The sequence below is a fragment of the Sparus aurata genome, chromosome 7, assembly GCF_900880675.1.
Source record: "Sparus aurata chromosome 7, fSpaAur1.1, whole genome shotgun sequence".
NCBI classification, from domain to species: Eukaryota; Metazoa; Chordata; class Actinopteri; order Spariformes; family Sparidae; genus Sparus; species Sparus aurata.
In genome coordinates, this window is record NC_044193.1 from 30,309,407 (window position 1) to 30,371,200 (window position 61,794).

General features: G+C 41.8%; 2 protein-coding genes across 5 annotated transcripts in view; one reads left to right on the forward strand and one right to left on the reverse strand.

Annotated features, from left to right (window-relative positions):
* The window catches only part of sdcbp2 (syndecan binding protein (syntenin) 2), a 25,316-nt gene extending 16,684 nt beyond the window's left edge, over nucleotides 1-8,632 (forward strand). The window contains exons 5-9 of the mRNA XM_030423157.1: nucleotides 1,090-1,254; nucleotides 2,793-2,968; nucleotides 3,929-4,100; nucleotides 4,991-5,082; nucleotides 6,980-8,632. Of these exons, the coding sequence (XP_030279017.1) occupies nucleotides 1,090-1,254; nucleotides 2,793-2,968; nucleotides 3,929-4,100; nucleotides 4,991-5,082; nucleotides 6,980-7,034 (660 nt within the window). The 3' untranslated portion in view covers nucleotides 7,035-8,632. The remainder of the gene's footprint in view (nucleotides 1-1,089; nucleotides 1,255-2,792; nucleotides 2,969-3,928; nucleotides 4,101-4,990; nucleotides 5,083-6,979) is intronic.
* A 6,788-nt stretch (nucleotides 8,633-15,420) lies between these two features.
* Nucleotides 15,421-56,571, reverse strand: snphb (syntaphilin b). Of its 4 annotated transcripts, XM_030423158.1 has the most exons (7): nucleotides 56,343-56,571; nucleotides 40,310-40,439; nucleotides 32,090-32,254; nucleotides 24,753-24,932; nucleotides 24,044-24,151; nucleotides 21,198-21,347; nucleotides 15,421-21,009 (listed from the first exon to the last, which is right to left on the reverse strand). In XM_030423158.1, exons 2-7 carry the CDS (start codon nucleotides 40,357-40,359, stop codon nucleotides 18,978-18,980), a joined length of 2,685 nt encoding a protein of 894 aa, XP_030279018.1. In that variant the 5' UTR covers nucleotides 40,360-40,439; nucleotides 56,343-56,571; the 3' UTR covers nucleotides 15,421-18,977. The 4 variants fall into 4 exon arrangements, with proteins under 4 accessions (XP_030279018.1, XP_030279019.1, XP_030279020.1 ...); XM_030423159.1 differs by lacking the exon at nucleotides 32,090-32,254; XM_030423160.1 differs by lacking the exon at nucleotides 24,753-24,932.
* Nucleotides 56,572-61,794: the final 5,223 nt, after the last annotated feature.

The window sequence follows — 61,794 nt, forward strand, 5'->3', positions numbered from 1 at the left end:
TGTTCAGCTGGAGAAACTATTCAGCTTTCAAACTGTTCACCTTTTTAAGCTGTTTCAGTCCTCGTACTTTTTAGCTTCACTGCCTTAACATACATACAATACTTCATCCCAGCGGGAGCAAGCCACCAAATTCTAAATGGAACGACTCCCTCAATGGAAGGTGTTGCATGAACAAGCCCCGATGTCGGCATACGCCGAGAGGAGCACAACCCAACGGCAGCATGCCCCGACGCACGTGGACTGCGAGGGCCCATTCATTGCTGCTTGCAGCTTTAATTATTATTACTTTTTCAAGTAATCCATAACATTAACTGGGAAGAGTTCTGACTTCTGGTTGACTTGGGATGGAATGATCCTCATCAGGCTTCACACAGCACACAGACTTTAATGTCTAAAATCTGTCAAGTTCTCCTTTGATATCTTTATTCCATTTTTTTAAAATGTAGTTTTTATAAACTGGACCAAAACAACAAGACTCCTTAGAACTGATAACTTAAGTTTCAGGTCACATTAAAGACTCACATTAAACCAGCTTTAAAAGAGCTGTGATTTTTAGTACGCATATCGGAGCACTACAGTTTTCTGTTCGTGGAGATCCACATTACTGAGTGACTCACCACAGGTCTGGAGCTGTGTGTCTGTGTAGGAGGGTGTGAGCTCTTCACTCCCCTCCAAATGCGTGTGTGCGTATGTGTGGATCCTGCAGATGTCAAGGCTCTTACAGCACCTCGTTTGGCAGTTGGCATTTAACCATCTGTTTTCTCTGCCATTTTGCTGATATCTTCACCTCTACTGTTTTCTTCAAATGTTTTCTGATTTCTTCCTTGTTGGTGCAGAACATAGTAATGATTATTGAAGATTTCAAAAGCTGTGCCTAAAGCATTCCTGATCTCATTCACTGGTGGAGGAGATAAAATTAAATCCACCCACATACCTCTGTTTGATGTAGCTTTCCTTGTTATCTGCAGCTGAATTTTAATGTAACATGCCTCTTTAATCCTTTCCGTCTTGCTCTTACTTAACCTCCCTTTTCATTTTCTCACCTTCCTCTTGCTGTCTGTCCTGTCTGGCCTCCTTCCCCCTTCTCAGCAAGTGGCACTGCCTTCCAGCTCAGGGGTCGGGGCAATGGTGCGGCCTGTCACAGGGGCAGACGTCGGCATCAGGAGGGCAGAGATCCGCCCAGGGCTGCGAGAGATTATCCTCTGTAAGGACCAGGACGGAAAGGTGGGACTCCGGCTCAGGGCCATCGACAACGTGAGTCAGCATCGCAAACTCTTTACACTGTTCTCACGTTAATTATTCAGACCAGGTCTACTGTCATCAACACCCCAGTTACACTGATGACTTAGGGAATCCACACCTCAGCTCCTCTGCTCTTCCCTTCGAGATCAGGGTTGAGATTTGGGTCAAACTCACTGACTGTTAAAACAGTGGACGGAGCCACTGTGACCTCACCCATAGATTCCTGAAGAGCCAGAATGACACTCAAACTGGATGGTACAAGCTGTTAACATCTAAGCAGTACCCGTCTCTGCCTAACTCCTGGCTAATCGAAAATGGGCATAGAGGTGGAGCTGAAATGAGCAGAATGAAGCCTGATTACTGAAACACACCCACATAGCTGGAAGCTACAAGCTAGCTGTGCTCACACAGAAATAAAGCAAACCACCTTGTGTTACTCACATGAGTTTGATCGCAAGATTATTTGTGATTATTTGAATTATGTGGGTTTAAACGTGTGTTTTTCCCCACAAACAGCCAGAAACTAACCATTTTTCCCAGTGACTCAGGTGATTCAACATGCTGATCACAAGTGAAACATATATTAGCGCACATTGTCAACATACATTTTCATTTCACAGTAAAGGCATGCCACCTCATTCACATTAAAACATATTTATGATAAAACACTTGCAGGAAGTGCTGTGTTGGTATAAATTATAACACAAGGATGAATACACTAAACCAGTGCAAATTTGATGATTTTAACTAGAATAATATAATAAATAGATATACGACTGCTGGTCACAGTGCTGAGTAGTCTGTTTTTAACACACACACACATCCGCTTCTGATAATGTTACAACCTGAAATTAAAATGATCGAAGATGCACAACAGACCTATTTTCAAAGTCATGTCGATATTCTTGGGACACAGTCATAACAAGGGTAACTTGCATGGACTGGATGGTGTTTATTATCAGTACTAAGAGCATAGAGCCATGGATCCCCTGCAAGGAATACAGCCAAAAGTTTGTGTTTAATCTTTTTATATCATCGGGCAACTTGTGAGTGCTAATAGGCTTTTTGACATATTTAATTACTCAGTTTGTTCTCAGTTGCACAGATAGAGGGGGCAGCCTTTGGAATGACTATAGTAGTTTGGCAAAGATAGAAATTTCAGTGTAACAATGGAGAAATGAAACAGCACATTGACTTAACAGAGGACTAAATTCTCAGAATCAGGGACATCATTCCAATCAAATAATTTAATGCGTGGACATCAAGAAAACAGTGTAACTAATTATTTTTAAAGGGTTGTTAAGGTACAAGCCTTCTGCTTATTCTGTTTGGTTAAATACATTTCACTGTTTCAGATATATAGCAACAGCTATTTTAATGTCTTTTCTCTCTTCGATAAACATTAGAGGTCCTCTTTCCTCTCTCTGTCCTTGCCTTCTTCCTCTTGAGTTACTCCTTTGTTTTCTCCCCACTCTCAGTGTCTCTCTTCTCTTCTCCCAATCCTTGGACTCATTTTGAATGTTGTATCCGTTTTCTCTTTCCTCTCTCAGGGAGTGTTTGTCCAGCTGGTGCAGGCTAACTCCCCTGCGGCCCTGGCCGGCCTGCGTTTTGGGGACCAGGTCCTTCAGATCAACGGGCAGAACTGTGCTGGCTGGAGCGTAGACAAGTCCCACAAGGCCCTGAAGGCTGCGGCCGAGACCCGCATTGAGCTTGTGGTCAGGGACAGGTGAGGAATTTTAAATAAACAGGATTATAACAAAATGTCTTTCTTTCCTATGCTTCATTTCCTACCAAGAAGTTGTAATGTTAGGTAACCAAACTAAAGTGCAAACTGCAGCTTATTAGTGCGGGACAGGCAGCTCAGTAAACTTTTGTAGAAGATTCTGTATGTAGACTATCTGCCAGTGGCTTCTCTATCTGCATCTTGAGAGTCATAGGTCATATAACTGGTCATGATTTTAAAACCATTAAAAATTACTCAAAGAATACATGTTTATTAAGCACACAACTGCTTACAATGTATTTAGTTGGACAGTGAAATAAAAGTTGAAGCTGTTTTTGTCAGTATCATTGTTAGAATAATTACTGTGGTTTTATCTACAACATGTGGAGCATTTTTGATTTAACATTGCTCTGAATACTACTCATCATCCATTTGTCTAACGTACAAATAGCTTTACATATTTTCTTATCTTGGCTTTTATATGAAAATCCAACTGTCAAAATTATGTACATCTCTTTCAAACTTACATCAGTAACAGCATATTACAGTCAAAGGAAATGGTTGGTTAATTACTGGACTTTCCAAGCTCTCAGTTACCTGAGAAAAATATAAGTGGCTGCTCACGACTCCTATATAAATGTGGGCTTCACCAATCTGCAATCAAACCTTGAGCCTCTAAGTTCGTGTATAATCACATATCTTGTCATTTAAGAGGTTTTCTGCCTTTCATGTTTTCTGAATAGTTTCATAGCATTTAATTACAAGCTGACATATTTGGTGCCCTCTGTTGGCTTTTCCATCATGTGCACTCTGCACAGCTCTCCTTGTAGTTTTGTTTTTATCTACAGTTAAACTAGTTTGTTTTCCATCTGTTCTAGATCATAATAAAACATTAATACATACTGGTGCATTGTAGTTTTCTATACCAGTGGTGGATTCTCAATCCTTTCTGTTTGTCTCCAGGCCATTTCAGCGCACTGTCACCATGCATAAAGACAGCTCAGGCCATGTGGGCTTCATCTACAAGTCTGGTAAAATCACCTCACTGGTCAAGGACGGCTCTGCTGCTCGCAACGGCTTGTTGACTGAACATTACATCTGTGAAATAAACGGACAAAACGTTATCGGACTCAAGGTCAGATACTTGATTCTCCTTACAAGTCTTACATTAAGTTGTTAAGTCATTTATGGACATGAACTGTGTACATTAGTGGTAATTCAAACAGGAAGTAATTCAAATGTTTAACTTCGTGGAAAAACATGGAAGCAAACATTTGAATAAATACAAAACCATCTGTGATGCTTATGAAATGTGTGGCAGCTAATTTGAATTTGCACTGGGATGTCTGCTTACACCCTGGTGGTGTGTAGTGTCACGTGGCAAGTACAGCAATTATGTATGTGCAGCACGCATCAGCTCCAACTCTGTACAGATGTGAAGTGAAAAGGTGTTTAGCTCCTGTCAGTAATGTGGCTGCAATTTTCTTTAGTCCAGTGTTTTCTTTGTTAGGTGTGTAGTTTCATCCTGCCCTGTGATGAGAACATTTGATAAGTTTTAGGCTAAAATGTTAAGGGACACCTCACAGTCAAACACACACGATTGCCGCATCGGAGGGGTGGCAATACGAAAACTCTTGTGAACTTGTGACTTACGCCAGCCGTCGGCACCATTTTTATTTCAATAGATAACATCTTTTTCATGGAGACACATGCGGTGTGCACGTAGGAGAACGGCTGTGTGTGCCGAACAGATGCACTGCGTTTTTAAGTAGTGCTAAAAAAAAAAAAATGAAACGCAGTATGTGGCGGTTGGTCTAGATTCTGTGGCGCACCGCAACAAATTAGTCAATTAGTGGGAAACACTTTAGATGGATAAATGGCACTACTGGTAAGAGGGAAAATGTATTTTTTATTTCCAAGTGAAATGTCCCTTTATGTATGTTTAGGTTTGCTAGCTCTTTACACATAATATTTGATGGTATTTCATTTATCAAACAAATCCTCATGTCACTGTGAAAATTTCAGGATTCTCAGATCAAGGACATTCTGACCACCTCTCCGACAGCCATGACCATCACCATCATGCCAAAGTTCATCTATGAACACATGATTAAGAGGTAGGACTTTAATATTTTTGTTAACCTTGTGTCATAATCACAGAAGATGAGTTGATGGCCCTGTAACTACACATACAGTCCATTGTAGTGCTGTATGTGCCTGCTGTCAGTCACCAGAATTTCATTTTCCATGTGGATCAATGTAGAGCTGAAGGTACAGGATGACATCACTAGAATTGTCCAATCAATGAGGTTCCTGTCAGTTCATATGACTCGATGTCTTTGATATGTGTGTTTGATATCTCTTAAATAGCAAACAATGTCGTCTTTCATAAATGCTAGGTCATCAAACATCGCAATATTTTTGACCAAATACCTCAATATCAATACTGCAACAATATTTTTTTCACGAAGAACTATATTTGAAAGCATACACAAACATTTTTGTAACTTTTCTTTTAATGGGAAAAGTCTATTGTATGTTTATTATAAAACATTAATTATGAAGGGGCACTATTTAGTTTTGGAGAAGAAATTCAAATTCAGAATTTTGATATTTATAATATTAATGAGGTAATAATACAGACTTAAAAATGTTTATTTTTTTTATAACCCAATACACAAGATGTTCTCAGAGGTAAATAAGGTCGCAGATCACTGTGTGAAGCTAGAAAGGTGGCAGGGTCTGCCACATATTAACAAAGTTAAACAATATAAATTGTGTTGTCCTTTAAGGTCAGTTTGTTTATTCAGTTTTCAGTCACAAACAGAGTTTTTATTTAGTTTGATTAGGTATATAAAAAAAAAACAGTCAAAAAAGATATTTCTCTTCTGATTAAAGTTTATTCTCCAAAACTACATACTACAACTACATTTCCCCCAAAACTGCAGCAGGTTACAGGACCTTTGCTCACTCCCTCTAGAAGAAGTATCAGCATAAAGTTCTGTGTAACTGGACAGAGCTTTTTATACAAATAACATCCAACTGAAAATTAATTGTAGTATATCCAACTTTATCTAATATGTTGTACGTTGTTTTTAATTGAGGGGCCTGTTTTGTGAAATTGTCTTCGTGAAGTTAAGTCTAAGTTATGCCTGATAATAATTTATGCAGTGTATACTGGTGTATACTGGGATTCTTGTTTAGAAAGGTATAAAAGGAAGGCTTTCTTTCATGGTAAAGATAATCGCCCTGGTTCAGACAACCTAGCCAATGTGTGGTTATTTAATGTATGTTATCTTCAAAGTAGAGGAGTAATACCTAAACCTTGGCTACAGTGTTTTACTTTCCCAAAAGAAAAGAGGTGCGAGGGATCTATCTAACAACACACCTTGTTGTCAACTGGATTAATGTTCCCTTTCTGCTTAGCTCTGTGTTTGAGTGGACTCCACCAGTGCTGGGAAAAACAAGGACAGGCAGCAGAGAACAAGAGAGAAAGCTTTTAGAAACCGCAAATGTAAATGACTCTCAAGCTAAGATGAATTGAAACGAGTGTACATAAATTAGGTGAACAACATAAAAAAAATGAGTTTACTGTAGTTTGTAGTTGGTGAGCTGCATGTGTGTAAATCTGACAGGCAAAGAATAGGACATATCTTACACTGACCGGTCAGTTACCATCACAGCCGATCATGTTGAAAAATGTCCAATTCCAGGCTCTGGCATGTCAATCGATGCAACTTCACGTACGGTGCAATAAAGTGCTGCTTCCAGCCACCAGAATTTCACTGCCACACTTAGATTCATTGGTCCATTAGTAATAAGTCAGTGTGAACAGGAGGAAAGGAAGTTAAAGGCAACAGTATATCATTTTATTTCATGGTCCAGACTGACTGGTGTGAAAGCGACCTTGGATGAACCCAGTGAGAAAATAGATTTTTCATGACTCTGACTCACTGACAGGCTCATGGATGTTTGTTTTCTTTTTTTTGATAAATAAATATATTTTTTTTCTAGGATGTCCACCGGCCTTCTGCGGTCAGCCATGGATCACTCTGTCCCAGAGGTGTGAAGACCAGGAGGAGTGAAAAATGTCAGGATGTCCTCATTACACAGATTTCTCTCTGTCTCTCTTTCTCTCCCTCTCTCTTTTTCTCTCTTTCTGTCTTCATACCAAACCTCCTCATGCGTCACAATCATCATTGGCGCCTTTTCTCACCCTAACATAATCGTAAAATGCCTTCTTTCTACTCTTCAGTTGTTCAGTACATTCTTTACCTTTTTTACATTTTCTTCTTCTCTGACAACATGTCTATGATTTTATTATATGTTAACCTTGTAGTCTAAGTATTACATGTTTATTTTCCTGTTTTGTATTTGGGATCAAGGACAGTACAAAATGTTTTATTTTTAAAGCCATGCACACTATCATGAGTCCAGAGCTTCCTCCTCATTGTGGAGATGAATCATTGGCACGTGAGTTTTCATCTTGTCAAAATGCTGTAAAAGCCACCTGTCGGTCATCAGAGCCCTTTCATGTCAATTACGGCTGTGCTCCCAGTCCCTGCACTTGACCCCTGATATGTGTATGTTAATAATCTGAGTTGAATTAACACCTGGGGCTATGTGTTAATTAAAACATTTGCTGAATTGATTCAAGATTCCATTGTACAGTCATTTTAACTTTGCCAGTAAAGCTAATAGGTTTTAGGAAAGGAGTTGATCTTAGTTTATACGATATTTTGGTGAAAATTAGATAATTTTTTATTTTTGTGGATCACCCACACTAATGGTTCCTGGGTTCTAACATAAAAGTAAGAGCTACCTTGTGGTAAATCCTGTCTCTGTGGGCAAACGGCACAATGAGACTGATGTGTCGAATTTGTAGGTACTAGGAACACTGTGCACATTCCAGGGGAAAGTGTAGGGAAAGGGGCAGCAGTAGGTGTTTTGTTGCCCTATACAGCTGGGACTTAGTCTGTCCACAAACACAGTTAGAGCTATGAGGCACAAGGAAGTAAGATCACAGTGCTGTATATGAATGCCGTTTAGTTGAGTGTGTGTTGGATAGGTCTCGTTTTTCAAAACAGATTTTCAAAGGTATTTGTTCGGACAGGGTCTGTGCTGGGTAAACCCACTAAGTGCACTTTCCATTATCTTTTAAAGAGGTTGTGTTTCCTGTATCCATTTCAGCAGTGAAGTTCAACGATTGTGCTTTTTTTTTATTATTGTGTTTGTGGTGCCTCATGTTAATGAGAGAACTCATGGAAACAGACTTGTATGTTAAATAAAAGAAACTGCTTAAATTTGATGCTGAAGATCATCCGCTCAAATTGAAGGCATTCCAATTCCACATCCTGGGTTCAGCCGATGAACTTGCTCTCCTCTGCTGTGTTGTTACAGGACGTCCCTCTGTAATATTCCTTCCTTGACTGAGGAGCACAGTGAGAATGAGAAGAGCTCTCATTTGTGAATTTCTACTTGTTATATAAAGTTGCTCCTTTTAATGCTGTTCATGTTTGGATGCATGTATTCCTTTAATTTTCTAGGTATGCAATCTGATAAACATCACTGTCATTCTGTAAGAAAATGCTAGAAAAAATCTAAAAGTTTATATACAAATGTAACCAAGATAATATTGTAAAACAAATAAACAGTCTTTCTGTTCAATCCGCTTGGTGGCGTTTTCTTCTTTTCACACTAATATACAGTATATTATACCATGGACTGGATAAATACTTGATCCTGATTGGCAACATGGTGTCACTTAATTCCTGATGGACAGCAGAGGTACCTTTAATTCATAGGTTGAAGTTCATAGGTGTCCATATATCAACAATTAACTGATGTCCTACAGCCCATTACATCTCCTTCAGTGCATTGTCCTCTGAACACCACAGGATGGCGCCTGCAGCACACAAGCTCCGAGATGTAGCCTTCACTGTCTTATGAACAAACTTGTACAATTTATATTGGATCCCACTGTGTTCCTTGTAAGCCCTGTCCCATTCTATTTATTATTGGTTAATACTCATTGCTTTTTGCCCTATTCTGACTGATTGGTTTCCCCTGATATACTTAACCTAAACCTAACCAATCTCACTTCTCATATCTACATATAACCAACCCAGCCAACTAAGGACACCAATTAGAGGCAGAGGAGGGTAGGCCTTAGCAGGAACAAATGTAGTGAAACCTTAAGCTCAGTAATTCACCCTGCTGCCATCAGTTCAGGTGGACTATCATTTGTGAAAGTCTTGATATTGATTTGAAGATGATGACTATCTAGGCTTGCACTTTATTGTTTGTCGACCATACGCAATGTTATTAACAGTGATTGTGCTAACAAAAACGTTAGCTCTCTGGCTAATCCCTGAGATGAGTGGACTAATTAATCTCCTGTTGGCAAGTGATATCCAGGGTTTTGTCTATTTGCTGGAGAAGTGAACAATGTCTCCATTACATAAGAACCTTATTGGATTGTAATGAGTGTACCAGCTATTGGTCAAATCCTCAGGTCCTGCCAGGAAAACCTGGACCATGTCCGGCTATTCTGGCTCGGGTTGCCCAAGTGGGGCAATAACTTATGCATTACAGTGACTTACAGTTTCTTACATTAATTTAGCTGATGCTGTTTTCGAAAGTGACTTACAATGTGAACATTTAGAAAATATAAAAGATAAAAAGTCCCACTACATAACAAACAATACATTATATTTCATACAAATATAATGTAAAGCCTCAATACTAAGTTTTAAAAAATTACCATTAAAAAGAAGGCTACATACAAAGGAAGACAATGCACATTCAAAGATAACAGTCAAACAGTTGGTTTGAACTAAAGTCCCACTGTTCACTTGGCAGATAGCCAATTGTACTTAAGAAATATTTTGGTGACACTTGGACTGGCCATTCAGACTTCAGAACCCCCTTTTGGACACACCCCTGAGGATTAAAGGACGTTTTGCTTGTGAAAACTTTAAGATTGTGATCACGAAAATGTATGAAATAAATTAATGCTCTTGGTTTGTTTTTCACTGCTAAGTGATCATGGTATAATGAGGAATAATGTCTAACGAGATGTCAATGATCAGGAATTAATGGGTGACATTTGCATTGGACGGTTGCCTCTGTGGTGGAGGAATATTCTTGCATTATTATTGGAACCATCATAATTGGGAACAAATGCAAAAAGTAAGTTCCACAATCAGTCACAATATTAAGCAAGGAAAACATGGAGATATAAGATTCAGACACACACACAGATGAAGACAACAGAAACGTTTCCTCCATGCTGTTTAATATAGGGGCTTTTGGTCTTTCTTTATACAGTGTGGTGGGAGTGTGAATGGAGAAGTAGCCTACTAATGTATTTTACTGTACACACTACTTTTGCCATTAAAATAGTTAATTTACATGACGTTATCTGTAGATTTCAATGTTGTCAGCTGAATTCCTATACAAGGCATTGAATGTCCTGTATGGTAGGATGTAAACAGACTTGGTATAACCTCTGTTTACATTAATTATCATTACATAGGTTATGAAACACACAGACAATCAGACAAGAATAAAGCATATAATGACAATACACATTCAAATATTGACAAAAAAAAGAAAAAAGACAAACACCCCCCACTTCCTCCTGTCTTCCCCAAGACATATTCAGCATTATGTGTCGAACGATATACGTTGTATATAATTACTCAATCACCCGCCTCCACCAACATACTGTACACTGGCACAACCTCACACTACGGCAGGAAGTTCAGGTGTATGATATGACAAAAAGAGAAAACCAGGTCACCAGACTCGACAACGTTCTTGCAGAGTGTGACACTCTCAGGACAACTGCCTCCTTGGCATTGCAATAATCTTGGACTGGGTTATGATAAAAGGCTGTATGGTGAAGATTGATTGGATGAAAGTCAGATTGAACTTTAAATGAATAAATCACACCCTGATGAATCTCAAGCCTCTGCTGGAACCAAAGCATTTAACATGTCAGCTGTCAGAATCCTAAACAAGACTGCTTCAGGCCTTTACATTTATTACCCACTGAACAGGAAAATGTAGGAGACACAATGGCTCCAAGAATGGGATTACAATCACCAAACCCTATGAGGACAAGTAAGTCAAGACATAAGTGTAACACAGGCGTGTTAGAAACACCAGAATATGTTAAACATATTAAAGCAAAAGACAAAAAGCCTTTGAATACAAAGGCCCCAAAGTCCTCAAAGAATTCAAAGAATTATGTCATCTTGTGTGCAGAAGAGAAGAACTACACTTTTCATCTTCATTCCTTTCTTGTTCCCACAGAGTATTATTTTAACAACATGTGTGAACAAGTTAAGAAATTGTGTGTACAAGCCTTTGTCTAACACAGGTACATTTACAGTGTTAGACAAAGGCTAGCGGTGGATTAGGCAATGTGGATCAATTTGTAATTTCCTTGAGAAAAATTAATTAATAAATTAAAGCTATAAGGAACTTTATCTTTTACACATCCATGGCTGTCAAGGTAGGTCACCAGCGTGCTGGTTGCCTAGCCGAGTCACTGGGCTTTTGTGTTTAAATCTCCCATCACCAATATTGCATGAAGACTAGGGTTGAGTCAGCTAGCCAGTTGTGGGTTAGGTAGACAGCCAGGGGAAAGGATGTTCCACATGGTGGCTGTGGTGCAGGGTTGGGTTGTTAAAAAAAATATAAATAAAAATAAATAAATAAATAACTAAATAATTGTAGCAGTTTCTCTAAGTGACAGGGGAGCTATTGTGATTTGTGAAGGTTGGGTCATAGTTGTGTGGAAATGTCTGCTGTGGAGGACTTTGTGAAGAGTCCCAGTGTAGTTCGACTTGAGGCCTTCACTAAGGATCATTTGATAAAAATAGCAGAGCATTATGGCATTGAAATCCTGAGTCTAGGGTGTAAGGACCACATTTTCAGGTTAATCAAGGAAGGGTTGGTTCAGTTGGGGGTTTTGGTTGCTGGGGTAACCGAAATGGACAAACAGGATGTTGTTGCTCCCCAGATTAGTTTTCCTGACCAACCTGTAAAAAAATGTGCAGCCTGTAGCTGGAGTAGGTTTGACCTTTTGAACAGCAAAAAGAGTTGTTAATTTTGCAACATAAACACGAGTTGGAGCGTGAGGAACGGGCACTGGAACGAGAGCGTGCAATCCGGGCACAGGAGCAAGCGGTGGAAACTGAGAAGCTGAAATTGGAGCACTACAAGCTGGAGTTGATCAAGGAGGGTAAGATCCTTGATCCATCAGCAGTTACAAAAGGGGACACTGGTGGGAGCAGTTCCTCCCGTTTTGATATCCCTAGTTGCTTAAAGTTGGTTCCAAAGTTTTCAGAGAAGGATCTTGATACATTTTTCTTGCTTTTTGAAAGGTTGGCTAAAAACAGGAAATGGACTGATTCTGAGCAGACTTTGCTGCTGCAATGTGTGTTAACTGGGAAGGCCCAAGAAGCTTATTCTGTTTTGTCTACAGCGGATAGTGAAAACTTTCAAAAAGTAAAAACTGCTGTGCTAAAAGCATATGAACTTGTACCTGAGGCTTATCGACAAAAGTTCAGAGGTGCAAGAAGATATGACAAACAGACCAATGTAGAGTTTGCATGTGAGCTGTCCACTCTTTTTGGTAGATGGAGGTTGGCATCTGAGGTGCACACATTTGAACAGTTGTGTGAGCTATTGTTGTTGGAGCAGTTCCATGACACTCTTCCTGAGCGAACAGCTACTTATCTGAGTGAAAGAAATGTTAAAACTTTGACTGAAGCAGCAGCCATTGCAGATGAGTATGCATTGACACATAAAGTACGAGGTGCCCGACACAGAGAGGTGTTTTTTGGTCATCAGAAAGGGTCAGGAAGTGAGCTTCCACCTTTCAAGTCAGGTAACAGTGGCAGTAAGTTGGATCCCAGTTGGGTTTGTAATTATTGTCTTGATGACGGTCATTGGAAAGCTGAATGTCCAGTGCTGAAATCAAAACATAAATCCCAGCAAGGTTACTGTCATGTAAAACCTGTGGCCCTTTCTGCTCGAGCACGATTAGGTGAGAAGGCTGATGCTATTGCTGCAGTTCGCCTGCACACAAAGTCAAACATAGTGGATGAGCCTGCACCTTCTCCTGTGGAATCACCTGGACTCTCCCAGGGGGTGACATCTGAAATTGATCCAGGTTATGACCCATTTGTGTCCAGTGGGTTTGTATCTTTAGCAGGGTCTGATGAAAAAATTCCTGTTAAGATTTTGAGAGATTCTGGAGCTTTGGACTCGTTCATTCTGTCATCAGTGCTGCCATTCTCATCGGACACAGACACAGGAAATGTTGTGTTGATTAGAGGTATGGGGTTGAATTTGGTCCCTGCTCCTTTACATAAGGTTGTTTTGTGTTCAGATCTGGTTAAAGGTGAGGTTGTGTTGGGAGTGCGGCCTGCTCTACCAATTAAAGGGGTGCAAGTTATTCTGGGAAATGATTTGGCTGGGGGTCGCATCTGGGCAGATTCACAACCTTCTCTAGTAGTTAACCATACTCTTCCTGTGAATAAAGCTGAGATTGGGGACAAGGGCCATTCACAGGTTTTTCCGGCATGTGCTGTCACTAGGGCTCAGGCTTGTGTGAACAAAAATAAATTGGAAGAGAAAAAGGAGGAAAAAAAACTTCATCTTTGGGGAAAGAGAGGGGTGAGGAGCCAGTCCATACTCCGGACGACTGTGTGATGCAAGGCCAACTAAAAAAATTCGGAGTCACTAAAAGACCTGGATAGGTTGTTGGACCATTGCCTGACATTAGGAAAAAAGAACTGTCTAACCTCATTTTGTCATTTCCTGTTTTGTTTTCAGACACTCAACCAAAAATCTAAATCAACCAAAATCCCAATTAGTGCCTTATGCAAGTGGTGTCCTTTTCTTCAGCAGTTCAACCTAGACATTCGCCACATTAAGGGGTCTGATAATGTTTAGGATGACGCTCTACTGCGTGCACTACCTCTTAAAAGTCTGTCTTGAATGATGAATTTTCCTTTTTAAGCTGCTCTCCTTTTCTTTCCCATCTTTTAAATTGCTTCTTCCAGGTACCAGAAGTTGTGGAGTGGCAGTGAGTGGTCAGACGAGGAAATGGATGGTGGTGGTAACAGACTGAGCAAATTGACATTGTTTTAAATGGATTGATTTTCCAGCTGTATGTGAGGTACCCTTTTGGGCCCTCATCGTTGTGGGTGGGGGGGGGTGGGGGGGGGGGGGCTATGTGACGGCCTCGCTCTAACCCTTATGTATGTTTTCACGTCTCTGTAGCCTTCAAGCATCCTCCAGGCCGTCAGCTGGTTGGCTGCAGGTGGAGCTAAGAGGATATAAATAGGGCGGCCATCTTAAAGGAAGGCTCTCTCTCTTTGTTCTGGCAGCTATGGTCATTTCAGTTTCTTTTGAGTTTGTTCCTTTAAATTTAACACTCACACACACATTCGCTCTACACTACTGATACTTACATTCACACAGTTTAGGTTGTTATGTTTAGTTGAATAAATGTTTTGCTGCATTACACTGGTGTGTGGACTCCTCTCCTTTTGTTGCAAGCCTTTGAGCCAGGTTTGTAACAGTCTCAAATTATAACTTGTGTATCTAGTGTGTATGAGGACATAACTTTAAAGATACATAACTTGTACTCACATGGTAGAGTGTATGTCTTGTGCGAACAGGATATCTTCTGCATACAAGAAAAACACTTTTGAGGACAAATGATCAAAGGTGCACCATGTAGTCTAGGAGAAATAATTCACACTCAGAATTGTTATATTTACAATATTAATGAGATAATAATACAAACTTAGAAATGTTTATTTTTCCCATAAGTGAATAAACAAGCTGTTCTCAGAGGAAAATAAGGTCCCAGAACACTGTTTGAAGCTAGAAGGGTGGCAGGGTCCGCCACATTTCAACAAAGTAAAACAGTATGAAATTGTGATATCCTTTGAGGTCAGTTTGTTTATTCATATTCATCTCGTCGTCATTTTATCCTTTTAAACAATTTCGTGACGTTTTTTTTCATAATTTGCTAAGAAGGTCTTGAGTAATGTCCACTGTCAACTTGATCTTTGACTAACAAATTCAAATCAGTGTAAGTGTAGAAATTTCTGGCTGGCATTCCTGAGATATCATGTTCACAAGAATGGACAGTCAATCTGAAAACATTATTCCTCCAGTTACAGCTATCCCCGGAGAGCAGAGGCATAAAAAAAAAAAAATTTAAAAATCTTTCAGGACTTTGGAGGTCTCCGTAACACAACAAAACAATGCACTACATTTCAATAGCAAGCTCAGATACTCACCTACATGAGTGTTGTGCATAGAGGTAAATGTAGGGGTTGTAGGGATTAGACCATCACTAGTTCATTAAATCCTGCCTTTCCTCCCCATATCAACCTGTGTTTTATGACAGCACGACAGTGAAATGAAATTACAAGCTGACATATTGTCGTTTACTTTCATCATGACATATTTTTTACAACACTTTAATATTGAGAGGAGGAGGACACCTCCCACTTTCTCACACCTGTTCCCTCAAAGGATCATATGGCTTTTTAGTTAAACATGAAATTGTTTAAGCCTCCTTCATTTAATCCAAAGGTTCACACAGTCAGGAGGTGGGTGTTGACAAGTCATGATTATGAGGAAACATTACTAAGGAGCAAATGTGGCAAATGTAGGTAGAGAAGAGACGGTCCTGCGTGTCTCTAAGGCATTCACTCAACCTCTTCATGGATCTTAATCTATTGTTAATGGCCGCTGCTGATGTGGATCCTTCCGATCGATGTGGTGAAAATCAAACAAAAACAAGGATCATCCTGATTATTGCTGATGTCTGACAATAACATCATTTGACCACGCAGCATGAACACTGCTTATTCTCTGTCAGTGTGTGGTTTGACAACAGCAGTTTGACTTAAATTTTGTTTGACCTGTAGATACCTATTGTGGTCAAATGTAAAGAGCAGGAAGCAACAGCTCTTATGGATGAAGGTGAGTGCTTTACAGTATTCAAAGGCATAATGACATGTATTATAGTTGTATTTTAAAGGATCTACCTGAAATTTCTGCGTAACCTTAGTCACTCTTCACCTGTTTCATTTCGTCATCAGCACGACATCAAACTTAACTGACGATGCAAACAAACAATCAATCAGAACTCAGTGGACATACAACACTTTGGATACAATCTCGACTTCAAGTAATTGCTTCAAATTCATAAAGTGAACAATAGTGCAAAAGATTTCAACCAAATGGTAAAAGAAAAAAAAGTTTCATACTGCTTATTTATCCAGCGAAGAACTGAACAACTCAGTTGGTGTTGGACAATTTTTGCTGGTTGTGTCGGGTGTTTCTCGAAGCACGTTTGGCTCATGCGTCTCTGACAGTCAGACAATTTTACAGTTGCAGGCTGCTTTTTGCCCTTATCAGACAGAAAGATTAACATCTGCACAATATCAGCAAACAGAAGAAATTGCCATTAGATTCCACTTTCAATAAAATCCTCTCGAAAAGCACATTCCAAACAAAGAAAACCCCCTGATCCTAAATGTGATTACAACCCAGATAACTTATCCATTTACATTTGGAGTGTTAACTTACATGTAGTATTCATGTCTAGAAATGCTTTACAGAATAATCCGTTGAACAAATAGTGTTTTTTTTTGCAGTGACTGACAAACTCTTGTACAGTGGACTTGAAATACACACTACCAGAGTGACAGTTAAACTACACCACAATAGCATTAAGTTAGCAGAAATATACAGCACAGACTGAGCACAACTCACTTCATTCAGATCTGCATCAAAGTGTTAAACTAAGCCAAACGTTTAACTTTACATTTAGGCTGAGTTTGCTTCAAATGCAAGCTTTAAGGTACAAGGACCAACCATATGACTTAGTACAAGGGTAAAGTCCACCCTAAAAACATAATGTCCATGTTGTTCCTCTCAACACACTCTCTGTTATGAAAAGATATGAAAAAAGGTTGTCTGAGAGGTGTTCTTAAAGCTGTAACTTGTAAGAAATCACCAGAATTCTAATTTAGCTCTGAAACTATAGGGGGCAGTGTAACCGCTAACTGCTGCTCACTGTGCTGCTTGCTTGTAGGTATCTTTGGCTGTAGTGACCAAGGACATTACCTTTGACCTAGACAGTGTTGGAGACAGAGCCAAATTCAACCCTTAGAAAGCTGCTAAGTGGCGTTTTAAAGACAAAAGCTCGACTTGCCAGGTATGAAAACACTTGGATCTTCTGTGTTGTGTTGCCCATAGAGTGTGCACACTATAGACTACCACTGACTGAGCCAGCTTACTTCTGGTTTAGCACCAGGCTAACTTGAATGAGAATAAAATAATTTAATTGTGCAGCCAATCTTCCCACCATGAGCATATTTCACAAAATGTTAAACTACTCGTGTAGTGTACTACAGTGTACTGTGACTGCACAGTAAAACCCACAAACCTCACACTGTGTCACAATTGACTGTAGACCAACTTTGTAGATTCACTAAACTTCTAAACTATAGATGTAATCACATTTTCTCAAGATAGAAACACACTGACCACAGCGAGCTTGATGGAGAAGTGGCAAATCTCGCCTTATTAATATTTGAAAGTGAGATCTTTTGGTTTAGAATCGGAAAGATGGGCAGCTAAGTTAGGCTATCTCAGGGTTACTGGGCATGGGGCTTGTGGGGAATGAAACAGAAAATTCTATTCCAAAGACAGTCTTCAAGGAAAGTGAAAAAACGTTAATTTGTGCCAAAAATCCATCTGATCATCTAACATCCAGATAGTTAATTCATTGGGCAGTAATGCAGTGTTCAGACCGACTTTAGCCTTCCTAAAATGCATACCATCATTCATTTGAATGAGGCCAGTCCAGCAACGAAGTGTTAGCTCAAAGGGCTCAGAAAACGAACAAACAAAACCCATTCCAATCTCACATATATGCAATAGATTACTTTGTGAGCGGAATTCTGTGTTTCTACTGTTTACCTTGTGATTGTCATGACAAAAGATTAAACAACTGATGCCAACTTTCCAGACTTATAACATCCTGTCTTTGAGTACTATGGAAAACCAGTATTTTTCAGTCTGGTATGCCCTCAAACTCGTGGATCTGTTACTCAAACCAAATTTCCTGAATTGTAGCTCACGTCTAACTAACATCTGACACAACACGCACTTACCAATACAGCACCTTCATTTGTTTTAATGCAGGATGGTGATCGATCTGAATGCCCCCTTTATGGTGTTGTGACCCCCTCAAAGTAAACATCAGATAAGATCCAATCTAAATGGTGTTAAAATCTAGCCAAAAGCTGAGTTTTGGACGTTTATGGTTCTTGGCGGCTTTGCTGTGGTGTTTTTTTGGTGTGTTTCTACCCTTAGAATCAACCTGAGTTCTGTTTCTTGATAATTGTAAGCTCCATGTTGAAGTATTAAAGATGGTGAAGACTCGAAGACATGATTGCATTCTGAATTAGGGTGGATTTGCCCTCACTCACTGGATTGGCTTGTCTAATGCAGACAATGGAATTCAAACGTGTCAGGATTGACTCAGATTGGTAGGCTGACAGATAAATGAACCTTCAACATTTCCCTGCACTTAAAAATAAAAGAATCAGCTTTAAACATCCAAGCACAGATCATTCATTTCAGTCAGCTCATTCAGTTTTGCACAAGTCAGTAGTGTTAGCAGACATCTTGGTAGCAACAGCAAGGACCAGTGGGTAAGAGACAATAAGGAGCAAGACCAAACAGAACAGAGTTTACCTGTCAGAGATCTTAGTCATGAATGCACATTTCCTGTTCCTTATGTTCCCCTCAGCTATCAAGCTTGATCAGAAATGGAGGACAGGGAGATTTTTCCAGCCTCACATTACAGGTATCTTCCAACAAGCTAAGGACCAAGACCCATACAGGAGAGATTGTAGTTAGGCTCTGGGACCACAGAGGTGCCGAACAGATTCTCCTCTCATATCATTGATCCGCCCAGGTCTCCCCCGCCAGCGGGGTAATGCCTCAACCCACCTCCCCTGCGCAGCGAGTGCAGCGCCACAGTGCAACAGCCACGCAGCAGTGACCCTATATGATACATGGGCTGTCCACCACGAACTGGACCGCGGCAAAGCCAAGCCACTGTTGGCACCACAGGGATTGCCACAGCTAGCAGATCGACCAGGAAGTGGCGACTCCAGTAGCTTTTCTGAATTCTACCAGAGTCAGGCGGATTATCTTCCTCTGCTGTGGCACCCCCTGTGGCCCCTTGTTCTTTAGTGTCATCTTCATCGTCCTCATCATAGACCTCCACTACAGTAACACCAGCTACTTCCTCACCGGAGGTAGATCTCCTTGGCTGGGAGGTGTGAGGTTGTTCTACGCTTGGTGATGATCCTGGGCAAATTGGACTCTGCTCTGTCTCCTCTACCTGGGATGAGCCTTCTGATAGACCAACTTCTTGATGTCTGGTTTCAACCCTGAGGTTCTCCACTGTCATCCCACCCTGTCTACCTTCTCCACAGCATCCTCCAAATGTAAGCTCACCTTGCGTCCCTGCTGATGTCTCTGCTAAATCGCACAGTTTTGGTGGAGCTGCCTCCTCCGCTGAACCCTGAACTTCCATCTTGATTCGTCCCACTGATCCCATCTGCATCTCCTGCCCTTCTTCTGATACTCTTATCGCTGTTGTTTCCTCCGGCTTCTCTGTTGCCACAGCTTCATTCTCTTTGTTGTCTTTCTCCTCCTTTTCCACTTCCTCCACTCCTTCATCGCCCCCACACAGAGGCCTTTCCATAGAACATGCCATAGTAGCGGAGCGGGGTAAGGGAGGGACCAGCGTTGTTTTGGAGACCGGAATCGGCTCTGTGGCCGTACTCATTACTGTTGCTGTGGTTACTGAAGTTGTGGTGGTGACAGAGTCCAGCTCTTCCTCCCCCTCATCAGACATCCAGGTGGAGGTGGGGCTGCAGGCCTGGGAGCGGAAAGTGCGTTGCTCTGCAATGGTATCCAGATCAGATGGGTAACCTGCTGTTGCAGGGATGGGGCAGCTTTCGGTCTGTATGCCTGTCTCCCGCAGGGGGTGCAGGTAAAGGTGATGGTGAGAAAGGCATGGATGGCTCATGCAGCCCACTCCACCCAGGCCACAACGAAAGGGTGCCAGTCGCTCACCTGTACACAGCTTCTCATAGGTGGAAGAGTGTGGCATAGTGTGGGGCACAGAGTGGGACATATGGGGGAAAGAATGAGGTAAGGTATGGGAGTATGTGTGAGGCAGAGAATTTGGTAGCGAGTGGGTCAAAGAGTTGGGTAGGGAGTGGGGTAGAGGGTGAGGCAGAGAGTGAGGCAGAGTGTGGGAAAAGGTCTGTGTGTAGGAGTTGAGTAAAGATGCAGTTTCCTCAGAGAGGAAGGCGGCTTCCAGCAGCAGGTCAGCCCGGCTTCGGATGCTACTTTCCTCACCGCACACAAAGCCACTGTCCTGGGTGCCATCACCTGACAGGCAAGGAAAGTCTGGGCCATTGCCGTTTCGGTCAGCCAGTGCCTGATCACTTAGTTTAGTGTAGGTGGAGCTCCGAGTCAGAGAACGGGCTGGGGAACCGTCACAGGAGCAGGAACCCCTACCTCCTATTCCAGGTTTTGGTATTCCGCCTGGACTCTCTCCTGATACAGATGCAGGTGCCGAACCCCCAACACGGGACCGACAGCCTGCTATGGCCTCCCCCTCTTTGGCTAATCCAGCCTGGGCTAGCTCCATGTTGAGCAAAAGGTTCTCAAGTTTGTGGTTCTGAGTGTTGATGTCCTGGAAGTACTTTTGGACCCCTATATCACCACTGAGTCCTCCAGCATCACTCAGCCTGGCACGAACAGTGTCCACAGCCTGTTTGAGCTGCTGGATCTCCTGACGCGCCTCCTTCAATGCCAGCTGAGCCTCTACACGATGACATTCCTCCTCAACCCAGTCCTCCTGCATCCTGAAAAGCTGGCCTCTCAGCTCATCTATCTCTGTGTCCCTGGGAGGGACAAAATAGAGCAAAGGGAGAAAGAAAGAACAAAAGAGAAGGGGAGAAAATAAGAGGATTAGATGGAAAAAGAAAATAGGCTTAGGATAAGGGTAGAATGAGAACCTAGAAGACATACTTAAGGAAAAACTTATAAACAAGTCAGACAATGTAGAACCTCCTCTATCTCAGTATCTCACCTGTCTTGTAGAGTGTTGATCGTTTCCTTTAACCTGGCCCGCAGGTGTCGGATACACACCTCTTTCTGTTGCAGGGGTGTGAGGTACTGCTCTGGTGGTGGAGGCCGGATTCCATGGTTGTCCGTACATGACGTGTACTTCTGATGACGTCTAGGACACAAGGATATGAAAAGTGTTTTTGCAAGTTCTTTAGAACTGATTTCAGTTCAGCAAGATGCTGGATATTTTAAAATGTCAAAAACTGTCAAGTATAGAAAGCCTGGTAAGGTTCGTAATCTTGTTCTTATATAATGATCTGGGCCCGTATTCACAAAGACTTTTATCTTAACGTTAGGAGTACTCCTAAATCGGACTAAAAGTTTTTATGTAGGAGTCGTTTCATAAAAGTAATTCACAAAGCCGCTGAGACCTACTTTTAGTTATGAAAACAGTGAACTCCTAAACTAGAAGTAACTCTCTGTTGCTATGGATGACGTCATTTTATAAGGACGCACTTAAAAGCGGTGACAATGGTGATTGGTTGTTGAGTGACAGGGCAGCCCATTGAAAAGTCATTTAGGCTACGCAATGCATGAAGTGAAAATAAGGAAGTTGCCTACAAGCCCATGACGAAGCCTATCAAAAGATATTGGATGAGGGAATGTGTTTATGATGAGAATTAAGTGCCCCCCCCCAACAAAAACGCTTCGGACAAAAATTACAAATTAGAAGATTGCGATGAAAAACGTGAATTGCCAATAAAAGCGGCATTTGCTCGAAAAGCTGCGTCAAACCACTCTCCATTAAAATTCGGGAATCATGTGTTGATCCGGGCCATTTCACAACAATGTCCAGTATATTGTAACATGCGTCAAAGACAATTTGTGTATTGATGGAATGCAACTTTTTCCCCTCTCCCTCTCACTTTTTCCAATTGACAAAAGCCCTATTCGCACGGGACTAGTATAACCTGGGGGACCTCCAGTAATTTGTAATAATTGCGGAGGTCGTCTGTGATCTTAATCCCGTGCGAATCTGCTATGTCCATAATTTGTAAAGTAAAAATTCCACCGCAAATTACCTATCATATTTCACCAAACACAGAGGTCATGTGATAATATTAGTCCCGTGCGAATCGGCATCTATGTGATTTGGGGTCGTTTTTTGTTTTTCTTAAGGTTCGTTGTGTTTTCCACACCTTTTTTCTGCCTTTTTCCCAGTCGAGAATTATGGAGGCTGCGTTGGGAATTATAAATAAAAGTTTTGACAGCATTACCAATACAGTTTTGACAGCATTTTGCAAATTCAGGAGGCTCATCAGAAGAGCGAAATTTCGAAAGATGATTAGATGGATTACATGCATGGCAGCATGCGGTAAGGAACATTTTTCTATCTTTCAACAGGCTCACCAGTTATTATATTAAAAATATCCATATCTAACAGTTGTTCTGCTCCAGCAAGGGCTCCGGTTCGATCGACCCGGGGGACAATGTCAGTAAATTAGAGTTAAAACACAGACTTTGCTTATCCTGTGCGAATGCGCCGCACGAAACACGGACGTGGTGGGATAATTTCTAAATCACTTGAGGTCCTCAGGTAATACTAGTCCTGTGCGAAGAGCTGCATTTTCCCCGTAGCCAAATACAGGTGTGTTGCCAAACATTTTAACTCTGGCGTTATTGGATTGTTTCGGTTGGTTGGGAACGTTATTGCGTCCCTCACCAACTCCACCACAACTTCAGTCCCTTCGCGGTCCATCCAACATCGTTTTAATAATTCCCTGTCATTTAGCGTCTCCAAAACATTCAGCTGTGACTAGTTCTTAGCGAGTTAGGAGTCCTCTGGACTACTTCTAAGGTCTCCCAGACTTAGGTGCTACTTTTAGGCTTAAAATGTTTTGTGAATAACTCTTATTTTCAAAAATTAGGAGTCCTAAAGTTACGACTGACACGCCCATTATTTTTAGGAGTTGCTCCTAAATTCGCCTGTTAGGAGCTACTTTTAGCTTTAAGATTCTTTGTGAATACGGGCCCAGATAGTTTCTGATTTAAATTAAACAACTTGCAAAATTTTAGACTGCATTTTTACTTTAATTTTTAAAATTGTATAGGTATGTATTGTATTTGGAAATAATTTAATATTCGAACATTTCTGGCTTCTCGTTAAATGCACAATATGTCATTTCTGCCGCCAGGGTACACACTACAAAAATGAATCAAAAGACTTTTGCTAAATTATTATATAGATTATTTTATTTATCATTATTTTTATATAGATTTTGATGAAAATGTGAATGTAGTACTGTATCAGCACAAATATTTTCATTAATATTACAGTCTATTCACAGTGGAGTACAATTGCATGTGAAAAAAAAAAGAAAAGAGTCTTTTGTGGCTCCAGAGCAGCATGTAATCTGACAAAATTCCCTCCAGTGATGTCACTCTGTGGCTAACTTGTACTGTGGGTAATCTAGGCACCAGGTTGTGAAAAGGCAGAAGAATTCATGGAATACAAAGTGATATCTCTGGTTCTGCTGTATCGACTTTATTCACTTGTTTTTAAACTGTCCATAATCAGTCCAACAGTGTAACAGGACAGCAACTGTAGATCAGTGGCTTTTCAAAACCTGGTTTCTACAATACCCTAAATCCAATTTAGCCATCTATATATGTTCTGGGAATATTGAGATGTGATTTTCAATGAATGGCAGAAGTCATACTAAATTTCCATTTTTATTGAAATTGTTCATATTTTGTCTGAAATGAATGCACTCAATCCCTCTAGGGATTATGTTAGACAGGAGCACCGATTAAGAGAAGCTTTTCATCTCCATTACTGAACCTGCCATGCAGTTTCCAGTGCCTTACCCTTTGGTAGGGCTGCAGTCGCTGCCTTTACAAGAGCCTGAGTTGCTGCCGCTACTGACAGAGGCGTTGCCATAGGGATCTCTGTTACTGGGCGCGGCTGGTGTTCGCCTGTTTCAAAGTAAGAGGAGACATTTTAATCTGTTCCTGGAAACACACCATGAAAACTTACTCCAAACAACAAGGTGACTGTGAACTTTTTGAGCTGTTGAGCAAAACCATTGTCACATTGAAAATAGAGAACATGAATGGGGAAAACGTCAATCCAGGTCCGATGACATGCCAACACAACACAGAAATACACAACTATGCACAAACACATTGCAAATACAGAGGCCAAACTCACTGATAACAGACCACAGTTCTGCCTCAGACACAAGGACACATAATAGTGATGTTATTCAAAAAGGGAATGTCCTCTGCAAAAATGAAAAACAAAACAAAAAACTAAATACACAAAAATATAACCACAATAAGCATTATCAAAAGGAAATAGAGTGAAGATAAAAGGGTATGAACATGAACAAAAAACAAGAAAAGAAGAAGAGGGTAGCAGGTCAGACTAGACATGATGAGATGGCAACACTTCTCTCGAATGTTTTCCACAATATCAAATTATGAAACATTCACAACAGTGCAAAGGATCTCATCATTTCCATGCTTCAGATAATCAAAACTGATGGGGAGGAAGGAACAGGGACTCAGGACAGACCGAGAGCGGGGGGTAGAGGGAGAGTTTGTTGTGCGGCTGTGGCGATCTGGAGATTTGGTGGAAGCGTATCCTTTAGTTGGCGACTTGGTTGATGCATAGCCTTTAGTCGGGCGCATTGAGACCATATAGCCTGTCTCCATGGGAATGTAGTCTAGCTCTATGAACCTGCAGTAGTCAAACCTGACCAGGCAGAGACAACAGGGTGTTAAATCACACAGGACAGCAGAGGACCACACCAGAAAGATACAACGTGCATTGTAAGTGCAAGTGTATGCACAGCGTACTATTGAGGTGAGACAAAGCTGTCTTGCTTATAGCATCATTTAGAGCCCAAGTTGCAGGCAGCCGATGCTAAATATCAACAAGCACTCAAATACTGACGGGGCCCAAGAGAGGTGGCTCACTAAAAGCTTTCAAAAGGAGCAGTGAGACGGCTCACTTTTGCTTCCATACGCACTATGTGTTGTCATTTACTGCTATGAGGCCTTTACTGGCTCAGAACAGAAGCTAATAATCTGCATCCTGAAACACGATTTACAAGAGGTAAAATGTTCTAAGACTCTACAGGGCAGCAACAGGATTATCATTTATTCTATTTCACTCCACACAAACTTTAGGCAGACATCAAATCAAACATTAATTCAACCTTTGACACATCTGACACAACCCAAAAGATCGTCAGAGCATAACAGTACAACATCTCTTATCAGGACAAGTAATATTTATGTGCTAAAAACTGCATAGACTAATTAAGGACAGGCAAGTGCATTCAAATATTAAAATGATGTGGATTTGGCCAGATATGAAACAGTAAAGACCAGCACAACCTTGGACTATCTAACATCCCTGCTCATCTTTCTCTACACATTCTGCCAGAAATTATGTACAGTAACTGCTATGATGAAGTAGCTCTCTGCTCCCTTCTCAGACCATAACATAAAAATTATTAATTTACAAAACATTTTTGTGGATATGCCTATTAGCTTTTGTTAAGAGAATTACATAAAAAATATCTATGCCACTCTCATGTGTGTTTGTTAAATTTGAAGCTAAAGCCAGGAGGAGATAACCGTTTAGCATAAAGAACAGAAACAGTGGTACAAAGCTAGCTTGACTCACTCCAAAGTAACATTTTGAGATTCCAGCTAGAGTTTCAGAGGCTAGCGGAGTGGAGGCCAGCCCACACTTGATTTCAGGACTTAGTCTCTTCCATAACTTTCACTTTTTTTATTGGTGTATGCTTATAATGTAGTGTAGTGTATACACTAATGTGTGGGACACGGGAAAAAAGGTATTTATTAGAGATGCTTGTTGGTGGATAATGCTTGTAGGTTAGGCAGGCTAGCTAATTCTCCTAAATTTAGCTCAGCTAAGTGAAGTCAGTGCTGACTTTAGCTTCATACTGTTCAATACAAATAAGAGTGGTATTGATCGTCTCAACTAACTATTGGCAAGAAAGTGAATAAACATATTTCTCAAAATGCTTAACTATCCCTTTGAACTAGTCATGTCTGACAATGCACACAATTGCAAAATAAATCACCTTAAAGACCATGTTAATCCATGTCTATCATTTCAGTAAAAACAGTCTAGGAAACAATTTAAATAAACACACATTTTCAGCTTCAACTAATGCTATTATCCTGCTAAGGAAAATAAAGTTGTTGAGTATCACCGCACATAGTACATAGTTATATCAGTGGTAGCTAGGAAAATGAAGGGTGATCTGTGATGGGCAACTTCTGTCATGACTTTCTTTGCTAAAAAAATTAATGAAATGTTTTATAATAAGTGATATTGAATAATTCATACCAAATGTTGTAATGACCTGTTACTTTAAAAGGACATGACTGTTGCCCAATCACTGGTCTCAGAAAAACGGGGGGAGGGGACAAGCACGACCAATCAGAGCAGCCATGAGGGATTTTCACACAAGACACAATAACTTTAAGCCGCTGCAGTGAGATCCAAATCATGGACCCAACTCAGTGACTTCACCAAGCAAACTGCCTCATGTCTGACAGACACAAGGGAATCTGGTCAAAAACGGAAACCGGAATTTCCTGCTGTAACTATTGGAAGGGGGAAAAAAATCAAGTTTACAAATGAACATTTTAATTTATAAACATTAAAATGAACTGTTGTTTGATTAACTACACTGCTGCAACGGCCTCACATGGCCTGGTAGGACCAGTAGCTTATGGTGACTAATGTTAGCTAAAGCTAGTGTTGGGCCTTGCATTACACAAGGCCCAGTTAAGGAGTGTTTAACAACAATAAAAGGGGGATTTAGGTTAAATTTAGCTATCAATAATAATTAATGATTATTTGGGATCATTATTAATTATGATAAATAATATGATCCAATTGCATTAGATCACCCTTGAAGAAGGGAAAAGATAGCAATTTTACTAAATCAGTCTCATAAAAATGTACTGAACTGTTTATAACTCTGGTTAATAATTAACTTAATAACTACAACCAAATTTACCATAACAGCTGTAATGGTTGAAGGATTTTGGAGTTCTTGACAGTGTAGAGGTTTGCAACATTCACTCTTGTACAATATTACATAGACAGCAAGAAGGTTCAAGGTCTTTTATTTAACACAAAGATGGAAACACAATCTAACTAACATGTACTATATACAAGTGTGTGTGTGTGTGTGAGTGTGTGTGTGTGTGTGTGTGTGTGTGTGTGCCTGGCAGAACAAAGAAACAATGGCGGTCAATGATATCACATGTGGGTGTGATATGCTCTAGCCTCAAGGAATGTGTGTGTCTGTGGGTATGTGTGTGTGTGACATGGTGCCAGGTTATAGAAGATGGTTAGGTGCATGCAGAGACTCTGAGTCTGTGTGAAGCATAATTTGACTAATGTTGGTATTAGCTGTCTAGGAAAGCAAACTACCAATAACTTGACTTGAGGTCACAATAACACCAAAACATTGAACAAACACATACATTGAACACATTACATCAACCAGAGTTTAAAGTCCTGTGCTTAGCTGTGCTATGGTTTGCTTTCTAAGCCCAGTTCAACGTTGCCAGTCTCTGTGGTTGCAGGAGAAAGCTGGGGCTCCAATGTTGAACAAGCTGTTCTTGCTGTGCAAGGTTTGATGAAACAGAGGAGGCAGAGGAGGAAACTGGTCGCTCCTTTTCCTTTGTAAGGATAGCAGCTCGGTGCTAACCTGCTTGGAGTTCCTCAGATCCTCAGGTTGGCAGGACCTTGTGTCGCTGCAATGAGAAGTTCTTTGGGCCTGCTGCCAATGCAGCTTGCAGCTCTCCACAGCTTGTTGGGCACAGAAGAAGGGATCTTGAAGGCAGGGAGCCCTGTGAGGGGAGGTGGAGAGGAGCCCTTGAAGATCCGAAGTTGAAGGAGTAGAGGGCGTTGAGTGAGAGAGGGAGAACAATGAATGCTCTTGGGTTTTGACTACCTGATCAGCGGGGGGTCTGTCACCCTGACCAATAGTAGCTCAAACCTGAATTTTGCACCTAGGTGTGAAGAATGGGACACTGAGTTCAGTTCAGAGTCCATTTTGAAATCCACAATGAATGACTTCATCTGTGGGTCCCAACGGTAGCCGTTTTTAAACAGCGTCTCCGCATTATCTCTGGAGCGGTAGTTCGGCAATTCTCCGCCGATGGTGATTCACACAGAGCGAAGCATCTCCGCCTTCACGTGTGTAATTCACACAGAAAGCCGGCGCTGCGGCTCCTAAAGAGGCGTGACAGTACACGTCATATTAATGATGTCGGTGTTTCCCAAGGTGTTCCCCTTGTCTATCTAAACCCGCGGACAGTTTATAATCATATGGATGCTGTTATAATGTGTAGTGATTGAGATCCTGACCCACCAAACATCCTGGAAAGTGACGGAGTTAAGTTTTTCGCGCTAAATTACATAATTATACATAATCACCATCAGTAAACAGGACGCTGTCTGACTCTGTCACTCGCGGGGACGGAGACTGTTTTCTGGGGGAAAGTTCCCTGAAGTCTCGGTCCGGAGGGCTGACTGATTTATTTTCGTCACAAATACTGGGTGAGTTAAATTTTTTTGCCGGTGACAGGCGCTGTTTTTTGAGCAGAAATGTGAGGAAGAGTCAGAAGGACAGACAGGAGGACAGACGCTTCTCCACTTACAGCTGTGGTATTTGTTTTCCTCATATAAGCTGCCAAAGAGAGTTACAGTTACTACGTTACTTTTGTTCGGTCCTGTAACGTTGCTTTGTGGGGCATTTCTCTGTATTTAGTTGAGTGAAGGACCTGTGTAGTTATCAGACTGTCTGACCGACACGCCCTCGCTCTGCGCCTCCGGATTATCCATTCACAGTGGGACGGCTCACCAATAATTCGGCCCTGATACTACCTCCAGAGGCGGATCAGTGCCTGAGCGAAATTTCTCCCCTCTCCGCATCTGAAACTTTCACACAGGGGAGAGTGCGGAGAATTGGCGCAGGATCCCCGCATGCAAACGGCAGTGTGAAAGAGGCTACTAGCAAAATTCATGCTCGGGACTTTACAGAGTCAGTTTTTTGATTTTATGACTTTTCTCCACTTTTGCTATTTTTTCAGCATTTGGTCATTGTTCAGGAAAAGTTTTATGGAGGCACAAGGTGCAATATGTAAGAAAGTTCAATGAAACCATAAAAAATACAGTAATGACATCTATGTTGTTTTGCAAGAATATCTGCTGATGTTATCATGCTGTCCCAGTCCAAAGCTCTTGTGCTAGCAGTGTAAACTCTAACACTCACCTGATGCTCCGAACTTCCAGTTAAGATTGCTAGAAGAAGAGCTAACCATGCTAACTGGTTAACTGCAGCTACAGTTAGCAGCAGTAAGCAGCTACCCTGGTGAGAGGCTGCCCCATTTGCTTTAGGTGTGAATGTGACAGGTGGCCAATTCTTACATTTCACACCTTCAATTCTGAGGTCGTATTTAGATGTCAGAGTAACTGCAACATATGGTCAAATCAGGCATGTTTCATAATTCACTGGAGATTGTTTGTAACTGTTCAATGTAATACAGCTTTTATTACAAACTAACACAATGTTGTGTTATTCTCTCTTCTTTGTGCAAACATACACTGTGCTTTCATATTTTATTTGTGCGACCCCTACTTCTCCAAGTTTCTAGCAAGGGTTGTGGTAAGGAAAAGTGTCCCGTGTGATACAAAGAGGGAGGAGGCCAGATATTGACTGCTCAGTAGTTTCTTTGAAGATCAATATATGACAAAAGCCAAGACAGAACACAAAGATGCAGAGGGAAGCAGCTGAAGCAGTGAGTCTGGAGAGGGACAGAATTCACAGTACAACAGTGTTTCAGGTGTGACAGTCTATCCCAACTGTGTGCTGAGATAGATCCTGTGTTTGGACTGTGGGTGGTGAGTGACAGTCTGGTGGAGGTGGTCATAGGTAGGCTGTAGGAGCCAAGTATTGCCCAGGAGACAGGTGTTGGTCTGTGTTAGTGGGTGCGGTAAAGAAATATTGCTTTATGCAGTGCTTTTTTTTATGGTACAAACAGACTGTCGATGATGTCGATGTCCCACCAACTCTTTGTTCTTGAACTGGTTAGTGTATGTCAAAAGCATGGTGCTAACCGTTATTCACTGTGTTGTGAACCAGTGATAACTTGTGATCAAAGTATGCTTCCACAGCACGATAGCAATATCTGTACTGTGCATGTAGCCACTAAACACAACTTCATGCTACAAAATGTTACATGGAACGAGGACCGAATGGTGTCACATATACTCCAATTCTAGCGTTGAGTGAGTATGTTAATGCAAGTGCATACCTGTACATCTTGGATTCCCTTGTTTTGTCCTGCCAGGACACTATAGATCAGAGGTGACATGAAACAGCACACATACACTCACATACATACAGTGCTGTGCTGTTTGCTGTTGCTGAAGAACACAGAGCTCCAGTGAGCATCCCAGTGTTATTTTCACCATATATATAGTGGGCTATCTGAAGGATATTTGCAACATTTCAATTTCAGTTAAGTTTAAGTTTCAGTCAATTAGGCAGGTCAGCACTGCAGCAATTAAGTGTTCACTAAACCCTGCCAATCATTGCTTAGCAACTGTAACAAAGCATAGTAGGCCTGTCAAACTTTGGATTCCTCCACATGCTGAAGCAGTGCATATGGGTCATTTACAGGTTAGTAGTTTGTTTAGTAATTAGTTTGAGTAACACTCAAAGGTCTAGGAGCATGTCATTATTTACCCAGGCTACAACAGCGTATGGGGTTACAGGTTAGAAAAAAAATCAACCCAATTATGTAAACTTAGCAGCTGATCAGGATTCTGTTAGATCAAAATAACAGCTTTACATTTTTCCTCAGCACACTAAGACTAATTAACTCTACAGGGTCATACAAGAAAATGTTTTTTTCTTGAACTCTACACCCTCTACATGGATCATCATCATCCTGAGAAGACGCTTAATAACTTCCAGCCTGGTGCGTGTTGCTTTAGCTTCAGTTTGTTAGCATGAACTCAGCCTGAGATAGTGTCTTAACCAGTTAATGGAGTCAATGTTTGATTAACTAGCTAGACCCGAATGAACCGAGTGGTAAATCAAGTGTAAAAAGACATATGTCTAACATAAAATGGAAAGCTTGACAAGTATACCAACATAAACTGAAGGGCGGAGCTTAGCAAAAGGAAAATTGGTGAATAGATCATATTCACATGGTAGCCATTTTCCTCGGACGGCGTGCTCAGGGTGGGAAGCTCAAATGTCCTACTGCTGTAGCGCAGGTTTCAAGTCGTATAAAAATGTAGGGACTAAGAAAAATTATTATCATTTCACAGCTTCTCTATTGATAAGTAAAAAGACAATGTCCTGTATCATGAAAATTCAGAGGGCTTTGGGGCCATAATTCAAGGTAAAACAAAGCATTAGCTACCTTTAAATAGCTAAAATTAGTATTTACCCACTACCATTTGATAGTGTTACATGATATGAGTCTTACATTAATCATTAAATATTAACATGTGTCTCTGACTAATTTAATGCTAACATATGCTAACAGTTATTCATAATCCATTGTCTTTTCAGTTGCTGATCAATTAGGAAGCTGTGACATATGACATAATTCTTTTGATACCAGCATTTGAGCTTCCCACCTTGAGTGTGACGTCAGAAGAAAATGGCTGCTGTCCAAATATGGTGTATTGAGGGAAAACCATTTAAGCTGTTATCCAGGTAGGTATAAATGTTGCCTGTGTGCTGTCGTTGGTCTTGTTTTAGTGGCTACATTGCATGCCGGAGCTAAAGCTACAGCTACTGAGCATGCTGAGACTGTAACTGAAGTGAGTCTCACGCAGGGGGCGCGGGCACAGGAATGGCCACCGGCGCTGTGGCCCCTGATGCAACCGTCCCCGTCCCTGTCCCTGACACAGACTCCAGTTTGGGTACTGGGACGGGCGAGGATGCCAAGATTTGCTGCAATCTGCGTTTGGGCTGCAGCACCTTCAGAGGGTTGAATCTGAGGAAAAGACACGAGAGAGAGGACACCACAACTACAGATTGGACTGTCTGTAGCTACATATTACCCTACCAATAAAACCACTACAACCGCTAACCAGATGTCTTGGCTGCAGTCTAGGAACACATTTATCATTCTGTGACCCAAACATGATAAGACGAGACAACTGATTAAAACACTTTAAATCACTTGACACACAAGTGAGTTTTTGGCAATATGCAGTAGAACTTCTTCAGCTCATCAGACAACATCAATGCCGAATAAGCTTTCCATAGAATTAAAGTAGTGACTTTGTAAAACTGGACCACAGATATAAACCAGGAATCACCACCATCACATTGTATTCATTAGTTATAACACATGCATTCTGTGTACAACATTTCTGTCTGAGCCTATACAGCTTAATGGATGGTGAAAAACTCATTAATGATCCCTGTAGATAACAAACCCCCATAACATGGTCTCATCCGGTAAACTGGCCAATGGAGTCCAGTAGCTGTAAAAGAGAAACACATCAACGTTCTCGACAGACAGTGCTCGGGTTTCAGTAAACCTGCCAATCATTGGTCAGTGTGTATGAGGTGGCAGAGTGCATTTAGTTTATTTTAAGTCGATCTTCTTGTCAGTAGGACCACAGCTCCTCCATCAGGATCATTAGATCTAATTGAAAAAAGTACAGAAACAAAGTGGGGCAAAATGCTGACATGAGCATGACTGCAGCAGAGAGGGAGAGAGGAGAATGCTGAGTAAGTGGTGAGGTGGCCATTTATAAAGGGCTTCTAAGTTGCAAAGCATCATTTTATTAATGATTAAAAAAGCGATGTCCTAATGCTTTATGCTGAGTTATAAGCCTAATCAAAATATGTTAAAGTCATTAATAGTTAAGTCAATTATCAAGTTATAAATAAATAGTATGGAGTATCCAAGAAGTCTGCAGTGAAAGATCTTAAAGCCAGGGGTTAATAAGTTATTTTAGAAGCATTGTTTGTTATTTTTGTAGAAAATCCCTTAACCCTTAGAAACCTGACAGCAATGAATTAAACAAATGCTCGGAGAAAAAAACGCAGAGCCTACACAGGCTTCTTAGAAGCCCAAAAGCTTTTTTACCTACATATCTGGCCGAACGTCTTTGCAACCTAGTCGAACAAGAAAGTCATAGAAAGTGTAACCAAAATGTCCTAATACTGACATGCTAGCTTGGCAGTGGTGAGTGCTAACACTAACAATTATTTCCATTGACTATGTGTTTTCTTAGAAGTGAATGAGACTTGAGGTGGTGGAATACGGTTAGCGATGGCAACAATGATGTGTATGGCCCCAAAGCGGCAATGGGTGTAGTCTGGCAGTGTGTGATCAGGTGTTTTGGTGGAGTGGATTCCAAATTCAGCCTGCTCTTGCTGGGTTCAACAATCTAACAAACCCCAGCTTTGATGAGTCATTAGGATCACAGGTTTCCTGTGTTACATAAAACACACAGAAAAACAAAGTCAGTTTTCTGTAATTGGTAAAGAATTTTTTCATAATTTAGATCCAGATGTTCTGCAGCACTTTTCCAGAAGGTTAGAGGTCTGACTGTCCACTGGAGCATTCTGCCTGATGGAAGTAAAAAGGTAATTTTTTGTGCACTTGCATTTTTTTTAACTGATCTGTAAAGCTTTAGTAAATTATTTGTTAACCATTAATAAAGTAATCAGATACAACTCATAAATCTTTATAACAGGCCCCTGATTAGAAAGTGATATTAGCTGTTTGCATTGTGGGTATGCTGTGCTCATGACGTGTTAAAGGTCCCATATTATGAAAAACAAGTTTTCTCTGGTCTCTACATTTATAAGCTGGTGCTCCCTGAGCCTGCCAACTCCCAGAATGAGGAAAGCAAAGGAGTCCTGCATGGTCTCTGCAGCTCACCCACTGGTAGAATGGGGCTCCTACAGGCTGTTCACATTCAGCTCCTGTCCTTATGTAACGACAGGAGAGATTTCATAGGCCGGCCTCCTCTGTGCGAAAAACACTCCCCCCTCTCCCCGGAGATATCCGAGAGGGGGGCGTTCATCCCCAAGGTGAAGTTCGATGTGTCTAGCGGTAAGATTGCAGTGTTTCGCAATGCTGTCGCTCAGAGTTAGACACACAAATTGCTCTGTTGTTGGTTGTATAAATCAACATAAGAGCCTATATTGTGTCCCAGCTACAGAACAACAGAAGAGACAGTGGTTGCGTTATTTTTTTACGACAAGGTGCCAGCTGCGCTTCCTGTTAGTTTGTATGTGTGTGCTAACCACTTCACATCGGACTGCTTCAGTAACGAGGGTCAGTACAATGCTGGCTTAGCCTCGACACTGACCCTCGTAAAAGGATCAGTCCCAACCATACCGGACCCAGCAACTGCACCCAAGCCACAGGTAAGTGTCGCCACGTTTTGATAGTATTTACAGTTGCCAAAGTTACCTTTACTGTTAGCAGGAGCTAGCATTAGCTACATGGTAGTAACTGTAACAACACATCGAGCAAACTAATATTATTCAGACACACTAATCATTCTGAAACGTCCTGCTGCAGCCACAGAGTCTGTATTTCTTCAGGAGCCTCTCATTCTCGGTCTGATTCTGGGTCAAACTGATATGGTTGAACAACAGCATCTCAGCGAGCCATAGTGATACATCCACCGTAAACATTAGCGCTTGCTACCGCTAGCGTAAGCAGCATCGTCTCCCTGAGAGGGGCGTGTGGCAGGCAAGGCAGGCCTCGACAGATGGAGCTCATTAGCATATAAAGGTGCAGGCACAGAAACAGCCTGATCTTAGTAGAGCTCACTTGAGTGACTTTCAGACAGCTGAAATTCATGACCACGGATGGGTTTGAGGCAATACATTTGAAATACAGTATTGTTGAACCTCTGACAGCTGTGTGAAATCGATGAAAAACAGTATAATATGGGACCTTTAAATTTAAAAATGATCAAGCTGCACACAGACACACACTGAGAGTATGTTTTTACACCCAAATTTTTCTCCTGCTGAAAAGGTAATCTGATAGGTTTCCCATTTGGTGTTATGGCAAGGAGCAACACAACTGAGTAACAAAATGCGTGACACTCAGCAAAGGCTGAGGAGGGAAAGGAACGCAGAAGTGTGAATAAGTTGGATGAATCAATACGCTCCTGTCATCAGTGCAGCTCCATCTGGGCTCGTATTAATGAAGTTCCTCAGAATCCCACTGAAAGTTAACCTCAGACTATAAACACTCCTACTTGAGAGTGAGATTTGAGAGTAATTTATGAGGCTTCCAAAACCAACTCGCAGTGAGCAGGAGGACTTTAACTCAGCAGCAAAAAGGTTTGAGATATTAGACAGCGGTACAATTAGACATGCATACATATATATACATGTAAAGGGAAATATTGGTAAGTTATGTATTTAAAAATATGATATTTACCAATAAGCAGTTTGCATTGTAGCCTGTAAGTAAATATTTTCAAGCCAGAAATGGTGCTGAAAAAAATACATCCACATGCACTGAAAAATAGTAATTGACTTGGCTTAGCTACCTGACATATCCTCATGTATTTTGTGATGCCTAAAATAAAGCTGCCTCTTGCACATATTATGCAGTATTACACATGCACCTCTGATGTTGCAAAGACCGTGGTGGCTGTGATGCATATATCCATGGAGAATATGGAATCCTGTCATCCATTGTCCATTCCCCTTTTAACAACAACGCATTAACATGTATCCTGGGTTATCCAATCACAAGTGGACATCTCCAAATCCTTTAATTGACACCGGGCATTAGAATGTCTTGACATGTGCCTCAAGTGACCACTTGTGATCAGATCTCACTTCCTCGCTCTATATGCAAATAAACACTTACATCACTTAGACAGAATATTGTTTTGCCTTTTTTCACATAAAGAAAGAAAGAACTTAAAGGGGCACGAGGGAGATTTGGAGAACAAAAATTTTAATATTGAAATTAATGAGGTCATAATACAAACTCAGAAATATTATTTCCATAACTAGGTAAACAAGCTGTTCTCAGATGAATATACGGTCCTAGAACACTGTTTGAAACTAGTAAGATTTAAACAAAGTAAACAACGCTCAAAATTGTGTTATTTTTTAAAGGAGTCTCAGGATATCGGGGTTACTAGTTTATTGGTGAAATCAGTTGAAAAAGACGGTGAGTTGTCAAACATCTGTCCTGTTGCCACATGTGTTCAGATGCCTCCCAAACCACTGTGACAACTTGTTTAAATGATTGTATCATGGTGGTCACTTACACTTGTATTTACAGCTGTGCACTTGGAATTGGATCACACAAGATGCATATTAATGCCAGGTCAAAGTAGACAGGTGAGGAAAATGTAGTTATTTCTGTACAAATATGGACAGTATGAAACAATTTGCAGAACTGGAATGAATCCTCCTTGAACCGGCACCTTATCGTGGTGGAGGGGTTTGAGCACCTGAATGATCCTAGGAGCTATGTTGTCCGGGGCTTAATGCCCCTGGTAGGGTCTGCCAAGGCAAACATGTCCTAGGTGACGGGTCAGATCGGTTCAAAAGCCCCTAATGAAAGATAGAACACCAAGGAAGATTACGTCGCCCGGATTGGCGTCACCGGGGCCCCACCCTGGAGCCAGGCCTGGGGTTGGGGCTCTCAGGTGAGCACCTGGTGGCTGGGTCTTTGCCCACGGGACCCGGCCGGGCGCAGCCCGAACGAGCGACGTGGGCCCGCCCTCCAGTGGGCTCACCACTCGCAAGAGGGTTCAGAAGGGGCTGGTGCAGTGCGATTTGGGTGGCAGTCGTGGGCGGGGGCCCCGGCGGCCCAATCCCCGGACGGTGACTCTAGCCATGGGGACATGGAATGCCACCTCACTGGGGGGGAAAGAGCCTGAGCTGGTGCAGGAGGTTGAGCGGTACCGGCTAGAAATACCTCCACGCACAGTCTGGGCTCTGGAACCCAACTCCTTGAGAGAGGCTGAACTCTCTTCTACTCTGGAGTTGCCCGCGGTGAGAGGCGGCGAGCTGGTGTGGGCTTGCTTATAGCTCCCCAGCTCAGCCGCCATGTGTTGGAGTTTACCCCAGTGGACGAGAGGGTCGCTTCCTTGCGCCTTCAGGTCAGGGATAGGTCTCTCACTGTTGTCTCGGCTTATGGGCCGAACAGCAGTGCAGAGTACCCGGCCTTCTTGGAGTGGCTTCTGGGAGGGATACTGGAGAGTGCTCCAACAGGGGACTCCGTCGCTCTACTCGGGGACTTCAATGCCCACGTGGGCAGCGACAGTGTTATCTGGAGGGGTGTGATTGGGAGGGAACGACCTCCCCGATCTAAACCCGAGTGGTGTTTTGTTACTGGACTTCTGTGCTAGTCACAGTTTGTCCATAACAAACACCATGTTCAAGCATAAGGGTGTCCATATGTGCACGTGGCACCAGCACACCCTAGGCCAGAGGTCAATGATCGACTTTATGGTCGTGTCATCTGATCTCCGGCCGTATGTCTTGGACACTCGGGTGAAGAGAGGGGCTGAGCTGTCAACTGATCACCACCTGGTGGTGAGTCGGATCCGCTGGAAGGGGAGGAAGCTGGACAGACCTGGCAGACCCAAACGTATTGTGAGGGTCTGCTGGGAACGTCTGGTGGAACCCTCTGTCAGGGAGATCTTTAACTCCCACCTCCGGGAGAGCTTTGACCAGATCCCGAGGGAGGCTGGGGACATTGAATCCAAATGGACCATGTTCTCCACTTCCATTGTTGATGCGGCTGTCCGGAGCGGTGGCCGTAAGGTCTCCGGTGCCTGACGTGGCGGCAATCCCCGAACCCGGTGGTGGACCCCGGAAGTGAGGGATGCTGTCAAGCTGAAGAAGGAGTCCTATCGAGCCTGGTTGGCCCGGGAGACTCCTGAGGCAGCTGACGGGTACCGGCAGGCCAAGCGCGCGGCAGCACGGGCAGTCGCGGAAGCAAAAACTCGGGTCTGGGAAATTTCAGGGAGGCTATCAGGAAATTCTGGCAAACCATTCGGCGCCTCAGGAGGGGGAGCTGTTGACCTCGACTGGGGACATTGTCGGGTGGTGGAAGGAATTCTTCGAGGATCTCCTCAATCCCACTGACACGCCTTCCATAGAGGAAACAGAGGCTGGGGACTCAGAGGTTGACCCATTCATCACCCAAGCCAAAGTCACTGAGGTAGTCCGGAAGCTCCTCAGTGGCAAAGCACCGGGGGTGGATGAGATCTGCCCTGAGAACCTCAAGTCTCTGGATGTAGTGAGGCTGTCTTGGTTGACACGTCTCTGCAGCATTGCGTGGTAGTCGGGGACAGTGCCTCTGGACCGGCAGACCGGGGTGGTGGCCCCCCTATTCAAAAAGGGGGACCAGAGGGTATGTTCCAACTATCGGGGGATCACACTCCTCAGCCTCCCTGGGAAAGTCTACTCCAGGGTAATGGAGAGGAGAAATCGGCCGATAGTCGAACCTTGGATTCAGGAGGAACAATGCGGTTTTCGTCCGGGCCGCGGAACACTGGACCAGCTCTATACCCTCCGCAGGGTGCTTGAGGGTTCATGGGAGTTTGCCCAACCAGTCCACATGTGTTTTGTGGACTTGGAGAAAGCATTCGACTGTGTCCCTCGTTGCATTCTGTGGGAGGTGCTCCTGGAGTACGGGTCGGAGGCCCTCTGTTAAGGGCTGTACGGTCCTTGTACGACCGGAGCAGGAGCTTGGTTCGCATTGCCGGCAGTAAGTCAGACCTGTTCCTGGTGCATGTTGGACTCCGGCAGGGCTGCCCTTTGTCACCGGTTCTGTTCATCATTTTTATGGACAGAATTTCTAGGCGCAGCCACGGGCCAGAGGGGGTCTGGTTCGGGAGCCACTGGATTTCATCTCTGCTTTTCGTGGATGATGTGGTCTTGTTGGCTCCTTCGAGCCAGGACCTCCAGTATGTCCTGGGGCGGTTTGCAGCCGAGTGTGAGGTGGCTGGGATGAGAATCAGCACCTCCAAGTCTGAGGCCATGGTTCTCGACCGGAAAAAGGTGGCTTGCTCTCTCCGGATCGGTGCAGCAGCCGCAGTAATGCGGTTGTTGTATCGGTCCGTCTTGGTGAAGAGAGAGCTGAGTCGAAAGGCGAAGCTCTCGATTTACCGGTCAATCTACGTTCCTACCCTCACCTATTGGCCATGTAATGAACTTTGGGTCATGACCAAAAGAATAAGATCCCAGATATAAGCGGCTGAAATGAGTTTCCTCCGCAGGGTGGCAGGGCGTTCCCTTAGAGATAGGGTGAGGAGCTCTGTCACCCGGGAGGAGCTTGGAGTAGAGCCACTGCTCCTCCACATCGAGAGGAGCCAGCTGAGGTGGCTCGGGCATCTGTTTCAGATGCCCCCGGGACACCTCCCTCGGGAGGTGTTCCTGGCATGTCCTGCCGGGAGGAGACCCCGAGGAAGACCCAGGATACGCTGGTGTGACTATGACTATGAAGAGCTAGAGGAAGTGTCCGGGGAGAGGGAAGTCTGGGTGTCCCTGCTCAGGCAGCTGACCCCGTGACCCGGCCCCGGATAAGCGGACGAAAATGGATGGATGGATGGATGGATGGAATGAATCTGCATTATCGGAGGCTTTGCTTGCTTTATAACTGCCTATATTGTTGTTACAGACCAAGATCATCAGTGATCACCGCTGCTTTAAGTCTGGGAAGACCTCTTCAGCATGTCTCTCTTGAATCCTGCACAAGGTCAGTCACAAATGGATTTCTCTCCTCCTCACATATTTCTAACTCCATGTTAAATCCAAAATATCAGCAGAGATACGAGCCATTTGTAAAGTTATGAAATTTGATTAAACTGTTTTACTCCTCTATATACAACATCACATATGATTTCCTACTGAGACACTTAATAAACAGAAGCCATAGTCCCAGCACACTGAAGTAATAATGACATTAAAACTCTTTTACACTCAAGATACTCCCCTACATTATTTTCAATGGTGGCTATATTGAATTGCACTGAATACCCTGACACTGACAACAAAAACGGGTAACAGGTGATCATTTGCTACCTACCGGCGCGAGCCTAACCCAGACCTCCGATTGGCTGGAGCAGGGGCAGACATGGGGCTAGACAGCGTTGTGCGAAACCGTTAGATTCTTCTGTCCTCACTCTGTCTCTGTCCTTCTGCTCAGCACTGAGAGCCTGGAGTGGAGGAAAACAAAGACATGACCAGTGAGTGAGGACATACATACATACATACACACACACACACACACACACACACACACACACTGATAGGGAATGAGATTTGCTGACTGTATCTGCATTAGGTCTGGATGACGCAGCATGCAGCATGGTGCTGCTGACTCAAGCTGACACTAAGCTGGCAAAGACAAACTATAAGGTTTCAGCAGCCAATCACCTCCCAGAAATTCAGGAGAACTAAGCGGCAGCTGTGAGCTAAGAGAACTGACATTTGCATCTGCATCTGTGTGTGAGTACAGATATCTGTGTGTTTGGTGAAGTGTGTTTCTTTATGTGTGACTTCATGTGAGTACTCCCTTGTACTTTTTTGAGTATTCTCACACACACGTGGCTGTGTGGATGCAGGGAGATGAGGACAGAGCGTCTGATAAACATTTAATGATTACCTACAGTGACCTGCCAAAGCTCACCCAGGAATTACACCGCTGGAGAGGCTTCATCTAAATTGTACAGTATGATAGACAGACATGTGGAGAGTGAGAGACATAAAGAGAAGGAAACAAGCACACAGAGGGGAATAAAGCCGGATTTTTCGCATCAATAGCTGCATTTCCTTCTTGGGGACTGTCCCCAGGGACTAGGAATCTTTGGAGGAACTCAGTGCATTTCAACCAAACGGACCAGCATCTGTATTAAGTTCCAGGGGACATTATTGCCCAGGGGTAGTACTTTCCAAACAGGAACTTTAATGGTGATTTATTGTGCTTTTTTTGTTTTTTTCCTTTGCTTCAGTATTTATCTATGTCTTGCACTTGAAAGCTAAAAGGGTAAAAGTCCACACCAACAGGAGCTCCTCTCTCCCACATAAAACACTGCTCCTGAAATGCCTCGTCATCTGTCCCGCCTTCAATATTGTGACATCTCACTGCGTCACAGAGTCACACATTTAAATGCTCTGTTGTTGTTAGTGGTGCTGGCTCAGGTGTGTGTGAATTAACCAATTAGAGGAGACTGGGTATTTAGGAGACGAGCCTTGAAGAGACAGGAGCTACAACAGAGCAGAGGGAGAATACAGTGCTGTTGCAATGAACAGTATGAGAAAGCAGACGTGTTTTGAGTACTAAAGCATGTAAACCTATCTGACCTACCTAAGTGACCCAAAATAAAATTATGAGCATAATATGCCTCCTTTAAGGGTGGAACTTGTACAATTGAACATTTCTGATTGGCTGAGTATTTGCAGCGTTTCATTTCAGATAAATTTTCAAAAATCTGCAGCCACACACCAGTTTGTTTTTTCTGTGCAAGATGAAAGCATATAACAGACAAACCAAGGACAAAGCTCAGACCACGTTCTGTTTGTACCCTGTATAAATGAAACTTGCTGTAAGTCACCTTCCTGGTGTATCACCTACATGCTGTGTGGTCTCTCAGCCAACCAGGACTGTCTCAAATAACTCTGTTCTGTCTTTTTTCATGCACTGACATACAGTCGGTGGACTGATGGAAATAAAGCCTTATATTGTTATCTTCCTGCTGTGTCACTTCAATAACAGATTATTTATCGAATTCCTATAACTTTATTTAGTTATATTCACAGTGCATGTTTAAAGGGAAAGAAGACTAATGATGAAGAGTAACATGCAGCCAATGAAGAAAGTGAAAGTGAAAAAAAAAAATTATGTCACTTGAGTAATCTCATACTGAGATTGGAGACTAGATTTTTTTTTTAACAAAATGCTTGTTTTACAAACTGGGGTCGTGGAGTAACTGAGTTGCATTATGGGAAGTGTAGGATCTAGAGGGTGTTGGAGCATTTTGCAAAATACCCTCTTATGGGTGCCCAGTGCCATTCATGGTACTTTCCTGCTGAATAGGTCTACAGCCGTGCATTCAAAGTAGTTTACACAACATACATTATACATGGTGGCATTTAAAGGTATTAATTATCCAATATTTATCATTTGTACAACATCACCAGCCACTCTGGGCAGCAGCTGTGTCACAGTATGCAACAGCTGCTTTTTATTTGCTGCTTCCACAACCCAGAAATGTGATTTTGCACACATTTTGAAGTGTGACCAATTTCAAAGTCCTCCAACATGACACTCTGAAATGCTCTGTGTTGTTAGTAGATGGCATATTATACAGGACAAGGATGTACATTTAGACACACACATACACACACACACACACACACTAAGCTTCCCATATTTAGACCTTTCCTTAGAAGAATCAAAGCTCTGGGCACTATGGTTGTTACCTGCTGCTTTATATTATACTACCACTGAAGTTCCCATCAGTGTCTAGACTTACAGTTAACAATCCAAATTCTAATGGAGTTGTTTTAATTAGGTGGTGATTCATGGGAAACACTACAACATACAGAAGTCAGACAGCTTTGAGAGCTTCACTTATTTATTCTGCGTAATTAAATTCAGAATAAACAGGCCTAATGCCTCCAAATCCTGTTCAATTATGTGTCCTTCAGTTCCAATCAATTATCAGTCTGCTTAGTCTTTAATAAGTTTATGTAACATTATAATGAATTATCAAGATCAATGACTCAGAGATTCAAAGAGATGAAACACAGGGAGCAGGGAAGATGAATTGGAACATACCTGCAGCTAGTACTCAAATTTGATTGTGTTTGACATGCACACATAGCATGTCAAAGAAAGAAAAGAAAGGACTACATACAAATGTACTGTTTATTGCGTAAACTAGTCAATATACTATTGGTTTACTCTATGCAGTGTGATGTATACTTTGAGAGGCAGCGTGTCCCCTGGTTGCTGTCACAAAGGATCAAAACCACATCACAGCACATCATACAGGATTCATTAAGTTAGGCCTGTTATGTAACACCATCCGCAGCCACAGACAGTGAGGACGGCACGCAGGCAGCATCTGTGCTGACAAGACAGAAAACGTTGAGCAGGTAGAGTGAAGAGATGTGATAGGGTGTGTGAGAGGCGCGAAAGAGGGTTGGATGGAGAGAAGGAAAGGAGAATGGTAAGCCAATGAGATGAAAGGAAGAGGCTCATGAGGAAGGTGAGAAAGTGGAGACGGACGGGAGGAGTAGGAGTAGATGAGCACGAGATGGATGATAGAGGGAGGATAGACAGCACTGTGGAAGAACATGATTAGAAACACACATTGTTCATCCCCCTCTGTGAATGCTGCAGAGGAGACGCTGCTGTTTCCCTTCTGAAGGACAGTGTGTCCTTGATATCTAGGATGATGTGACCTTGACTAATCCCTGGAGGTACATAAAAACAAATGTTCTGCAGAGCTCGAGTGTGCATGTTTGTGTGTTAAAGTCCAGAAGCTGTATACAACTGTGACTTGAGAGCACAGCTACTGGTTATAACACAACATAATGCAAGGAAAGAGTTTAGCTGCAGAGATGCAAGGAGGTAATAAAGCCCCCCTCCTTATCCAGACGGAGCAGACTGCAGTGGTAATGTAACTCACGACTCGTACCCCATAGGTTGGGGCAGGGTGGTGGAGGAGGGGGTGTGCATGTATCTGTAGGAAAGCATGCCTCACACCAGCCGAGTCCAGTGTTCTTGTGCATTCCCATCCGACAAACAGAGATTAAAGACTTTTAGCAGTCCCAGGGCTAACAACAAATAAAATGTATTATTATTACAGTTTTTATTGATTGCTTTGATGCAGCAGTCAACTCAAACTCCACATTTTCAAAACAGTTAACACACAGGCCGAAACAGTGGCACTCATGGTCAAAATTACTAATTTTCTTTGCAAAAGGTTCTAACCGTGCCAAAACATTTAAAATATGCAACAAAAGCTAATTTTGCCTTCAAACAACACAACTTGCAAACAAGTGTATGAGCTCTTCCAATCAACCATTACACAGTGGACAACAAAATACAAAAAACAGCACTCAGTGCGAATCAGTGCACCATTGCTTGTCGTTGTAGCCTATTACTCTACGTAGCTTTCATGCCAGTGCCATTTGTTGTCAAATTTGCCTTCTTGCAAAGAATTGAATCCAGAATCAGAAATGCTTTGATGCATTTTTTGATTCCATTGATTCTTTTTTTCGAACTGTGGCTGAAAACTGAAATACTGTAAATATTACACAAAATACATAGAAACCAAAATAAAATCTATTAGAGTATAAGAAAATAAGAAAGCTGGTAGTCTCATAGTTCACAAAACATTTCTGCAGCTTCACAGCAAGCATTTTCCTGAACAACTGACCTGTTTTAAAACATAGAAAAGAAGTTAAAGATATAAAATATTATAGTAAAGTATAACAATCTATCACTGTATAGTATAAGAAATAGCCACTATTGATACTCAGTCTCTTCTGTCTTGACGATGGGGCCACATGGGCTCATCCACATCACATTCATTATCCTCTCTTGCAATGAACCGAGGGAAAGATCTTCTTGCATGCCATCCAACCTTGACATTCCTCTGCACCTATTTCTCACTCTCATCTGCCTTAGACCTCTTCAATCCATGTTTGCAAAGAACAACACAGCCACTGCACTTTTTAAGGCCTGCAGACTGATTGCTCATTGAAGATTTGTGTTTAGGAGTGTCAAACAGGTGCTTTAGTGATTTCATACTGATGTAGGTAGTTTCTAATGGTTAGGAACAGATGGTTTCTGTTTGGTTACCATAGCTAAAACAATGGAGTTTGGACTGCTTGAATGACATCTGTGTTAACTGTTCTGCAAAAGGGTGGGGAAAATGTGTCAATCCAATGAGAAAGGGTTAACACATTTGCAAGAGGTGTCTTGTGCTCTGCTGAGACAGTGATGATGAAAACCAAGTGGATCCCAGTTTGTTTAAGCAGGTCAAAGCAATCAATAAAAACTGTATTATCATTCTAACAACACTAAGTCACTGCTGGTAATCCAGAGGCTCCAATCAACACTCATGGATATGTTTGGGTGAGTATTGCTCATCCAATGCCCCGCTGGTCCTTTTCAGCACTTTCTTCTGTCTGGTGTTTGGATACTGATCAGTGAGAGGCAGTGATTACCTTCTGTGTGTATTTTCTGTGCTCCCTCTGTGTTATGTTATATCATGCACAGGTCAAAACTGTGCTTAGTCAGGGGGATGTTAAAAGTTGTACATCAGCAACCTGTCATCATGTACCTCACTGACCATTTGCTGTCGTCAGTCATTGTTTGCAGTAACAGACATGTCATAAGAAGTTTTCAGAAATGTCATTCAATAAGGTCACTCAGAAATGGTACTATTCTATTTCAGTAAACGTAATCAGCAGGGCTGTACGGTAAGATGATATATAATGTAACATTTTCTAGTGTATTTCAATTACAATTGATAAAGCGGACAAAAAATGTACAGATATCACTAAGCATTTTCTGTCTGAGTTGGAAAATATGCAAGGGCAAATCAAGTGCCTCCTTGCTGCTCAGAGCAGAGTTACAAGGAGTGCTGGTCTATTTAAGCAGACATGACTTTCCAATAACCCATCTTCAGCTGTGGCATCCTGGTGTCATTACAATGCCATTTGCCATTCATCTGATGGAGATAGAAAAGCATGGACATTCAAAATCGTGTCACTGAAGGGGGTCTGTGGAACGTTGGAATGTTAGTGATTCCATTTCTAAACTAATGTTGGCTACTGTTAGCAAAGTGGAGAGAGGGACCGAGACGTGCATAAAGTCATATCGTTGAGTGACGCAAAAAATCCAATCCCAAGTTCTTCCAAACAGCATTGAACAACTTCAACGAATCGTCCACAGGCTTGTATAGGCAACTGAGAGAGATGGGGAAGGTCTCATTTATCTCGTCAGGTTACAATTCAGTCACAAATCAACACTAAAAAAGTAATTAAGACATATGAATTGCTTCAAATAGTTACAGAGTCCTTAAAATAAAAAATGACTCTGCTTCATTACCTGTCCTCCAGTTGGTGCTTTATAGGCTAACACACAACCTCTGCTCCTATGCTGCCAGTCTGCACTAATGTTAGAGGAGTGGCACCAAGTGCAGTGACTTCACTGCTGGACTTCACTTAAAATTTTGGGCATCACATGTCATCAAAGAGAGTGAATGGAACGTTGAAATATGTCAAAATGCGGGACTGTCATGCATGAATCTACAATAACAATGTAATGTTAGCTAGCTAGCTAATTAGCTACCAGGGCTACAAGCTATTGTTTAATTGTAACAAAGTAAAGATCACAACACATTGAAACGACATCGAGGTCATATAGCTACTCTGTATGAAGTGTGCCTCTGAAAAACTTTGGAAGTCCATGTAGCCCTTACACTATGCCCTACCCACACCCCAACAAGAATCGCAACACCGCATGCTGAGGCGAAAACGCACAAAAGGGAGGGGCAGGGCAGAGCTGTGTGCTGCGATTGAAGTACAACAGGTACATTTTTGGGATTATAATTTTTGTTTCACAAGCACAAATAATCTCTAAATTGTGACATCCAATTTGGTCTAAGAAAGGTTGCTACTACAAACAAACTCTTTTGTAGACATTTGTATGTTCTACTTAATCTCCCAAACTCCATAAATTGAGCAGCTTTCATCTGATTTAAATAATAGGCCTCACTCTATCTGACCAGATGATGATAACTCAGTCCGGATAGACTGAACAGTCAGCAGCATCTATTAGCATGCAGCCTGAGAAACACACTAGGTCTGTGGTCTGTAGGTGCTATAAATACTGAAAGATGTGAAAAAAAAGCAGAAGTTGAGATTCTATTTGTGAAATTAAAAAATGTCCTTAGCAAAAGATCTAGTTTTCCACCTTAATGCTAGAATAGTTTAGGTGACGTTAGTTTGTTAATATGAATGGTAAAACTTGTTGGTTACAACGTTTCTTTGGTAGCTGTAGTCAGGTTTGGTTACTGAAATCCACAGCAGTTATAAAACAACCCTCTACGGGTTTCATATTAAACTCAAAGGTGGTTTAAGAACAGAAATAATTAAATAAAAATACATAAATACATAAGAATCAACCCAAGCCGTCACTGTTGGCTCAAAACCATGACAAATAATGGGCGATAACACAAGAAGTTAAAGCAAGGAAATCACAATTTATTTGAACTAACTCAAAACCAACATATCAAAGAGAGCAGAGTTTCCTCTCTCCTCCCAGAGCTAGTGAGGTGTGCTCTTGTAGTTGCTGGGAACACTGGGCTCAGGTGTTCCCAGCAACTAACAAAGACCCCAACCCCTCCTGCCTGGCATCCACAATACAAAAAGAAAGAAAGGCAAACAGCCCAACAGACACAAGAGGCATGGCCGTCACAGAATCCAAACCCAAAAAAAAACAAAAAACAATTTACAATGTAATGAGTTAATGCTCCATTAATGCTGATTATTTCCAGATTAAAGTCATGTCGACTATAGTAACAGCATAGGTGTTAATAATGTTAAGAAAAGCTATATTCCCAGTACACAATACCCTGAAGTACCCTGAAAACTGAAGCAGCTAAATGGAATTGAAAAGCCATTAATTGTATTACCTACACACTTAACTTTTCTTGCTGTGACATATTTTGCACTGCAGTTTCTTGAGGCGTGGATAAGACAGTCCAAAACAGGGATGGTGTCTAATCTGTCTTGCACTGTGTCTTTATAGCACTGTCCCCTGGCAGGATGACATAAACAGGATTGCCAGGCGGTTCTGGCTGGTAGTATTTGAGCTCCAGTTGCAAAATCAGTCACAATATTTCACTGTGGACGTTCACTGTGCATGTGTTGCAATGTAATGACAAGTGAGGGATTGAATCTTTCTTCGAAGATAATTAAAAACAAACTGGGAAGAGAGAGACAGATAACGCTGTTCTTCTATGTTTGTATTGTATGTCCTTTTCCAGGTGTCCACGATGGATAGAAATGTGACTCTAGTCTGTTTGATTACACCAAAAGTTGCTCTATGTCCTCCTACTGTAATTTTACTACACTGGTCTATTTGTACAAACATCATCTCGGTTGCTTTTTCCATTTTTCCCCTCTTACGAGGATAAAGTTTTTCCTTATGAGCTACTAGCTTCTAGAGAGCTAATAGGTGATGCAAATTTGTGCCTTATGATATTGCCATGTATATACACATGTTGTGTTTGCACATTTGTCAAGCAAGCAATACTTGACTCACTGGAAGCATGATAAAGGACTCACGCTAAGGCACATAAACCATAAACTACTCTATCTGGGTTTGAGTAGTTAATGTACAGTGCTTGCTGGTATAGACACTTTTGTCACTTTTTCAATTCTCAAAGGGACAATTTGTTGTTTTGGTGAAGAAATTCACAATATTAATGAGGTAATAATACAAAAATGTTTTCCCGATAACAAACAAGCATATTTCAGAGGAAAAGGTCTCTAGAACACACACTGTTGAGGCTTTAAAGGTGGCAGGGTCTGCCAAATAAAAACAACGTAAAAAAGTATGAAATTGTGTTGTCCTTAAATGTCAGTTTGTTTATTAAGTCATGAATACAAAGAGTTTGTTTATTTAGGCTTAAAACATTTGTCAGTGAAGATCTTTCTCTTCTGATTACATTTTTTTACCCAAAACTAAATGGTGCACCTTTAACCAAAAATTCAATAAAATAAATATATATATATATAAATAAATTTCAATCACAACACCTCAACACTTCAAAGATGACTCAGCTAGTATACTGGTAGCCTTCTGCTGCACTTCTAGCCACTTATCCTGTATGCACAAAGAATATCAAGTGACTGAACCAGGGGTGACTCTGACAGTGTTGGAGATGCTGGGTTTATTTTCTTTTTCAAAGACCCTTTCTTTATTGATTTGTTTGGGATAGTGTTTACTTGGGACAGATTTGAACAAACTTAACAAAATTAATTTGATCTTTTATTGTTTATGGTTGAAACCCTGATGATTTTTGTTGAAATTGGTGAGTATTGCTTGAATTGTTATGAAATATCTGTGAATTACAGTTGCCAGGGCATACAACCAATGATCAGTTTATCTCTACAAATCCATTACCTAACTTTCAGTGATGGAAAAAAAAAATAAATAAGTGGAATTTAACTGCAACCATAAAATTCAAATTGAACTGTGTATTTGGAGTAGTGTGACACAACTAGGAGATACTCCATTGAAGGCTGACTGAGCTGTGAAATTACTCTGCTAATTGTTAAAGTCACCAAAGTGTCATGTTTAACGGAAAATATAAACCACATGAGCATACTGGACTGCAAGACCATTAGCAGCTCGACAGTGTCGAGCATATACTCACTTTATTAGATCTGTCCTCAGTAAAAATAGGCAGAAAATATCGTTTAGTGGTTATGGTTTTCACAGTGTACACAGGTCAGGCCAATCCTGCAGAGTCACCCTGCTGCTGCAGCGGGTGCAGTTTGGCATAGCTAAGATCCAGCAGAGCACAGCAATAAAGCTATAGTACTTCCCTTACAGGGCCATCAATCATCACAACACTTGGTACAGAGGGTCAAAGGTGAAATAGAGGGAGGGGAAGATTTCTCTAAAACTTGAAAAAATATACTTTTCTTGTTTACAAGCTTAAAATAAACCCAATTAACTTTCTTACATCATAGTCTCGCTGGATTTTGACATGATTTAGCCCTCATTTGGCTGCAAGTTCTGTGTGAAAAAAAAATGGTGTTAAATTGACTAGTAAGGCAATTAACACAACTCTCTTATCAGAGCTGAAATATCGAAATATCTTTCTCCATGGGTTTGTCATTAGTGAGCCAAGCCGCAGCCATTAAAAGCATGCCAGAGTGCTGCTCTCTAAGTGATCATGTCTGTGTGAACTATTTTTCTCAGAGGCAAGACAAGCCAAGAGCAGTGATAAAAACAGGAAAGCAATATTCACAATCACATAAATGCCATGTGGGAGGAGACTGGAGGTTATTAATCTCTTCATTCTCTGTAAGCATCAGGCGTCATTCATCATCACACTAATAATAGGAAGACAGCAGTAAATCTTCTTTATCCTTTTCTTTAAAATATCTGTTTGGTGCTAAATCTGAGCTTTTTACTAAAAACTGCTGAAAATAGGGTTGATGAAAATAGAGCCTGACCACCACTGTGCATCGAAGGGACCTATTTTTTTTTTGCTGATATTGGCTTATGGCAGATATATTGGAAATGTTGAGCTTATAGGACCAGATAGTACAATCCCTTAGATAATCAGTACTTGGTGTAGAGGTGGGGGTAAAGGGGTAAACGCTTCATAGGGGTCTTCAGGTGGGCACCCTCCTTCATTGGTGTTTCGTTGAAAGGCCCATGACACCTCCAAAGGGCTCAACGGCAACACCTGGGCTCCCAGATGTGCCCCCCTCTGCTTTTACCCCTTGTTGGTCATTTTGCAGCCCATATGGGGTCCTTTCTTTTGATCCATAGCCAGTTGCTGCTTCGTTCGGCAGCATCTGACAGTGATTTGACGGCATGTCGGAAGGCCTGTCCTTGCACTCCCATTCCCTTAAGCAGCTTGGTTGTGGACGTGGCAACAAATCCTTTACACCCAATCTCAACCGGAAGCACCTGGGCACGCCAGACACATTGTTCTGCCTCGGTTGCTATGTCGGAGTACCTCAGTCGCTTATGCTCATATGCTTCACCAACTGCAGCTTCCCATGGTATAGTTAATTCCACGATGAAAAGCGACTTCTGAGAGGTTGACCACAATACCAGGTCCGGCCTGAGGTTAGTTGTAATGATCTCAGGCGGAAAGGTGAGTCTCTGGTCTAAGTCAACCTGCATTCTCCAGTCCCGGGCAGTGTCTAGGAGGGTTGCTTCCACTCTTGCAGATGGCTTTGCTGGGAGTTGTCCTGCTCTTACAAATGAATTATTATCGATGTGTTGTCAGATATATGAAAACTGAAACTTAAGGTGGGTCACACGCAAAAAGGAAGCACTTGTTGAATTTTATTGCAAAGTGGCACTAGATCCTTAATTTTCTGACTTCCTGTGTGAAGTGTCACACTGCCTGCGATGATCACATTATGAAAAATACTACATAACTATGAATCCTACATATTTAAAGAGCATTTTTACCTCATAGAAAAAATACATAAATAAATAAAAGCATAAAAATTACGTAAGAATTGGCCACCTTGAATTCATACTCCCAACAAATAGGGGCAGCATATCACCAGAGTAACTGCTCACTACTGCTGACTTATGGAAGCAAATTTGTACCATAATTCAAATTAAAATGCATTTACAGAAATGCTTTTTCATTTTCAGAATGTAGCTGCATTTTTTGACTCATAAATAAAATTAGTAATAAATCATCCAAATTGCATTTTTATTTTCTTCTTCAAGACTGCTAATTGTTTAACTTAATTCAAATGATAAAGAAAAGGACATTTAAGATTTAATATTCAAAAGATGGCCCAGCAAATATGTACCAAAATTCCATTTGAAAGTTCAAATTTGAAAATTAAAATGCATTAGCAGAAATGCTTTTTCATTTCAAAGTCAGAGCTGCATTTTTTGACTCATAAATAAAATTAGTAATAAATCATCCAGATTGCATTTTCATTTTCTTCTTCAAGACTGCTCATTTTGTTACACAAAGACAAAGAAAACTGCTTTTTCGTTTTGAAGCCCCCCCCCCCCCCTCCAAAAAAAGGTCCAAAAATCAATTTGAATTTGCAATCCCAAGCGGCGCAGGAGAGTGACGTCAGCAGCCTCTCTTCTTCAGTGTTGCCACTATTAGCGACTTTTCAGATCCTCTAAGCGACATTATTTCGAAAAAGCGACTAGCGACAAATGTAGTGACTTATTCAGATCATCGGGGGAAAGGCGAGAAATAGATTATATTGTAGTTCACATGCTGCTCAGAATTATCGCAGTCCACGGCTCCTCTGCAGCAGCGCCGGGGTCTCTCCTGTCCCCTCCCGCGCGGCTGCGCAGGCGACAGGCCGGTGTGTGGGGGCTGGCTGGGGCAGGCAGGAGCATGGATCTGATACCGGATAGCTGCCGTTTACTCTGTTTTGATCTGTTAATGTTAGGTGTCTTTAGCACAGGTGAGACCCAGTAGCGGACAGTAGGCTGTAGCTGGATGCAAGGGGTGTTTATTGTAACACGGAGAGCTGGCAGTCCTGTCGGCACTCGGCGGAGCACCGGGCGGGTGGAGGGCGCGGAGGTGCTGGGAGCTGGAGCAAGGTCTCGGCTCGGTCGCGGCACGGGAGGTCGTTGGAGGCAGAGTAAATCAGAGTTAGGGGGGAAACACTGGTAGAAGTTAATGCACAAAAGCTTTAGTCTTGGCAAAACTATGACTATGCCAAATACCGCGTGTAGTACACAAAATCATCTGGCAACGGGGCGGCGCGAGGCTCCAGGCTATAAAGCGGCCAGTGATTTTGTGACCCGCTGCAGGTGCGTGGGTGTGGGAGAGAGCGAGACATTAGCTTATAGCACTTTGTAGAAGGAGCTTTATAAAGTTCACTCCATTGACTTGTATTAGTTCACGGGGCTGAGCTGCCACATCCAATATGGGGCGACGTCGACGTATGGTCCAGCGCTGATAACTTCAGTTTATTACCGGGAATACTGACTGTAAAGTACCGTGTGTGTTTCATGGGTCTGACTGTGAGACTGCAGTCTGACCCACCGTCACTGCCAGCAGCTCTTCAGAGCGGCTTCATTGCGATCAGTGTAAATGTTAGAGCATTATCGCACTGGAAAAAAAATGTGCGGCTGATTTAACCAAGCAAACGTGAACCATGGCTGGCTTGACCACAGTACAGAACTGGACAAGGTGGTGATTTCCCCGCTGTTTCTGAAGACATGTACCACAGTCTATGCTACCAACACAACCTTTACACTCTCCTCTTGTCCCTTCTCTTACTCCAGTGTCGAATAAGCACACCGCCGCCCCCTAACGTAGATGCGTAGCACGGTCGGTCAGACTGGGAGCTGAAGAAGAAGAGAGGCCGCTGACGTCACTCTCCTGCGCCGCTTGGGATTGCGAATTCAAATTCATTTTTGAACCTTCATTTGCGGGGGGAGGGCTTCAAAACGAAAAAGCAGTTTTCTTTGTCTTTGTGTAACAAAATGAGCTGTCTTGAAGAAGAAAATGAAAATGCAATCTGGATGATTTATTACTAATTTTATTTATGAGTCAAAAATGCAGCTCTGACTTTGAAATGAAAAAGCATTTCTGTTAATGCTTTTTAATTTTCAAATTTGACATTTCAAATTGAATTTTGGTACATATATGCTGGGCCATCTGTCTGCCAAATGTCCTTTTCTTTATCATTTGAATTAAGTTACAAAATGAGCAGTCTTGAAGAAGAAAATAAAAATGCAATTTGGATGATTTATTACTAATTTTATTTATGAGTCAAAAAATGCAGCTACATTCTGAAAATGATAAAGCATTTCTGTAAATGCATTTTAATTTGAATTATGGTACACATTTGCTTCCATACTGACTGTTTTCTGTTCATACATCCATGACTGTTGCTGCTGTTAGCTTGTTACTAACCTTGCAGCTAGCTGGACTATCAGGAGAGTGTTGGTGTTTACATTGCTAGCACAGGAGATATGGATTGCAGAGAAGGTTTTTCAGGTGATATCTTCAGTAGATATCTCTCTTCAGTAGAGAGATATCTACTGACTTCAGTAGATATCTCTCTAACACAATAAGCACACATCCTTGACATAACCTCAAAACTGTTATTTATTGACATTGTGTTGATAATTTTGAACTTTTGCTAGAAACATCTGGTGGGCCAAAATTAAGCTTATAGGACGCTCCTTTGGGCAGCACTGCTTAATAAGGTAATAAGCCAACCACTGTCATGTACCATAATGAATAACTAAACAATCTCATTAAGCTGACTGCCATTTTCAAATATATTTCTCATGTATGTACATATGTATGTATGTATGTATGTATGTATGTATGTATTTACAGGGACATTGCACGGCTTCTTAGCTTTGCTAGAGTTAGTTAAAAGCTACATCTGCAGCCCCTCGGCAGGAGATGACAAACGTGCCCTTTTTCCCTCGCAGCAACTCAGCTATTAGTAACACCATATCCGATGAATGTACAGTACAATCAGCTGAGATGGTATTTTGAAACTCATACAGGCTGAAGCCTGCTTAGATGGAAATGCTCTTCCTCCCTCTGCAGCAAAAGTAGCCATGGAGTTAAATGGTGTGATTAGTTCTGCAACTTAATTCTAGAGAAGAACAGATACATGCTCTGCACGAAAGAGGAGTAGTAAACAATGAAAAGGACACCAGAGATTTAGCCGAAATAAAGTTTATAAGGATCAAGAATTCTGTTTATGTTTGAAGGCAGTATTAGAGATTTTCCCATCACAGGCGCATTTGAGCAAACACCCTGCTGTGAAAGCGACTGCCAAGTCACCATGGCGACGTTCAGTCCGCCACTTGTGCGGAACGTGTGCAGGAGGGGAGCTGCCATTGGCAGGAGGGAGGAGCCTGTGGCTGACAAGATGGCCATGTTGCAAATGGTAAAAGTGACCTGTACCAAAGGACAGTAAACAACACTTAGCTTTGTCTTCAGTCAAGGTGTGTTTGTGTTTCTTCTCTGCTCACTCTTGCATTTCAAACACTGTGCAGACTGTATGTTGCCTCATTAAAAAATAAAGGTCCTTATGGACGGAAAGTTTATTGAACAGGAGTATAGGTCACAGGCCAAGGGACTCAAGATGTCAAAATGACGTAACGATAACATCATGACTATGAAGACAGACAACACAATAACAAAGACAAACAAAGTAACTACAAAGACTCAACACAACTAAAAAGATATACTAAGTTACTACAAAGAGACTCAAAACGACAACAAAAAGACATAATTGACAACAAAGAGACTCAGAACAACAACAAAGTGACATAATTGACTACAAAGAGAATCAAAACAACTACAAAGAGACACTAAGTAACCACAAAAAGACTCAAACTGTCTGTTTAAATCAAGTTGTTTTGCTCCTTTGTTGGAATAGGATAGGGTTCCTTTCATACATCTGTGCCCAGGTTCCTATATCTTATAATCCTTCCATGTTCTTATGTATTTATTCAAAATTGCGTATCAATCAGTATAAGTTGTTGAAATACATCATGTGGTTTGTGCCAATGTTTTTGAGGAAGATCTGAGAATCTCAAGTCAAAGACTACACTACCCTATACTACAGTATGTCCATTCATTTCTGATTGTGCGGCCAGTTGTTACATTCATAATAAGGCTTATAGGCTTTCACAAATGTGTTAGAGAAATGGCAGCAAATTCAATGAACGGAGAGTTAACCCGATTCAGCCTCATGCAAATTGGATAAAGCTTTGATATCATTATTGAAATTCAGTCGCAATATCTTAAAAGAAAGAGCTGTGCCTCTGTTATCTCTCAGGTGGGACGTGAGTTCCTGAAATACAGAAATGCTGCAAGGTCAAACTGCAGCGCCGGGCAACCTGTCACGACTCTGCTTCCTGCAAACATGGATGTCATTTACTTTGGCTCTCAGACACATTGAGCTGTTTCTCCATGCAGGGTTCGGAGAGCAGCCAGGGGCTTTTCTATTCCCCAGTAAAAGTGCGATTAGATATGCAGCCTGCTGTGACGCTGACAGCGGAGGACAACACGCACCTGACGCTCAGAAATGGGCGCACGGGATGACAAGACGCGCAAACATCTGCCGTAGCGCACTGCACAGCATCCATCAGCTGCACCAAAATAAACTGACTGGAAATGGAGCGAGCGTTGCGGAAGACTACAAATAAACACCAAGCTCTAGACATGTCCTGTACGGTTACTCCATTCGTATATCATCGTTCCTTGATGCACAGCGCACTCTCTCCACTACACAGGCGAATCGTCCGCAAAATGACAGCTCAGCCGCGGCCAGTGGCTCAGATGATGTCAATGACAAACTCGGGCCTCGCTTACCTGTGCCCCCTTTCTAGTCGCACTGTTCCTCCTTCCGCGGTTCCATCGCCTCCGATTTAATAGTTTTCCTCTCGGGTTCTTCGCCAAGATATCCGCTGGATGGAGCGGTGATCCTGGCTCACACACCGGGGAGGAGGGAAGGAGAGAAGAGGAGAGGAGAGGAGAGGAGGGGCTGGGTCGGGGCGGTGCAGGAGGTGCGCTGGGTGGCTGCCGCGCGAGGATACGCACAAGAATTCATGGATGGAAGCATCTGCGTCACGTTACGTCGGATTTGTTTTAAAGGGAAACACCACCGAATTTTTTGAAGACGGCTCAGAACCGCAGGGCCCTGCTGCTGTCGTGTTAGTTTTCTACTCACAGCGACAGTGACCCGAGGTTGCTGCTGTGTAGGGATGAAGTGCTGAGTCAGGATTAATAATTAACCTTAATCAGTTCAGTATGTAGCTTAAATTGAATTACTCATTAACTTAAATGTACAACAAGAGGTTCTTTCCTTTGATGAAACAGTCTCAGTGTAATACTGGTGCCAGTGACTTAAATTTAGCAAAGGAGACCATCAGCCAGAAGATTGGCTATTTCAACATAGCTATTGTAATTATTGTTAAGGGAACACTTCACCATAAATTGAACAACAAAAAAAAAAATCTGTCATTATCTACTCACTCTCATGCAGATGGAAAGTTCATTGAAGTTTAGTAGTCCACTAAACATTTCTGGGGCTACACAGCAAAACAGTGTTGCAGTATTCTTCTAAACAACTGAAGTAGATGGGGACTTGTTTTAATATGTAAAAAACACACAGAAGAAAAAAAACATAAAATGGCTCCATAAAGCTTGTCCGGTGTCATCCAAGTATTTAGAAGCCCTGAGATCCCAAATTGATTTGAAAATATGGTCTTAACACCTGTGAACGCCTTAAAGGAGAACTTCGGTCGATTTAAACATGCAGCTTCATTGCTCAAGCTACCCTTGACTTGCCAGTACCGAAGACGCGAACACATTTGGTCCAACCATTACAGAGCTCCGTGAACGGAGACTTAGCATTGACAGCTAACAGCATGGGGTCAGAACTTTACACTGTGTTTTAAGCATCTTAACATGCTCCACATCTCACACCAAAAGTTATGCAACATCAACAGACATCTTAGCACACAGCACTGTAGCGTGTATGACTCAAACTGAATAAAAAAGTAGTTAAAACAGTGTGTTTGTGCAAGGAGCTACTTACCTGTTTGTTGACATCCGTGGCTTCCGGTAGCTAGACCAAAGTAGTCAATCCGTCGAGCGTGCACTTACTCCCTCACTGGCGGAGACGGAAACGTAATCCAGCATTTTCGTGTTTATGTTCATAATGTACATGTCCATGTTACAGCCTGTCATGAGCCATGAGCCTTACAATAGCCTGTTAAGCCTGTTAAGTACACACTCGATAGATATGCTAGTTTGGTCTAGCTACCGGAACACACGGATGTCAACAAACAGGTAAGTAGCTGCTTGCACAAACACACTGTTTTAACTACTTTTTTATTCATTTTGAGTCATACACGCTACAGTGCTGTGTGCTAAGGTGTCTGCTGTTGTTGCATCACATTCGGTGTGAGATGTGGAGCATGTTAAGACGCTTAAAACACAGTGTAAAGTTCTGACCCCATGCTGTTAGCTGTTGAAGTGTATGGGCTGTCGTCCTCCAAAGGTGTATAATATGCTGATAAAAGAATTCTGCGGAGGCAAGGCTGGTGGAATGATAGAGCAATCTTTATTGTAACAGATCTTTTAGCCAGCGTCCGAACCAGAGTGTGGCCACTCTCTGGTATTCTCAAATTTCGGCAAAGTGTTGTCCCAAATGCTTTGCCCTCTGCTCTAACTGAAATCCTCTCGAACCCTCAGTCTTAGGAGATCAACCAAAATCCACCCCGTTCTTTGGTGCGTGGATCCTTTTTAGGGTCCGTTCGCTCACACCCGCCTATTTCCTCTAATTGTTCACTTTTGGGGGATTGAGGGTCCCTCTATCCTGTTTGGAGAAGAATGGGACTGCATAACATCTCTATTGGAATATGTCTCAAGGAAATGGATTACGTAAATATGTTGGTGTTATTTAAAGTTGACCTGCTAGTCTCTCTTTACTTAGATGGAATTGTATATGTTAAATCAAACCCTGAACCTCTAAGTTGATCAGGCTTCAGTGTGGAGCCTCTTCCTGTAGCCGTTCTCTGACGCACACTACAGGCTAATAAATTATTATCCAAGACATGAGACCTTTAAGTTGTTACCTTCCCACATATACTTAAGGGAAGCGTCTGGTCCTGTCCTATCCTGTCCTGTCCATAGGGGCTTAGGATGTATAAACAACACACACAGACACTACATAATTCCCCCCTTCGAGACCCCTAAGGTCTCGAAAAAAGCGTACGAACACATTCGCAAGAAGTTACCTTCGGCCAACTCCCGTCGCGGCTTGTCTGTTGTCAACAAAAATACTCTCGATCCAAGTCTATGACTTATTTTAGAGTCCTATTATTTTCTTCTGCAATTTAGGAGAAGCTAAATAACCTAACCTTTTATTAAGGTCCTAAAGGCACTTTATTTTACATTACTTTATGATTAGGTAAATCCCTTACTTGTCCTAATCAGGTCGAATTCGGCTAACCTTAGCCACACCTGTAGTTCTCCCCTCAGTTACACTACTTTTCAGCAGACTCTGAAAAGTACCCTTTACACTTGAAATATTTGCTTATGGCTTTTCAGGTGTAGCTGCAAGGGAATCCCACAAATCAGCTGTTGCTTCCCAGTTCTGAAAACCCATACCCCTCTAAGGAGCATCAAAAAGAAGTAGGAAGCCTTACTAAGTAACTACAGAGAATCCACACCTTCAAGCCAATCCAGGCGAGGAAACTCCTTTGAAATTTACAATGACCAATTACCATTTATCCTCTAATTAAATGACCACATGCCAATCGGCCATTGAACTCTAGACTGTCACAAGTTTTATTGCCAAATATTAAGAAAATGTTTATACATCGATATGCGATAGTATAAAGAGTAAAGCCTAATTTAATTATTATTATTAGGATCATGCTCATTCCTTAGTTAATTTACAATTATCACAGGATTACAACAACGTACAATTACAACATTATAATGCGTGGATATACATATATGAGAACATAAACATTCATTTAATTCTACATGACATAGCAAACATATCATCTTGCTGTGTCAACTGCAATCTCGCTCTTCAGCTGCATTGCCATCTAGTTTTGGCGTGTTGTCAGTCCTGTCCTGTCTCCAGACAGGTCAATCTCTCCACTGTCATCCTGAAAAGAGAAAACCCCACTATTGCAAACAAAAACATCAGATGCTATATATCATGAATACAACATCCATCACTATTGCTGTGCATCTTAGATCAGGCATGTCCAAATTCCAACTTCAAGATCATAAACAGCTCTCAATTAATTTCCCCTTTATTTCTATTTTGCTTTGTATGGCATATCATGTATATCTGCATTTAATACACCCCTTGTGTCATACTATTCTCCTAATGTACACTTAATAACAGCAGTGGCACACCACTTGCTTTAATATCTTACATTTTCTAAACTTCAATTTCAATTTTCCATTCAATCTCCAATTTTGCATCTTGAATTTTTGTTATTACTTCTTCCATTCCCCCCTTTGTCCATTTAGATTCATATTCAGAGTTTGGACATCTCTGCTCCAGGCAATGCTACTGCTTTCTTCTTATCGTTGTCAATAATCACTCATCTTTTTATTTCATCTCATCAGCAAGTTGAATAACACACATCAAACAACATATTTATTTGGTTGCATTTTGCTTAAACTCCGTCCCAGGGAATTCGTTATTGTGAATGGATGTCAACAAAATATTCCTTCTTGTTCATTGTCTGAGAGGACATTCCCAGTATCCTCTTCTGCATGCTCGACACTTTCAACCTCTTGTTCTTGGTGAGACAGATGTAAGTGCAGCTGCCTTTGGAGCTGCACTGGGTCAGCAAAACCTGTATGAACTTTACATTTGCATACCACTATAAAGACAGGTAGAAATTTAATGATGTTTGAGTTTAGTTTAACTGCGGCATCCGTTCCTGTTTCCTCGAAAGAAAAACCCCAAGTTACTGCCACATTTCCAGCTGCCTGAGCAGACACGTTATTAGATATTGCTTATGAGACATAAGGAGATCTATCAGTTGGATATTTCACAGCAAACTCATCTGAAAAAGAAGATAGCATTAGGGTTAATGAAAGGTGTGTCAGATAATGCTTTGTAGTTGTTTTGACACAGTATTAGCCATCCAGATATGGATGCAGTTCTCCATCCCGAGCTGTGGGAAGCAAAACCTGATGTGTTAGGGACTGTACATTTTTGTAAGGTGGCATGCAACATTATTAGTAAGATCTTTGTTAGTTTCATATTCATGCTTTGATTAGGTGAGTAGTTATTTTTAGGGAGCAGCATACAAAATACAAACACAACATTTAGATGATACATGGTTATATCAGCTATGGCCATAACTTTTAGGGGAAAGCAGCTATTACAGCCCTTTGACAATTTTACTATAGCCCTGTCTGTGGTGGAAAGACATTTCAATTACTGATCGATCAATCACTATTTGCCACCATGGAGCTAAGGGTTTCCAGATACACCACCACATTTCAAAAAGATTGAAGTGTCTATCTATGGTTTAAGGGGCCTAAGTAAAAATGCATCAGGCTTGATCTTAGTCAATAGATTTAAGTCAGTAGAGGTCATCTCTGCCTCATAAGTCAGTCAACGTCAGTCTTGGTCAAATGTTACCCCCATCTGTGAGGTCATACATGGGTTGGGAGATCTCCACAAAATTACTAATCCATGGGCAACAATAGCCTGCTAAGTCCAATGAGGCAATCATTTGTTTTTCATTCACAGTTTTTGAACATCCAGAACTATCTGGATGTAATCGGAACCCAATTCAGGACCCTCCGGAGTACAATAGCGTCTTAAAGTTAGTGAAATAAGTTGCAACTTGTCCTTGAACACTTAAGGACTGTTTTCTGCCAGAAAACAAAGTAGAGACATTGTTTCAGTTTAACCATGCCCCTGTATAGAAGAACATATACACAACCACTATCAACATCCCAAACATGTGCATTATCATCTAATTGCCACTAATGCCAAATAAGTAACACAAAAGTAACACAAAATGAATTCGAGAAGAAACCCCTATGGCATCTGCATCCAAGAATAACGTTTACCATTGATAATAAAAGCAACCCAGAACTGTGAGTCAAGATGAACAGGAATACTAAAATATGCGTTTGTTAAATCTATAATGAAAACCCTATCTGATCGAATTTTTAACATCAATGTTACAACATCTGTCGACTAGCTTCATTTATGACCCCAAGGGGCTTTCATGATCTCCACCCCTCTTTGACATCTTTTTAGACAAGA

Coding starts and splice junctions, on each gene's coding strand:
- snphb (XM_030423158.1), bottom strand. CDS start 40,359: ATGTCTGCCCCTGCTCCAGCCAATCGGAGGTCTGGGTTAGGCTCGCGC. Junction 32,255..40,309: donor TCTGGGTTAGGCTCGCGCCG/GTAGGTAGCAAA, acceptor TCTTTTCCTCAG/ATTCAACCCTCTGAAGGTGC. Junction 21,348..24,043: donor GACTGCAGCCCTACCAAAGG/GTAAGGCACTGG, acceptor CTTGTGTCCTAG/ACGTCATCAGAAGTACACGT.